Genomic DNA, 72,089 nt, shown 5'->3' on the forward strand with positions numbered 1-72,089 from the left:
AACTGTCATTCTCTTTCTTCAGTTTGTCCAACGGTGCAAGCAAGACCCCACACATTGCAATGAGATGGATTTCTCTATGGTGCAACATCCTCATGTTTCTGTGGCTGAAGGTTATCTTGCTGTGGGTGCTCTGCTGTTGTGATACCCCAAAGAAATAAAAGGGTTTTTGGGGGGGCGGAGGAAGAGACCTTGTGATTACCCCACAAGTGCCCTATAGGTGTGGCAGCAGGGTCTCTGCTGCTACGTGTGGAAGGGTTTGCCGTAGAACTCCTGATCCTTGTGTGCGTGCATTGGGGCTCTGCGTGTGCAATGGGCTCAGCCTATTGCCATATGCATGTGGGGGTGGGGGACCCCCTGAGTACCACCGGCATGTCTAGCTGAGGGGTGCGCTTGGGGTGGGACCACGAGTGACCCCCCCGTGTGTGGGGTGGCGGATAGTGCAGGGGGCTGGTCCGAAGGGTTGTTTGTGTTGAGGGGGCGGCGGGGTTGAAAGCCAAGTGTGGGGGTGGGGGCGGAGGGACCTTTTAAACTGCTCCCCAACGCTGGAGAGGGCCCCGAATAGCCCCCGGGCCATGGGGAACCCCCGATCCCGCCCCCGCCGTGGCCAGGCCCAGGGAGGGATGAAGCTCCGCCCGCCCGCCGGGCCAAGGGGAGGAGCGGGCCACTCGTCCCCGCCCCCAGCCCGTCTCCCGGGGCCGCGGCCTGCCGCTTTAAGGGGCTGCGGCTGAGCCGCGCCTCCGGCCGGTTCCTGGCTCGTGAGAAGTGGGGCCGCTGCGCCGAGCCGGGAGGCGGCGGGAGAGGCCGGTGAGTAGCGCGCAGTCCCCCGCCCCCCGCGCCGGGCCCGTCCCTCGCGGGCCGCAGCTTCGCGGCCCTGCTCCTGGGCGGCTGCTTCATCCGTCCTGCCCCCCAGGCGCAGCTGCCCCCTAGTGTAGCTACCTCCTCCCGTCCCGCATAGCCTCCCGGCGCAGCTACCTCCTGCCCCCTTGTGCAACTACTGCCTACGCTCCCCCCATAGCCTCCCGGCGCAGCTACCCCCAGCCCCCTTGTGCAACTACTGCCTACGCTCCCCCCATAGCCTCCCGGCGCAGCTACCTCCTGCCCCCTTGTGCAGCTACCTCCTCCCCTTCCCCCATAGCCTCCCGGCGCAGCTACCCCCTGCCCCCTTGTGCAACTACCTCCTCCCCTTCCCCCATAGCCTCCCGGCGCAGCTACCCCCTGCCCCCTTGTGCAACTACCTCCTCCCCTTCCCCCATAGCCTCTCGGCGCAGCTACCCCCAGCCCCCTATAGCCCCCTTGTGCAGCTACCTTTCCCCTTCACTCCACACAGCTACCTCCCAGCCCTCTGTATCCCCCTTGCGCAGCCGCCTTCTCCTCCTCCCCTCATAACCCCCCAGTGCAGCTGCCCCCCATCCCCTTCCCACCATAGTCCCCCGGCAAAGCACTCCCTAGCCCTCTGTATCCCCTTTGTGCAGCCATCTCCTCTTTGCCCCATAGTCCTCTGGGGCAGCTGCTCCCCCATCTCTTTCCCACCACAGTCTCCCTTATGCAGCTACCCCAGCCCCTCATGGCCCACCTTGTGCAGCTACCCCCTTCCTTTCCTCCATGCCCTCCTCCCCCGGTGCAGGTATCCCCTCCCCATGGCTCTCCCGGTGCAGTTAGCTCTCTTCCCCATCCCCTCTGATTCTCTTAGCTTTTGTGTTTTATCCCCACTTCTTTTTCCAGATGCCTGCACTGTTATCTTCCTCCTTACTTTTCTCAATCCCCGAACCCAGGAATCCTCTCCCATTGCTATCCCTCCTTCCTGATTCTTCATTCTTCTCTTCTTCCATTTATTTACCCTCCCCTCCCATCTTTTATTTCCTTGCCAATTCTCAAAATTGTGGCACCTTTTATTTCTCTCTAACATCCTTTCCCCCCTCCCCTTTCCTTGATCCTTTTAAGACTTTTTATTTTCTGCCTTCCCAATTCCCTCTCCTAAATCAATTTGAGGATCTAATTCCTCTCCTTTCCCCAATACAGTTGGTACTCTTAGCATACACTCCCACCCACATATATTTCTTAATATTTTTTTTACCTCTTATCCCAGTTCCCCGTGAGCCCTTTATATTTCTGTTTTCTTCCACCATTGCAATCTGCCTGTCACTTTTATTCTCTGTTCCGTACTCCAGCCCCTAGTCCCTTTTGTGCATCTCTCTCTCCCTCCCGTCATCTTCATTCTCCTCTGCAACAGCTGGGGTTTCTGCAGTGTCTTTCTCTAGGTGAGCTGTGTTTCGTTTCTTTATGAAAACCTGGCATGATCTTAGCTCTTCTGGGTCAGCCTGATGTAGACTTGAATGAAAGATCTGAGGAGGGGAAGGGAGAAAGAGAAGACTGAGATAAATGCCTCACTACAGATGGGATAGAAAAGCTTTCATCATGAGAATGAGGTACCTTAGGATACTGTCTTAAAATTAGTCACAAATGAAGGAATTAGCCTCCAAAAGAGCAAGACTTGGTACTGTAGCTCTGTCCCTGGTGCGTGTGTGTGTGCGTGCTCTGAATGTCTATGCTGTCTGATGACCATATTTGGATTCCACAGCATAAGCCTATGCTGGCAGTGTTTGTGTGATGGTTCATATACTGTTGTTTCAGCATTGAAATCAGCCTTGATTAGATAGGAGTCTCCCTTTAACTTCCAAGGTGCTTCTGTTTGCTAAATGTTTAGGAGTCGAATGGAAGGTGACAGAAATACCGTCATCAGTTTCTGTGATGCGAGGGATTTTGCCTCTGATATGGAGGAGTGAATATTAAATAGAAGAGATTGTCCTGGTAGTTTCTAATACCAAATTAGAGAAGACTGTATGCAACTAAGCAACTTGTTATAGTATGCGTTTCATCTCTCCCTCCCACAAGAGCAGCCTTGCTAAAACCAGAATTGTAATTGGCATGGCATTGAACCAATTCAGATCTCTCATTCAGTTTCCTTGTGACTTGAGCTCAACTATATTTAAGTTCACTATGTATCTGTTCCACTGTATGTCTTGTGACCCCATTTTGGACAGTTGTAGCCAAGTCAGGGGATCTGGCTTAAGCACAACTAAAATCGGTAGCTTGGGGGAGAGAATGCACCCATAACAAACACCAAGCTTTGGGTAATATATCTGTCCTGTTCCCATCACAGTTTAAATCATGTTGTAACTGGGTCAGATAACCAAGTGGTAGAAACAAGTCAGAGGATTCTTTCAATCTGTAATTTTAGACAAGGTCTTGAGAAGCCATCTTATCCTTCACATGTGGATGCCTTGCATGTGTAATTTTTATTTCTGGAAAAAAACGCACTTCTTTCTCGTCACAGACCTGTTCCCAGTTAACTGTTTAATGTTATATGTTAAAGAGTACGCTTTTGGTAGCTTGGTTCTGTATTACCGCTGAACACTTTGTAATCGGAGACTTGAGTCATGTGGGATTAGATATCGCTGCAGAAAGCTCTCAGCAATCTGTTTATCATGACTGCATAATCAATAAACTGTGGCAAGGTATTTATTTGCAATTACATTTCTCCATTTCAGTGCTGTTGGTGTGTGTTGCATTTTAATTCCATACCGTCTTCTAGGCACAAATCAGATTTACTCTTAGCTCATAGGAACTGCAAGAAAATACAAACTGTATCTGTTTTCCCCTCAAAAGAAGAGAATGGCATGGAAAGAAATGAGGGAATCTGCAGTAACCACTATTTTTTTGCCAGCTACGGTTTTGCTAAGTAAACTGATACTCATGTGAATTGTGCCAAGTAAGCGTGTTTTTTAGTAAGAACCCTACCTGCCAGTCTGTCACCAATTGACTTAAAAAGCCAATCCTGTTCCTAATATCTGTTCATCATGTGCTTTCAATTGATGTATGATGTGTCCAGATCAGTTCTGCAGCATGCAAAAAAATAAGGGTTTTTGAGTGTAAAATTGGAAGATAAAGCTGTTGTTAAAAGCACTTTAGTGCAGTGAAGTTGATTGGCATCTTTATTGTCAAAGAATAATTTCTAGAAACTACCTTTCTAAAATTGTTTACTCCAGTGTCAAATTAATGTATACCTTTTTTTTTTTAGGCTATGGAAAAATCTGTTCATAGATTTACCCATCAGCAGTGTGAAATTAAGACCCTGGTTAAATTCCTTGTTGCTACCCTGTAGTCTGCAGTGGGCATAATAAAAAGGTGCAAAGGGAGCAGAACAGGACATTGATTATGGCCCCTTGATTCTTTAAAGAAAATGTTTTGCCCCATGTTTGGCTCTATGCTGAAAAGTTTGGGTACTCCTGCTTTCTATTGCATTTGTTTTAAAAATGTATACTGAGAGACTTCAAATGTTATGTTGGGTATGGATAGACATGCAATCACAGGTGAACCAGATGGCTTAAAAGATGTCTTCACAACTGTGAATCTTCACCTCTCAATTGCCTTTTGTATCTGGCCTGAGTTGGTTGGATCTGAAAGACAGGGATGCTGGAACAATTTTTATAGTGGGGGTGCCGAGAGCCATTGAATCAAACTGTAAACCCTGTATATAATGGAAACCACTTCAAGCCACAGGGTGTGCCCCTAGTTCCAGCACCTATGCTGAAAAGTGTTACATCATCAGCTAGTAATTCATTCTGAATTGTATCCATTAATGGATGCAATTCAGAACTTTGTCAAAACATGTTAATACAGCCGTTGCTTCTGCTGACGCTTATTACATGTCGTCTTGTTAATCTCAGCAAGGCTAAGAATGGAGTGAACTGTCTTCTTCACTGCCACCTTCCTTAGATCTTGTCAAGTAAAGATTGAGGCATATCAAAGAGCGCACGGAATGTTTGCACTGTTACTACCTTGCTTTATCTGTCAATAGAGCATTTCAGTTTTCTGTCTTTTCAATCAAGTGTCTTTTGCCAGCATTAGAGTATTTTTTTTTTTTGTAATTAACTTTGATCCTTTTTGAATTGTGTTGGAATAAATTCAGTCCTACATGGTGATGAGACAAAAATAAATCTCATTTTTTCAGACTGAGTGGAAGCAATAGTTTTAAAAATTGCTGCTAGCACAGTGGTAAAATCATCTGACCATGTAAATCAGCAAACCAGTGAACTTAACAAAACAAAATAAAACAAACAAAAGCCCTGTGGAAGGTGGCTGAGCAAATTTATCAAATTTAAACTTGGGGTTCCCCAAAAATTTCTGAGTAGGGGACCACCTCTTGGTGGTGAAGAAATATTTTCTTGCCACCCACAATCAACTTCAATGCCAATCAAAATAAATTTGAATGCACTCTGTCCCTTTCTGCCTCCCAGTCACTTCCTGATTAAATTGATTACTCGCACCACACATAAGCAAGCTCAAACCCACCATGAGATCGATTGCCTCTTCAGCAATCCCTCTCATTGTCCTCCCTGGAACCAGTTCCATGATCCTGACTCCTGTGTTTGCTTAGCCACCTACTTCAAGGTCTTCAGTGCTCCCTCTGTTTCCAGTGATCTTGGATCCCCTGACGGATTGCTCCAATGCAAAGGAGGCAGCTCCCTTTGGTAGCAGCTTCTTTCTGTTGTTCATATTAAGATAGTACCCTGTTCTCAGGAGTAGTAGCTTCTGAGTTGCAGGTAGAAAAGATGGTTAAAATTTGCAGTGCCTCCACAAAATTTTGGCAACTAATATTAAATATTTGTATAAATTTAACTTTTATTTCTAAAAATTCCTGACATATTTCAAAATGTAGCCAGATTATTATTCCATTGATATCCTAGGAAACAATTTATTCCTCTGCGGCACCTGGCATTGGCCACTGTTGGAAGACCGGATACTGTGCTATATGGACGTTTGGTCTGACCCAATATGCACTGAAACCCATTTTAGGATTGGTGGTTTTGGATTCTGCCTTGTACCTAGCCTCTTAACGTCGTCTGCTCTTTAATTTCAATGAGATAATGCAAAACTATTCAACTGATGACTGAGTTTTTGTGCCAAGTGCAACAGATAGTTCCACTGTTTGTACTATTTGATTCTGTGTAGACATTAATCTGGGCATGCACACAGGATATGTCTGCGATCAGTGTTATCAGTTGATAACAATGTAACTAACTGGACAATCTGAGAGTCTTCCCTCCATAGCAAATGGCTATTCTTCTCTTTCTGATAAAGTGTCCACATATTATCTGCATATCTGCTCTGGAAGTACATTTTGATTCTTTTGGGACAAATTTGTATAATGGAGTGCTGCAGGTTTCACAGGTTAAAAAAAAAATTGTACAGTATTCTGGATTGCAGTGCTCAGGAAGGAAGTGAGGCTTCCTCAAAACTATGTGCTTCACCCGTCAGAATGAGATGTATTAGTTCATTTTGCAAAGTACTCTGAAAATGCAAGGTGCTCAGAGCAAAGTATCGGGACTTCAAAAATCTACTGTCCTTGTGTTGACTAATAAATCTTCCTAGGGAAACTTAAGGCATTGAGAGCTCAAGCTATTTTTAAAAGAGAACCTTCAGATGCACTGTTGCCTTCAGACAAATGGTTCTGGAGTGTTTATGCTTAAAGCTTTTCCCTAGATTAATATGATGCTTGTCAGTTTCACTAATGCTAATCAGAATCCTGTGAACAGTAGTAAAAACTGGCTGGCATTAATTTTTGCTGCTTGTGCTCTTTGAAAGCAGAGGAGGGATCTGGATTTAGAGGTGAGAAGGGATTAAAAAGTATTAGAGAGCCCACCCCTCAAAGCAGCCAGGAGCCTCTGGAGTGGATAGGGAGGGTGGGAGAGCATTCCTGTTCACTTCCAGGAGCCTGAAGGAAAACATGACAGGGATTTAAACTGATGAGCACATACTAGTCAGAGGCTGATAGGAAAGATGATTCCCCAAGCATGGTCCAAAAGCAGCTCCCTTCTCACCATGGCTTTTTATCTGGACCTCTCTGTGGAAGCATCCTTCCTCTTCTCATTTTTGGTGAGCTGTGAAATATTAGAATTAATCAGTCATTACTCCACTTTTTCCAAGCCCTGCTGAGGCCTTGTCTACACTACGAGAGTAGTTCGATTTTACTTAAATCGAATATTTGGAATCGATANAGACCAGGCCTAAGTGTTTTTACCACTTCGTTAGCTGATGCAAGTTCCTGTGCTTCGTTCATAGTCTAACCTGGCTTGACGTGCCCATTGTGAGAAAAGGCAAAGAAGTAACGCATGAGAATTGTTTAATAAAAATTTTCCATGCCTTAGCACAGAAAGGAAAACAACAAAACCTTAAACAGTATTAAAATGGCATAATTTAGTGATTGCCACTCTTGCCTATTATGTAAAAAAGAAACCTAACAGTACCTGCAACATGTTTGTTCAGTGTATCAGGGAGTCATGCTCACCCAGCCTTTTCCTATTGCTAAGTGGGTGTGGGGGGGCTAGGTTAGATGGAATAAGGCTGAGGACTACCGACTTCGGTGATGATCAAATAATATGTAGATGACTGTGGCCTAACTTTAAGAGGTGTTGAGCATCTGCGGTTTCCATTGATTAGAGAGGTGTTTTAACATTTTAACTTCTTCATAGGGTGCAGAGGGGGAAACTGTTGTTCAGTGTTCAGCTGATCAGTGCAAAGACGCACATTCTTAGAGACTCAAATGTCTTGTTTCTATGTTTACACCGTGTACCTTACAGTGGCACAGTTGTGCTGCTACAGCCATGACGCTGTAAGGTACGCAGTGTAGCCGCTCTTTGCTGGCAGGAGAGAGTTCTCCTGTTGGCAACATAAAACTACCCCCAACAAGGGACAGTAGGGACACTCCCTCTGACAAAGCATTGTCCACTCTTGTGCTTTTTGTTGTTAAAACTTTGTCAGTCAGGGCTGTTTTTCCTGTTTTCCCCTAACCGGCAAATGCTTTAAAGACAAAAGTGCAGTGTAGACATAGGCTTAGCTTAAGTGTAATGTTGTTAGTCTTTAGCAGGGCCGCTTTATGCTCAGTTACAGTATCTGAGAATGGTATTGCAGTTCTTCAGTTGTAAAATGGAAGGGTTTTTTTTAGCTGTGATAAATGCTGCTCTTACCGTAGTTCTGAGATGCATTTTATGAGTGTTAAAATAATTTTTGGCACCCTGCTTTCAGGTATATTTGATACCAGAATTGACACGAGTAACTTATGCTAGCTAGGAGAAGGTTGAAATGAGCTTCCTGTAGCTACTGTTTGCTAGATACTTCGAAGTTAATGGAGAAGATGTGAGGGAAAAGCTCTACATTCAAAGCTGTGGATTGAGGAATGACTAATCAATTGAATGAATAATCTGTGGGAGGCAGAATATGTGAACTGATCCTGGCTAATTGATTTATAATCTTGTGTAAAAAAATAGTGTTTGTTTCTTAGAATTTGCATATTAAATACCAGCTGCATTTTCAAACTGGCTGAGGCTCTTCATAGCCTTCAAGCCAAATTACCACATGGACTAAATGTGTAGAAATGATTGGAAATGGAGAACATAGCTCTTTTAGTCTTCCTCACACTTACTGTGAAACAACTATTTGAATACATTAACTGATGAAAGATGAGACAAAATGTTTTATATTAAATCACAGCCCCAAAGAGGATATTGCTGTGACACTTTTTAATAGTTTAATTGTCAACAGCCCATTTCAAAATTGTATTTAGAATATTAAAATTATTTCATAATATGAATTGATTTATTTCATGGAAATGCTTAAACTGTTGCTTTTATGACTTAGTTACAGAGGTGGCTTGAATGCCTCAAATAATTAATACAATTTCAGGTTTCATCCCAGAAGGATTAAAAGAAAGTCTTAGGCAATATAACTTTATCTTTTCAGTTCTCTACTACGTAAAGCTATAATTTTGATTGTTGCAAATTCATAATATGTCTTGGGTTCTTGTCTGCCTGAAAACAGACTGGCCTATACAATAGGGATACTGCAGAGGGATGACTCCAAAGAACTAGGAGACAAACTTCTTAGCTCTAATGCTAGCTGTTTTGCTTTGTGAATATGAATCTCCATTTTCCCACCAGTAAAATGAGTAAAACGCTTACCTATTTCAAAGTCTGCTGTGGTAGTCAATTACTTTAGTGGGCCTCTTAATTGTTCAACAGAGTCTCAACTTTCATATATATGTATATTTTTTTTTAAAAAAAGAAGATATTGAAAATGACCGTGTAATCAGTAGTGATATTTGAGTTTGCAGAGAGTCTGTAACAAAAGCTCTGAGGTGTGAGCTGCTCCATTTACTTCAATGGGTGCTAACTCTAACAATGATGGTACTTTAAATGTCAACGTTGTTAACTATTTTACTGCTTTTAAAACACTTCAGGCCTTGTCTACATAGGAAAGTTTTGCTAGTTACACCAGTATAGCTATGCTGGTATAGTTAAACTGCTGCAGTTATACTGGTATAACTATTAATGGAAATTGTTATTCCAGAATAAGAGTGGCTTTTTTAGGCATAAGTTAAACCATTTCCAAAGCAACATAAGATAAACTGGAAAAAGACATTCTTATGCCAGAATAAGGCAAATAGGTCAATATAAAGCAGCTTATTTTATGCCAACTCTGTAAGTGTCTACACTAAAATGTAGCTTCCACTGATGTAACTTGCCCACTACACTGACTTAGGGCTTGTCTGCACTGGCAATTTACACCCCTGAGCGAGAAAGTTGCAGCGCTGTTAAAAAACACTCTCCTGAGTGCAGCAAGTTGCAGTGCGGTAAAGCACCAGTGTAAACAGTGCCCCAGTGCCGGGAGCTACGCCCCTCGTTAAAGTGTGTTTTTAGAGTGCTGCGTCATGACCACACAAGGCGTGTTAAAGCGCTGCTGCGGCAGCGCTTTAGCGTTACCAGTGTAGACTAGCTCCAAGTAACTCCACCTCCACAAGAGGCGTAGCGTTTAGGTCGATGTAGGGTCAGTATAGAAATTGCGTTGCTTACATCGACTGTTGCTGCCTTTCAGAAGCCATCCCACAGTGCCCGACACTGACAATTAAATTGGTACAAATGTTCTTGGTGAGAACGCACACCACCACCACAAGGAATGTAGTGTGGACATGCAAAAGCGATTTAATTACTTAGGTCAACTTCATTTTGTAGTGTAGACTCGCCCTTAGGTTATGTCTTCACTACCCCCTGGAACGGCGGGCAGCAATCGATCCAGCAGGGGTCGATTTATCACGTTTAGTCTAGACGCAATAAATCGACCCGAGAGTGCTCTCCTGTCGACTCCTGTACTCCAGCTCAGTGGGGGGGGGGGACGGGGGGACGGGGGGATAGCTCAGTGGTTTGAGCATTGGCCTGCTAAACCCAGGGTTGTGAGTTCAATCCTTGAGGGGGCCATTTAGGGATCTGGGGCAAAAATCTGTCTGGGGATTGGTCCTGCTTTGAGCAAGAGGTTGGATTAGCTGACCTCCTGAGGTCCCTTCCAACCCTGATATTCTATGAGAGGTGCAGGCAGAGTTGATGGGGGAATGGCAGCAGTCGACTCACCGCGGTGAAGACACCACGGTAAGTTGATCTAAGCATGTCGGCTTCAGCTACGTTATTCACATATCTGAAGTTGTGTAACTTAGATTGACACCCCCCCCCATAGACCAGGCCTAAGTATGTCTGTGTTGGGAGTTACACAAGAATAACAGTGGTTTAAATTCACATCTTAACTTCCTCAGGGCTTGTCTAATAAGAAAGTTATATGTGTGTAAGTATTGTACTAAGAGTCCCTTCCAGTTCTATGAGATAGGTATATCTCCATATATATGTACTGACTTCGCATTCTACTCTGAGTGACTGCTTATTTCAAGTAGGCCTTTCCCAACATGTGAAGGGAAGAGTGTGTGTGTGTGTGTGTGTGTGTGTGTGTGTGTGTGTGTGTGTAAAAGGGTTACAGGAGGGATTTCATGATTGGTTTAACTTTGTTGATGTGGGGCTTAGTTTGCTAAAATCTGGCAAATGCAGGATTGTTGTTTGTATAATGTTAGGAAGACGTGAGGTGCTTCCAATGTTGTTGCTACTACTACTACTATAGAAGTATAGTGAAAAGACCTTTTGTCAATTGAAAACTGTCGTTTAGTCCTTACAAAATCTTACTTTATCTGTCTTAAGAGTGCTAACTTCTTCAGATCTAAACATTCAACTACATATTAATAAAAATCTTTGTGTTTATCTTGTGCATTGAATTACTTTTTGTGGCAGGAAATGGGTGAGACGAGCCTGAATCTCCATTTTTTTTTTTTTTTTTTGCACAGGCTGATTATACATTCTATACCGCATTTTTAAAAGTTAGCTGCTGTTGTGATCATTTTTAGTAGTCCTTCAGTATTTGTTTTAGCTATAGTGGTATTCAGTCTTTCTTCTTCGTATATAAAAGAGAACAGAATGATCACAAATTTCACCACTTCCTGAATCGAATGTGAAACTCATGACTGCAAATTAGCTTTTCTACAGCAAGGAAAGGGAAAAAGAAACAGTGGAAAGAAAGGAGAGAAAAATCTACTTTGTAATATGTGTATGGATATTTTAAGGGAGAAAAGAGGTGGATTTTGATCACCGTAAATGTTGGGGCACATAATTTGGTTTTTTTAGCTAGTCGGATAGTAAGGAGAATAATAGAAATGTGTTATAAGTAATGTGTTTGCATATGATCTTAGAATACTTAATGTCTCATGTATTGTTTTTTCTTCTTTACTACTTGGATCTTCAGAGTGTTGTAACATACCTGGGGCACGTGTTTTACTTTTTCCTGGTTATATTTAATATAATGCCTTCATGATGCAGGAAGAGAAAAGCAATAAATACAGCTCACCTTTTTAAAAAACCATGAAAATTTAGTGCAAAAAAAATCTGTTAATGTAGCATTATGGTTGAAATGTTAAGCAGACAAGTCAGGAAACTTAGTTACGCTTCCCACAGCAGCTGTAAATCTGCCACGTTGTACATGTGTATTGGTGCATGTGTCTTACAACATATACTCAGTGTTACATGCATGCTATGTGGATAAATTATAGTTTCTGGGAGAACTACAGTATAACTTTGCCTGAGTTACAGTAGCTTAAATTATCAACCATGATACTGCATTGTCTTTTTGCTTTTTTTTTTAATGTATTGAATATATAACAAGCTCAGTGTTGGGTGTAACCATATTGGTTTGAGATGATTATGGAGGGTGATTAATCAGCTGCTGAGCAACATTCCAGGAATATCTGGAAAACTTGCTCATCCCCTGCTGCCCATTGTGTTTACATTGTGATATGCAAGCTGTAAGAATAGATGTTCTGCACACATCTGCTCCAGGGAAATGCAGCAGTAAAGAGATTGTAATATAACTCTTCAGTTTCATTTTTCCTTCTCTGACTGCTGGTTTGTGACAATATACCCTGTGTTAATTGTTCACTCTTGTTGCAAAAATCTTAGTTGCACATAATTAACTTGAAGCATTAAGCAGTCCCCTTTACTTCAGTGTGACTGCTCACATGAATAAAGTGGGGGGTAGGAAGGAGTTCAGAAACTGCTGTTTTAAAAAAAAAAAAAAAAGTACTCAGTGGTCAGCTTTGCAGCAGTGACTCTCTCGCCCCCACGCCCCTCTTCCTCCGCCCTCCCAGGAAACCTGGGTGGGGCAAGTCTCTTTGCTTCCAGCACCCACCCTCCCTCCCCTAGTGCAGGCAAATGGCAGGCTGGGTTAGGACTTGCTGTGGGCTTTACGCTAGTAGCCCCTTTTAAACGGGGGCTAGGAAGGAATTTTTCCTGCACCACCACAATTGGCTTTGTTGGAATGTGGTTTTTTCACTCAAGTCCCACTTCTAGGCTGCACTGTGATTCACTAAGCTCACTCTGTACCTATATTTTCAGAGTAAAAGTTTCCTCAGCGCCTAAGTTTTTGCCTTTGATCACACACTCTGTTGCCTCACTCTGGAGGCCTATCTTCCAACAAAGGCTAAGAGCAATTCACGAGCCAGGAAAGAGATGTTCAGTCATGTATGTCACATGTGGGGTCTGATTCAGTGGGCAGCCTCTGAGTGCACTTACAGGGTTGGGTCTTATTCCAAATGTGGCTGCTGGGATATGGTGGTGGTGGAGGTATCCACCTTAAGTTTTAGCCCAGAGATTAGAGCACTCATCTGGGATTGGGGAGACCCAGGCTCAGTTGCCCCTGCAGGCAGAAGGGGAGAAATGATCTCAGTGGAGTCTCCCACCACTCAGGTGAGCTCTGTAACCACTGAGCTATGGGATATTCTGATGTGGGGTTCCTTCAGTCTCTCCTGTTGAAACTGTTCCATTGTGGATAAAGAATGAATTATTGGAGCAGGGTACTGGACTCTGGGTCTTCCACCTCCCAGGTGGGTGCCCTAAGCACCAGCTACAGAGTAATTCTGTCTCTTTTTTGGCCCAATGGCTCTTTCCTTATTTATCCTCAGTGGAACAGTTTCAACAGGAGAAGATTGAGTCCCATATGTCAGTGGTTAGAGCACTTTCCTGAGTAGTGGGAGACCTCTGTTCAGATCCTTTCTCCCCTCTGCTGGGAGGGGTGAGGTGGGGAGAGAGAGAATTCAACCTAGATCTCCCACATCCAAGGTGAGTGCTCTAACGCTGGGATAAAAGTTATGAGGTTTGTACCACCACCCTACTCTCTGGCTTCCTGTGTGGAGTTAGGTGCCTGTTTAAGTCATTCTCCTAAGAAACACTGTAGGCACCCAAGCTGCCTAACTCCAAGAATGCTGGCTTTTTGTGAATTGCCTTCTGAGCCACTTGTCTCTCCCCATTCATTATATAGGGAATCTAGGCACCTAACTCAGGTTTTATGAATCAGTGTTCCTGTTTTCCAGGCACCCAAAAAGTTAGGTGGTGTTATGCTGAGCATCACAATGTCTGAGCCCCTTTGTGATTCTAGGTCTTTGTTACCAGTGTGATTTAACGGCAGCGTCCTATTATCTCCACCATAAATCTGAGCAACATCCCTCTTGCCCTCTGAGGGATAATCTACACTAGAAGCACTACAATGGTGCAGCTGCTCTGATGCAGCTGTGCCACTGTAGCACGTCTGGTGAACATGCTCTAGGCCAAAGGGAGAGCGCTCTCCCATTGGCATAATAAAACCAACTTCACAGGAGGCGGTAGCTGTGTGGACGGGAGAAGCTCTTCCATCGACATAGCACTGTTCACAGTGGCACTTAGGTCAGTGTAACTTGCCCCTCTTAGGGGGTGGTTTATGGGTTGACATAACCTGTAGTGTACATAAGCCCTGAGTCAGTTTTACACTTTCTGCTCAGAATATGTTACTGCAGAAATTAGAGATACAGGCATCAACCGTTACTGTTGCTTAAGTTCTCAAGGGTGGTTGGAAGGGTACTCTTTAGGTTAAAACCCCATTCCTTTCCTTTGACTGTCAGTTGGTGGTGGACTGCCTGAGAATTTGACTTTAACGTCTTCATTGCAGGTGACTCTTTCCTCACTTGCGGCTGTTAAGTATGTGCTTATCTTTCCTAAGAGGCTCAGTTGCAGAATACCACCGATTTCCAAATATAGCCGTTATGTAACATTGCTTTCGCTGTTTTCTCTGCTGTTTGAATGGTATTGTATGTAGAGTTGCTCTGTAATTTATGAATACTGTATGTTGACCTGGATACTGGGATGTTTACACTATGAACATATTGGTTTAGTCTGTAAGAAAACAAGCAGGAAGGACACAATGTCTTAAGATAAGCCACTTCATGGTAAACATTAAAGGTTTGTTATGGGACAATTGGAGAGCCCATGGCGCTGAGGCTGATGGCTTGGTCTGTTATGGAGCCTTGCAAACCCTTTTTTGCCACACAGGTCCAATGGTGGGAATTGGAAGATCAAAAGGATTGTAGCAGTTAAAAAGACTGTGTCTGTTTTAGAGCGGGATTTGGTTGTTGGAGAGCTGGTCATACTGAGACAGGCACTCGGGTATCTGAAGGTGTACCTGCCATCATAGGATGATTGAGCTTTAGGAAGGGTGTGTGTGTGTATGTACTTTTGCTTTAAACTCCCTTTTCTCTCATGTTATGCTTTGTTCCTACTGTTAAACAGTGCTTTGGTTTTAAAAAGGTTCTGTGACCAGTAATGACCAGACTCCTGAGGAAAAGAACAGCAGGTGGTGAACTCCATAGGACCTGCTGGTGAGCGTAGTTGACATAGAGTACTGTAGCCCAAGGTCTGGCCTAAGACAGGGAGAATTGCTGCTTTCTACCTTAGGGTATGTCTACACTACGAAATTAGTTCGAATTTATAGAAGCCGGTTGTATACAGCTGATTGTGTGTGTCCCCACATAAAATGCTCTAAGTGCTCTAGTCGGCGGACCGCGTCCACAGTACCGAGGCTAGCGTCGACTTCCGGAGCATTGCACTATGGGTAGCTATCCCACAGTTCCCGCAGTCTCCGCCCCCCATTGGAATTCTGGGTTGAGATCCCAATGCCCGGATGATGCAAAACAGTGTCGCGGGAGGTTCTGGGTACATGTCGTCAGGCCCCTCCCTCTCCGTCACAGCAACGGCAGACAATAGATTCGCGCCTTTTTACCTGGGTTACCTGTGCAGACAACATACCACGGCAAGCATGGAGCCCGCTCAGCTCAGCTGAGCTCACCGTCACCATATGTCCTCTGGGTGCCGGCAGATGCGGGACTGCATTGCTACACAGCAGCAGCTGCTAACTGCCTTTTGGCGGTAGACGGTGTAGTATGACTAATAGCCGTGGGGCTGGCAGCCGTAGGGCTGCATTGCACCATCCCCTTGCCCTTTGGTAGAATATGGTATATTACTACTGGTAACCGTCGTCGTCGTACTGCAGTGGCTGTCAATCATGGGCACCTGGGCAGACATGCTACTGTCTCGATGATGATGGCTATCAGTCGTAGTATACTATTTTCTGCCAATTGCCCAGTATTGTCTGCTAAGCACCCAGAAGAGGCCGAGGGCGATCTGGGTGCTGGCAGACGTGGGGCTGGCAGACGTGGGGCTGCATTGCTACACAGCAGCAGCCCCTTGCCTTTTGGTAGAAGATGGTATATTACGATTGGTATCCGTCGTCGTCGTACTGCAGAGGCTATCAGTCATGCTGCACCGTCGGCTGCCAGCTTAAGATGTAAAAAATAGATTTGTTCTGTATTCATTTGCTTCCCCTTCCTCCGTGAAATCAACGGCCTGCTAAGCCCAGGGTTTTCAGTTTAATCTTTGGGGGGACCATTCTGTGTGACAGTTGTTTGTGTTTCTCCCTGATGCACAGCCACCTTTCTTGATTTTAATTCCCTGTACCTGTACGCCAAGTCGTCACTCGGCCCTCCCGCCCTCCCTCCTTCTCCTGGTCCGTCAGATACTAGTTGCGCGCCTTTTTTCTGACCAGGCGCCATAGCTAGCACTGGGATCATGGAGCCCGCTCAGATCACCGCGGCAATTATGAGCACTATGAACACCACACGCATTGTCCTGGAGTATATGCAGAGCCAGGACATGCCAAGGCGAAACCCGGACCAGCCGAGGAGGCGATTGCAGTGCGGCGAAGAGAGTGATGAGGAAATTGACATGGACATAGACCTCTCACAGGACACAGGCCCCAGCAATGTGGAAATCATGGTGTTACTGGGGCAGGTTCATGCCGTGGAACGCCGATTCTGGGCCCAGGAAATAAGCACAGACTGGTGGGACCACATCGTGCTGCAGGTGTGGGACGATTCCCAGTGGCTGCGAAACTTTCGCATGCGTAAGGGCACTTTCATGGAACTTTGACTTGCTTTCCCCTGCCCTGAAACGCCAGGATACCAAGATGAGAGCAGCCCTCACAGTTGAGAAGCGAGTGGCGATAGCCCTGTGGAAGCTTGCAACGCCAGACAGCTACCAGTCAGTCGGAAATCAATTTGGAGTGGGCAAATCTACGGTGGGGGCTGCTGTGATCCAAGTTGCCAGGGCAATGAAAGACCTAGTGATAGCAAGGGTAGTGACTCTGGGCAACGTGCAGGCAATAGTGGATGGTTTTGCTGAAATGGGATTCCCAAACTGTGGCGGGGCCATAGACGGAACCCATATCCCTATCTTGGCACCGGAGCACCAAGCCTCCGACTACATAAACCGCAAGGGGTACTTTTCAATGCTGCTGCAAGCCCTGGTGGATCACAAGGGACGTTTCACCAACATCAACGTGGGATGACCGGGAAAGGTACATGATGCTTGCGTCTTCAGGCACTCTGGTCTATTTCGAAAGCTGGAGGAAGGGACTTTCTTCCCGGACCAGAAAGTAACCGTTGGGGATGTTGAAATGCCTATCGTGATCCTTGGGGACCCAGCCTACCCTTAATGCCATGGCTCATGAAGCCATACACAGGCAGCCTGGACAGTAGTCAGGACCTGTTCAACTACAGGCTGAGCAAGTGCCGAATGGTGATGGAATGTGCATTTGGTGGTGGAATGTGTTTAAAAGCGCACTGGCGCAGCTTACTGACTCGCTCAGACCTCAGCGAAAAGAATATCCCCATTGTTATTGCTGCTTGCTGTGCGCTCCACAATATCTGTGAGAGTAAGGGGGAGACATTTATGGCGGGGTGGGAGGTTGAGGCAACTCGCCTGGCCGCTGATTATGTGCAGCCAGACACCAGGGCGGTTAGAGGAGCACAGCAGGGCGCGGTGCGCATCAGAGAAGCTTTGAAAACGAGTTTTGTGACTGGCCAGGCTACTGTGTGAAACTTCTGTTTGTTTCTCCTTGATGAACCCTCCAACCCGGTTCACTCTACTTCCCTGTAAACCAACTACCCCAGCCCACCCTCCCCTCCCCTCCCCAATTCGAGCACCTCTTGCAGAGGCAATAAAGTCATTGTTTTTTCACATTCATGCGTTCTTTATTAATTCCTCACAGAAGTAGGGGGATAATTGCCAAGGTAGCCTGGGATGGGTGGGGGAGGAGGGATGGAAAAGGACACACTGCATTTTAAAACTTTAACTCTTATTGAAGGCCAGCCTTTTCACCCCATTTCAACCAGGTGACCGTGAATGATATCACTCTCCTGAGGATAACAAAGAGAGATAAGGAATGGGTATTGTCTGCATGCCAGCAAACACCGGGACCATACGCTGCCATGCTTTGTTATGCAATGATTCCAGACTACGTGCTACTGGCCTGGAGTACATGAAGGAGAGCTTTCTGGAGATGTCCCTGGAGGATTTCCGCTCCATCCCCATACACGTTAACAGACTTGTCCAGTAGATGTACTGGCCGCAATTGCCAGGGCAAATTAATCATTAAACACGCTTGCTTTTAAACCATGTGTAATGTTTACAAATATTTACAATGGTACACTCAACAGAAGTCTCCTGTGTGCCCTGAGGGTCTTGGGTGAGTTCGGGGGTTACTGGTTCCAGGTCCAGGGTCACAAACATATCCTGGCTGTTGGGGAAACCGGTTTCTCCGCTTCCTTGCTGCTGTGAGCTACCTACAGTACCTCCATCCTCATCTTCCTCGTTCCCCGAACAGTCTTCCCTGTGTGTTTCTCCAGTGAAGGAGTCATAGCACACGGTTGGGGTAGTGGTGGCTGCACCCCCTAGAATGGCATGCAGCTCCGCGTAGAAGCGGCAAGTATGCGGCTCTGCCCCGGACCTTCCGTTTGCTTCTCTGGCTTTGTGGTAGGCTTGCCGTAGCTCCTTAATTTTCATGCGGCACTGCTGTGTGTCCCTGTTATGGCCTCGGTCCTTCATGGCCTTGGAGACCTTTTCTAATACTTTGCCATTTCTTTTACTGCTACGGAGTTCAGCTAGCACTGATTCGTCTCCCCATATGGCGAGCAGATCCCGTACCTCCCGTTCGGTCCATGCTGGAGCTCTTTTGCGATCCTGGGACTCCATCATGGTTACCTGTGCTGATGAGCTCTGCGTGGTCACCTGTGCTCTCCACGCTGAGCAAACAGGAAATGAAATTCAAATGTTCGCGGGTCTTTTCCTGTCTACCTGGTCAGTGCATCTGAGTTGAGAGTGCTGTCCAGAGCAGTCACAATGAAGCACTGTGGGGTAGCTCCCGGAGGCCAATAACGTCGAATTCCGTCCACACTACCCCAATTCCGACCCGCAAAGGCCGATTTTATCGCTAATCCCCTCGTCGAAGGTGGTGTAAAGAAACCGGTTTAAAGGACCCTTTAAGTCGAAAGAAAGGGCTTTGTCGTGTGGACATGTCCAGGCTTAATTCGATTTAACGCTGCTAAAGTCGACCTAAACCCGTAGTGTAGACCAGGCCTTAGGAGATGTAAAGCCATATGGCCTGATGCCTAAGGGAGTGCATTCACAGTCCAGAGAAGGGAAAGAGGTGCAGCTTAACCTGTAACCATGACATGGACCATCAACAGCAACAAGGAACAAATGGAAAGAGTAGCATTGGAGGAAATCTGTACCAGGTTTCCTAGGGGATGAGAGAGGTAACAAAAAAACTGTTGGCACTTGTCCTATGGCAGAAAATAAGAAAATCAGCATAAACCCCTGATTTCAGGAGCATTATGTAGCAGCACCTATGAGAGTGTCTAAAGATGAAACCTGAGACTTCTGTAAAATGTCAGTTTTTCTTTTGGCAAAAATACAGCTTTTTGCTGTGCACATGGCAGAATTTTACAATGTGAATCACTTTTGGAATTGTTACTATTTGCAATGAGACATATGTACGGAGGGAATTTTTTGTGTGAGATTGTTGTGGTTTTGTTTTGTGTTTGGAGTCTGGTCTTTTTTGAGAAGTGAAGTAAATCCACATAATGTTGTGCAGTTTAAAGAAAATGTAGCATTCTTACCACTGTCTTTTATGATTGAATTATTTATCAATCAGTCTTTATTTTGCCAAGCAACTGCATTTTTCTACCCAATTTAATATCAGACATTGATAAGTACACTTTTTCAGTAGTTATCTGTTACAGATATGCTCTGGCACTTAATATTGCATTTTAGACTCTTCATAAGCTATAAAATTGGTCTTGTATGCATCTTGTCCTGTGGCTCTTAAAATGTTTTCAATTAAAAACTATAACTTAATGTCACTGTATTCTGTAGTCATAGTGTGAAAGCATCTTAACCTCCTCATGTCAACATTCCCCCTGCTGACCAGCAGTGTGTCAGCCTCTGCACTCCTCTTGGCCTAATGACTAGGATAGAAATGAGCAATGTCTTTTTAAGGTCAATTTAGTATTTATGAAAGATGCCAGATTGACTACCCTGGAGACAGAAGTTCTTTATAAACTAGGCTATTAGATCATCATGAGTAAAGCTCATTGTTGGTCATGCTGCTGTGGATGGTTATGGAATCCATGACTGTTACTTTATTAAAGGGTGGAGGGGAATAAATAGCATGCCCAAGAGATATTAGACAAATGTGGCGTGCTATGGGTAATGAATGAGGCTGAAAATGATCTTTTAAGGAGCACAGTCGGTTTTGAGTCAGATGTGTCATAGCGTGGAGCTGATTACCCCTGCGTCTTGAGCCTCTCTGGAAGTCGCAATTGCCAAGATCTCTGCTTCTTTCTATCAGACTTCCTGTTTCTGTCTCTTCCATATCTGCAGCCCCACAGGAAAGGAGTCGCTATAGTAACTGTCTTGTTATATTTCTGTGACTCTTCTGATTTACCAAAATTGTGATTCTAACTTTGTTTGTTCTTCCTGTGATTTTTTTCAAGGTTTTTCCCACAAAGAACTCACCTGGTCACCTGACTTGTGAATTTATGGGCCAATGTGTTTGTGAAAAATGAGACTGATTGCAAATAAAACGAATCCTTGTATCTGTGATCGGGCTTCAGATGAAGGATACATGGGTTTAGAAGTATCAAGTGTTAGTGATCAGTAGTGTAGTGCTAAAATGAAATTGTGGTACCTCAGGCCTAAACTCTTATGGTCTTGAGATATTGCTTGTGTGACCTCCATTTACTACTTCCTCTTCTATTCTTTGTGCATTTCTACTGATTTTTAACATCTCTACAAAAGAAGAAAAGGAGAATTGCTCCAGCACAAAAACTCAGGCTTCAAAGTGAAATTGACCAGACCTGTGCGAAACTGAAAATTGGACTAGCAAACATTGATTCAAGGTCTTCTGTGTGAGTTTGTAATCTTATCCAATCCTGTCACTGTTAGTGCTGCCTTTCTGTGAATATCAGTTAGGGCTAAAGGTGCATTCCAGGAATAGGCTGCCAGTTTTTTTTACCCTTGTAATGGTCCTACAGTCACTACAAATTGTGATTTTCAGTTATAAGTTTTTCCTTCTGTACATTAATAACTTCAGTTTTTACTAAGAATATTTCTCTTCCCCAGCAGGGAGAATTAAAATTCACTGTCATCTGTTTATAACATCTCAAGCTGTACTCATTACTTTCTTGTTGTGATAGACTGTGGGTGGGCCACTGAACTCTGCTGGCCAAGTAGAAGCTTTGACCCAAATTAAGGGCTATATAGAAACCCCACTGAAGTTAACAAGAGCCTTTCCATTAACTTAAAAAGGCTTTGGATCAATTCAAATGATACAGGGATTTAAGAGTTAAGGTAGTGCTGCAACACAATGTTGAAATACAGCCTTTCTGGAAACTGTCAAATAGCTATTGGGTGTTGAGTGTGGACAAGCCCTTTATGGAGAAATTAGCTGTAGATAAGGTAGCTTCTCCTCCCTCCTCCCCCTTTTTGGTGCGTTAAGATTATCTGTAGCTGAAGAAACCAGCTCACTTTAGAAAACCACTGCAATGAGTCACAAAACATCTGGAAGTTAAGACTCTGAAATTTATAGCTTCTCTAATGATCAGCAAGCATTCCTAGTAGAATTAGTATGAAGTTGGTGGGAAATAGGGTAAGGTAACATGTTCAAAAGACATTACTAAGATTTGTACCCTTTGTCCATGAATTGCCAAGAAAAACAGTTGTAAAATGAAATGTTAATTTTGTGGTGCCTCTTGGGTAGAATTATTAGGGTCCTAGGATGTGAAATTACTGTAAATTTGCCTTTAGACTGAGTCATAGAATCACAAAAGCAGCCAAGACACAGGATCGTCTAGCTTACAGAAAAGGAAAATTCTGAAGTGGAATATGTGAAAATAAGTATGTGCAGACACAACTCAAGAGTGTAAGAATATACAGAATTAGGTCATTACTATAAGTATAAAAATGCCTCCTCTTTAGGAAAGGTACTTTTCTAGTCTTCACAAGGGACGAAACCAGAATGCTAATGTAACAAAAACAAAAGTGTTTTGAATTAGCATTTTAGTTTGTTTCCTTGTGCTTGGAGAATAAATGAGCTCTTTTGTAAGGAACAGAAACACTTCTATATTTGAATATATGAAATGCAGTAGGAATAACAACCAGTTATTTCTGTATATCCCAACATATTTTTGGTAACATTGTGTGTACCTTGGATGTCTCCTTTTCAGAGGCGTGAGAGTCATTCTTCTAAATCAACTCAATTTCTGTCAACCAGAATAAAAGACTTTTCCTGTGTGAAATCTCAACATACAAAATTCCAGGATGTAGAAAGTCAGCCTTTTAAACAAGGTCATGCTAAAAATACCATATTTTCCAGATAATCTTGTTATACCTTAGCTTTCTGCAGGTATTTTAAAAAAAATACATGTCGTTTTCAAGGACAGTGACTTAATTTTCCAATGTTGTGATGCTTTCTGCACCTTCACCCATCTCCAGAATTATATAGTGCAGGCCATCACCCTCCACTTAAAGTACAGGGCTTGGAAAAACTACCTGCAATGTGAAAGACGACTTCTGATCACTAATAGGATCTAGGAGCGGTACCTTCATGAGAAACTGAGCACAATCATCCTCAGTCTCCTGGAAAGCGGTACTGAATGCCCATCAGGATGCCATCCCTGCACCCAGCATGAGGAATTTGTATTTCATATCAGGGATGACTAGCAAAAATATGTAACTTTGTTCTCCCGTCACCCTGCCTTCCTGGGACAGAGTTCTCCAAATCTTTATCCCTCGGTGGGACAGGACTTCAAAGGATCCCACTTGTTGATCTCTCTTCTCCTCCTTTTTGGGGTGGGGGGAGGAAGCAAGATGAGCAACATGCTTACCTCTGCCGTTGCTGCCAGAGACAGTTGTGAGCAGTAGTAGTGACAAAAAACTCAATCCTTTAGCTTGTTCAGGCAAGTGAGGAAAAAGACTCCAATCTCTTAGTCCTTTACGCAGGACAAGATTCTAAAGGAGCAGTGGAGTGAGGATGAGAAGACGTGATGAGAGAAGTTTGGGTTTCTGGCTATCCGACTTAGTCCTGTGCTCAGTAGGTGTCCAGTAAACCTTTCTAGTCTTTTATCCAGTACAAAATTCTTTTTAAAGACTGTATATGTAAAAGGTGAGATTCTTACAGTAACATTAGTTTGACCTCTATGCATATAGATAGTATTTTTTATTCTATTAAATCTGCAAATTTAAATGTATACCATTTAAAAAGTACCCAGTGTCCAAAATGGCTGAGTTGGCATTGCTGTAGAAACACAAATATTTATATTTTCTGCCTCTTCATTTTAACTTTGCAACTTGATATGTTGCATGTAATTTCTCTTTAAGGAGAGGGGCAATAGTGATGGAAAAGTTGCCTGCTAACATTGGCATTTACAGGGACATAATTAAATGTGGCTTTTCACATCACACATAAATAGGGTAAGGATGCAATTAAATGGCAGCAACATGTGATGGATGGAAGACTTATGTCTTGGCAAAAGCCTTTACCTCCTAGTAATAACCTAAGAATTGGTATTGTTTTTCATGGTCAGGTGGCATTGAGGAGGAGGTGGGAAACAAATTAGAGGGGAAAGAATTGAGTGGAGGCATCTGACTGAAGGAATGAAGGTGAAGTTTCCTTTATAGACCAACGTGGTGCAGTCTGTATGCAGTCTTAATGCACTGCATTAGAAATAAGTTATATAGATTTATTATTGTTGCAACTGTAGCAGTACTTCTTACCAGAGTGCTTCATAAAACAGAGGTTTGTTATGTACATAGAGAAGGTGCTGGTAGGTGTGGCTCAAGAATATGCATATGCGTTTGTATTTGTACACTGCAGGTGGGTTTGTGTTAGCTCTTCACATGCAGATCTTAACAATGCTGACCATTGTCATTCATATATATATATATAGACACAATAGATAGAAGCTTCCTTCACAAATAGTTCAACTGATCATACTTTTATTTCACCCATTACTGTCCTATCTATGTACCACACAATCTTTCTACTGTATTTTTCCCTCTTCTCACGTCTGTGAGCCAGGGAAATACTGCCATCCCAGAGAAATGGGGAACTGAGGCACAGAGAGACCAAGCGACTTGCCCCAAGATCAGACAGGGAGTCTTCCATAGAACAGGGAATTGAACCCAAGTCTACAGAGGCCGAGGCTAGTGCTCTAGCTCCTGGGCTATCCTTTCCTACTCAACAATGATGAGTTCGCTACTAGCTATTTCAAGTCTGTCTTAAAGATAGCTTAGCAGAATACCATTTATTTATTTTTTTTGGTAATTTTGATGGATAATATAGATGTTTATTTTTAAACTTTTCTTTTTAAAACTTTCATAATTGTAGGACATTATGGGGCCGTCAGTCAAATTAATGACATTTTGTTGTGATTCAGAAAGTTAATGCTTTTGAGTTAACTGTTAAAACACCATTTGTCAACCTTACGTGGCAAAATATACAGAGTAAATATCCTTAAATCAAACTCTGATTTCTCAAGCAGCATTTGTCTAATTTTGCCTGTCTGTTAATTTTGATTATCATTGATGGAAATATTTTTTCAGTTTGTGTGTGTGTGTGTGTGTGTGTGTGTGTGTGTGTGTGTGTGTGTGTGAGTGAAATTGACATTTGCTGATTAAATGCCTAATCCTTACAAGCCTGTTTATAGATCACACTTTATCATAGGATTTTATAGTGAGTTGCAAATGTTAACCCATTTTAAGCTAGACACTAAATGACTGACCAAGCCTCCCTCAGTTGACAGCTCCAGCTATTTGCCAATACCCAATGACAGTTGGTTCAGCCCATTAACCCAGTGACCCTCTTGTAATTGCCAGTGACTTGACTCTTTCCCTTGCCCTTGAGGCACTTCGTTACAGGCACTTCCTCATTTTCCCCAAAGGCATAACAATAACCTACATGTTCTCATCACTTTCCTTTTAATGATTAAAGTTTTCATTCATAGATTGAAAATGACACCTAATGTTTGTAGTATTACTTTCTTTCCCCACTTTTATACTCCTATAAATGCTTCAGAAGACCGAAGTGCAAACATTAACCCCTGTGCCCCAAATTCCACAGGTTGTGGGATTTAGACTCTTAATTCTTTTCCAGGGGAAAAAATAATTGTTCCTCCAGCCCCTTTCAATCCCCAAAAACTGATTGCCATGTTGACTGAATTATTGGCACTCTGCCTGTGACTCAAAGATCATGAAATGCTGCCATTGCTGCGATAGTCCCAGTTCTGGATGGGAAAGCCAGCTAGTGTAGTGAAGGAGACCCAGGACTGGCATTACAGAATCTGTTTTGACTCAGCTACAGCCTGATCTTTACTTGTTGTAAATAGACTAAGCCTGAGAGTGCCAGTTTTGCCAGGTTCAGGTGTCTACAGCTTCCACTGAACTAATGCCTTTCTGTATACAATACTTAGCTGGTTTTTTTTTTTTTAATACTTATGCTTTAAGGAAACCTAAAATTCATTAGCCAGAAAATGATGTGTTTCCAATGCTTACTTTGCTGTAAAATTCAGAAGGAAATGGGAAAGGACCATTTATAAAATCAATATAATTTTCTACTAAAGAAAGGTTGGATGTCACTGTTACATCACTCCATGTCCTGGTTTTGTACTGCAGACTGGCTTTTTCTTTCTGCGTTGACTGACCACATCTGGACCCTGGTCAATAGTTTGAGGACACATCTGGTATTAATCACGTTTATAGACATGTGATTCTATTTATGTAATATTTTATTAGTAAAATGTTCTAGACATTTTTCATTCATTTTCCTTTCTTAAGGACCTACTTGGTTTAATTACTTGAAATTACTTTGTTATAGATGTTTGTTTATATATTTTTGTATTCAATTGTTCAGTAATGACACATTCAAAAAATGTCTGTATTTGATAGCTTTTGCCTTTGATCCATCTTGTTCAGGTTTTCCTTCAACCTCTCTAGTTTGTTCCTTAGTTAAATATTGTTAGGCATTGATTCTGGCAACAGGAAGTGGCTAACTACAGGACTATTCATATACATGTACACTTCAATCAGACCACTCCTGTGCATGAAGTTCAGCATGTACACAATCAGGGGGCCGTAGTCTCTTACTTGAAACTCTGGGTGGCTTGATGCTGTAGTCTAGAGTTGGTACAACAGGCATATTTGAAATCCCAGGTGATATTATGTGTAGTTGAAGTGTGGTCTGTGCACAGAATTGAGATGAAAGAATTCCAGGCTTTGGCTCTTGTTCCGACTTTGTGCCCTTGGGCAAGTCACTTAATCTTTCAGTCATACTTATCACACTTGGGAATAGGTGTAACTGTGTAAATAGATGCATATTTTATCAGTGCATGACACTTACCACAAAGTGTCATCTGAGAACAGGTTTACTTGATATTATAGCAACAGAGAAATAGTGTGGAATCTGTGTGGTAGGGTTGGATAAATATTGACTTAATAGTTATTGGCACAGTACATCAAACATGTGCAGGATGTGGTGTGGCATAATCACTTGATTGGTGAGAGTTTGGGAAGACTGCATCTCTGGCAGATACTAAAATTGTGGGTCATTCCAGTCATCACAAATAATGTAATGGTGTAACCATTTCCCCCCTGCAATCTTTTCTTTTAATTATTTATATAGTAAAACTAAATTGATATTCAAGTCTAGATACTCAGGTGAATTTCCACTAAAGTGCTCCAGAGAACAGCTTCACAATGTGGTTGAGGGAAATGCAGTTAATAGCTCTTTTTGGTGATGTGGGGGAGCCCTGATGTTGCTATCTGAAAACAGGACTAAGAACTCCCTTTAATGGTCTTGGGAGACACAAGTCTTGAATTGAAAGTCCTAACATTTGTCTTTCTAGATTCCCTGCAGTAGGGAAGAGGCTTACTTAGGATAGAATCTTTTGAGCACGTGATGAGAATTGTGGGGAGCTCCTACAACTCATGTATGCCCAGAGAAAGGCGGTCAGACCTATTGGGATGACTGATGTGCTCACATTTGTCTCTCTCTTTCTTCTCCAAAGATAGAGGGTGGAAAAGTCTTGCAAAAATTAAAAGGAAGAACAGAGGAGGAATGCCTGATTCATGCGCAGATTGCAGCATACCTGAATGCCCCCAAGACGGAGTCAGCTCAAGATTCCAAAAAATGGATGTCCATAACTTACGATATAGTGAGTTTCAGTTATTTTTTGCAAGAGTGCTTTTCAGAAGCATGAACAATAATTTACTTTCCTTAATAGCTGAGTTAATACATATTCACTTTTATTTCCTATTTGTTCTGTGTTTTTGTTTGTTTGTTTTTATTTTTTTTCTCCTCTCCCCCCACCCCCCTTGTAACCTTAATGGTATGATGGAAATACTCTTTGGTTGCATTGTGTTTAAGGGTGTATCCTTTGGGACACTATTCATTAAAGAGAATCCATCCCTTATATGTGGAAGAATCAATCCCAATGTTCATTTCAGAACAAGTTTGTTTTGGTTTCCCAATCATGGTGACAGTGTAATTGGCCCTTTTCTGCCTTTCTCTCATTTGTCCCCATCTGATCATATTTAGTAACAGGGTTTAATTTACTAAATACATGCTAAGAATTAGAAGATCTGCCTTTCCACCCTACTCTCTCTTCATCAGAGTCTGGTTGATTCTCTGATATCTCTTCTGAGATGTTATGCTGCCAACGTAAATTTAACATGTTAAATACTGAATGCAGTCTCTTCTCAGAGTCTTCCCCCCTCCTCCTTTTACTCACGGTTTGCTATTCCACTCTCCTTCCTGTCCCTCAATATTCAAAGATGCTTCCATTGTTTACTTCTGTCTTTTCCTCCCTGTTGCCTCAGTTATCCCCTCGCCTCCCCCAAATGCTGTATCCTGCTGGTGTATTCTTTCCAATACATCTCAAAAATCTACTTTCTCTTTCTGTTCTCTTTGCTTGTTGTTGCTTTTAAAATCCTTCACAACTTATCTTGTTCTCCGCTTCCTCTGTCGTCTTCTGGTCCCCACATGCCCCCTTTACTTCATCCTACACCACAGATAACAATCCCTTCACGTTTTTCACTCTTGCCAGTGGCTTCTTTCATGAAACATTTCTCCCTCTTGTTCCTCCCTGCCCTTCCCGCCCCCCACCTTGAATTCTCTCCCTCACCTGGTCTTTTCTGCATTCACATTCTCTTCAAAGTCCCTCCTTAGCACATTTTGTACAAAAGGTCTCTAAACTCTAGTTGTCTTCCGCCAAAGAAATGTTGACTGCTCAAGCTACCACACGATGGCAAAAAAAAATAAACCCTCCTAGTAAATATCATGGAACCTGTGTGTGCAACTCACTCAGAAGTTGGAATATCTTACTACCTGTTGCTGGGGTTTTTTTCTTAACTTTTACCTATTCATTTTGTGTTGAAACACAAAGTTCTTTGGGCCCACACTCTTGTGTCTCACTATTCTATGGAGTGTCTAGCACACTGTTGTTGGTGCTGTCAAAATAATAGCTGAGGTATTGGCCAAGGATAAATCTGAGTCAGATGGGGAATGCATAAAGCCTATTCAAATGAATATAAATTGCACTTGTAGATAAGAGAAAGCACAAGTAATTTAATAAGCTTAAAGATTTGCCAATAAAGATGTATGCACTACGTAGCTTCCATAGGCTGTGAGCATGCTCCTTGCATTCCTCCACCCCTCCCCCAAACTCCCTGGGTGCCACCCTCCCACTCTTCTCTATTGCAGGGGCTCCCACCAACTCCTCCCATTTCCTTCCTCACACCATGGCCTCTGTCTCCATCCCCAATACCATTGACCCTGATTATTTCTCCCCCCCCCCGCCCGAGCAGAGACTCTGTGGCTCCTCCTTACTCTCCCCACCACCCTTGGAGAATACTCCATCCCCTCTCCCATGCCAGGTGTTCTGTGTGCACCTTCATTCTCCCTTCCCCTTATGCCTGGATCTGTGTGCCTAACGTTCCTCCTCTTTCCCCATATCTCCCCTCTTTCCCCTTCCCTCACTCTCCTCTGGGTTCTTGCATTCCCGATCACCACCACTCACCCCCAGTCCTCTCTGGGTCCCTGTTTCCCCACCACTGTTGCCCCTTCACCACTACAAACTCTTCCCCGAGACTTTCTTATTTCTGTTAGTCTGGGGTACAGGCAGTCTCCTCACACAGCAAGCCAAGTTGCTGCCCCTGTTATGCATAGGTTGCAGAGAGATTTGTCTGCCTGCAGTACTGGGTAGTCTGTGGGCCCTGATATTCCTGTGTATCAGGCTTTTCCAGTAGTCTGATTTGCACCAAAATCAGTGTGGTTGTGCTTACAGATGCCTTGAATATGCTCCGAAATATTGGACTGATCAGATGTGGCATTCAAAATCTATCTCATTACAGACAAACAGATGCCATTGAGTTGAATGTAATCCCTCTTTGAGTGGCCAAAAACCCAGAACTATTTCATTTAGACCTTGCCCAAGAAACTATATTTGTATAACTTTAACCTGCTTAATTGCATGATTAAAAAATTAATCATGCTTAGTCGTGCAATTAATCTCACTGTTAAACAGAATACCATTTATTTAAATAAATGGTAATGTTTTCTACATTTTCAGATATATTTATTTCAATTACAACACAATACAAAGTGTACAGTGTTCACTTTATATTTATTTTTGATTACAAGTATTTGCACTGTAAAAAAAAAAAAGAATTTTTCTATTCACTTAATAAAAGTACTGTAGTGCAATCTCTTTATCATGATAGTTGAACTTACAAATGTAGAATTATGTACAAATAGGGTTACCATATTTTGTGCCTCCAAATGGAGGACACTCCACGGGGCCCCGGCCCCGCCCACGCCCCACCCAACTCCGCCCCCTCCTCAAAGTCTCCGCCCCCTCCCCTGCTTCCCGCGAACATTTAATTCGCGGGAAGCCTGAAGCAGGTAAGGGGGAGTGTGGGGGGAGGAGGCGCGGCCCAGGCTGGCCCCCCGGCGGCTCCAGCCTGGGTCGGCTCGGGCCCTGGGGTGCCGGCTGCGGCCCCCGGCCGACCACCCCCGGCCCGTCCAGCACTGCCGGCCCCCGGCGGCCTAGTGCACCCCCCCCGCTACCCCGGACCGGCTCCCGGCCCCACGGGCCCGGCCCGGCACCACGCCCCCGGCTCCCCGCCCGGCCCGGCACCATGCCCCCGGCCCCGCACCGGCCCCGGCCAAAGAGGCCCCGGCCGAGCCCTCCCTCCCTCCCTCCCGATTTTCCCGGACATGCCCGACTTTTGGGGATTTCCCCCCGGATGGGGATTTGAGCCCCCAAAAGCCGGACATGTCCGGGAAAATCCGGACATATGGTAACCCTAGTACAAAAGAAACTGCATTCAAAAATAAAACCATGTAAAATTTTACAGCCTGCAAGTTCACTCAGTACTACTTCTTGTTCAGCCAGTCATTCAGACACGTTTCTTATTTACAATATTACCTGAAAGTAAGAACAGGCATTCTCATGGCACTGTTGTAGCCAGCATTGCAAGATATTTACATGCCAGTTGTGCTAAAGATTCATATGTCCCTTCATGCTTCAACCACCATTCCAGGGGATATGCGTCCATGCTTATGACGGGTTCTGCTGGATAACAATCCAAAGCAGAGCGGACCGACGCATCTTCATTTTCATTATCTCAGATGCCACCAGCAGAAGGTTGATTTTATTTATTTATTTTTATTTATTTTTGATGGTTCAGGTTCTGTAGCTTTTGCATCGGAGTGTTGCTCTTTTAAGACTTCTGAAAGCATGCTCCACACCTCATCCCTCTCAGATTTTAGAAGGCACTTTAGATTCTTAAACCTTGGGTCCAGTGCTGTAGCTATTTTTAGAAATCTCACATTGGTATCATCTTTGCGTTTTGTGAATTCTGCAGTGAAAGTGTTCTTGAAATGAACAGTATGTGCTGGGTCATCACCTGAGACTGCTAAAACATGAAATATATGGCAGAATGCAGGTAAAACAGAGCAGAGGACATACAATTCTCCCCCAAGGAGTTCAATCACAAATGTAATTAACGCATTAATTTTGTAATGAGTGTCATCAGCATGGAAGCATGTCCCCTGGAATGGTGGCCAAAGCATGAAGGGGCATACCAATGTTTAGCATATTTGGCATGTAAATACCTTGCTGTGCCAGCTACAAAAGTGCCATGCAAATGCATGTTCTCACTTTCTGATAACACGGTAAACAAGAAGAGGACAGCATTATCTCCTGTAAATGTAAACAAACTTCTTTGTCTTAGCGATTGGCTGAACAAGTAGAACTGACTGGATTTGTAGGCTCTGAAGTTTTACATTGTTTTGTTTTTGAGTTATGTAGTTATGAAACAAAGCAGTTATGTAACAAGTTCTACATTTGTAAGTTGCACTTTCACAACAGATTGCACTACACATTGTATGAGTTGAACTGAAATACTATTTCTTTTATCATTTTTACAGTGCAAATATTTGTAATCAAAAATATACACTTTGATTTCAATTACAACACAGAATATAATATATACAAAAATGTAGAAAAACATCCAACATTTAATAAATTTTAATGGTATTCTATTAAACAGGATTAATCACGATTAAATTTTTTTGAGTTAATCGCGTGAGTTAACAGCAATTAATTGACAGCCCTATTTTTTTTAGTACTATTTTCAGAAAATCCCAAACATGTTGATTAGGGAAGCTCTTCAGACATGACACAATAGGACTGGAAAAGAATTCTTTTAACTTATCTGCTTGAAAAAGTTAAGTTTCATTCAGCTGTTCTTATTAGTATGCTCCAGACAGTTCCATAAGAAAGAAATCATTCATGTGTAACACAGTGGAAAGAACTGAGAAAAATACTTGCAATCCATCATGTCTACGTTTTTGGATGTTAACGTTTCCTTCATGTGTTTTCCAGCTGCCTGGCTACTTTGTAGTTCTAATATGCACCTTTCATTTAATTTTAGGTTCTGCTTTGGTATTGCTGACTCAAACCACAGAAGCCCAAAGAAGGGGGGAAGTGGAATAAAATACTCAATTATCAAGTGCCAGAGGAAAATATCAAACTGTCCAATGAAAACTACTGTTACTGAGGTGTAGATTGCTCCTGCAGTGTATAAATGAGTGTGTGCAAAAAAGCTGTGCACTAAAAGCCTACCAATCCTAGTATTTGCCAGGTTTCTTCACTGAGAAGAACTTCAGACTAAAAACCTTAACTCTTGCTTTTAAGAAAAACAAGTCAACAACAACAAAAAAACAGGAAAAGAGTCAGCAAGGATTCACAATGTTTCTGTCTTGTTTTGGCCCAGTCACCAGAATATTATGGGAATTGTATCTGATGGCATAGATTACATTTTTCCTTTTCATCATGGAAGTTAGTGATTTTAGACTTTGTCGGTGCAATATCAAATGATTAAGACACATGCTGAAAGTTACTTTTTTTTTTGGCTGACATAACTTTGATGTGACTTTAAAAAAAAAAAAAAAACATGATTTCATTCCCTTTTTAAGTCTTTGTGGGGATGCTCTTGGAAAGGTATGAAAAAGAAAATCCGCTTTTTGGTGGGGGACCCGAAATCTTATAAGAATGCCCAGAAGGGGTTTAATATTTCAAGCCAGGACCCGTTGGCTATTGGTGGGTCTTGCCTTACTATTCAGTTTAATGTTGTTCATGTACCTGCTTGAGTGTGCTCCACAAACAGATGGCAATGGATCTCTGCCTGGCGTTGTAGGGGAGAACTTGGGTAAAGAATATTACCAAGCTCTTCTACAGGAACAAGAGGAACACTATCAAACCCGGGCTACTAGTCTGAAGCGTCAGATTGCTCAGCTAAAACAAGAGCTTCAGGAAATGAGTGATAAGCTGAAATTGCTGCAGGAAAAAAAGAGCCCAAGAGTCAATGGCATGGGCTACCAAGGCACCAAAGAACAAGCATCCAATGATCTCCTAGAGTTTCTTCATTCCCAAATTGACAAGGCTGAGGTGAGCATCGGGGCCAAGCTACCTAGTGAATATGGTGTCATTCCTTTTGAAAGCTTTACCTCCATGAAAGTGTTCCAGTTAGAGATGGGGCTCACTCGACACCCAGAGGAGAAACCTGTTAGAAAGGATAAGCGAGATGAGTTGGTGGAAGTTATTGAGGCTGGCCTAGAGGTAATCAATAATCCAGATGAAGAAGATGGACAAGATGATGATGATGAAGGAATAGGAGAGAGACCGCTCTATAATGAAAATGATTTCATAGAAGGTACTGTAAAAGCTTATTTAATAATTTACGCATTTCCCAATCAGCTGCACAGAATGTCATCATACACCATGAATAATTGCAAAGGAATTTATGGTTGTAAAACAAAATTGATAGCTTTTTTTCATGTCTTTATAGTTTTGATAGCTACTCTAATATGTAGTACTTTTTCTGCACTAAGAAAAACCTTAGACTTGGTTTGCCTGTTGTAGTAGAATCTGTTGCTTCATAATATTGCACAATACCATGCATTGATGGGGGGGGGGGGGGGAGTAGTAATTTCAGTGGAGATATTTTACTATAGCAAGCAGACAAAACAAGCTGTGCCCGTTTGAATTTTAACAGTTGGATATCCCATGGTTGAAGATCATTTTGCATATGTTGTGCTGATGTAGATATAAAATGGTACCTAATACTGAAGAGGAGCTTTCAAAGGCACTTAGGGCAGTTAGGTGCCCAGCTCCCTTTGAAGGTCATGAGACTTGATTGCCTAGCTTCCCTTTCTGCCTTTGAAAATTTCCATTTAACTTTGTCCCTTTGTATCCGTTATGACTAGATAACTGTAAACCGCAGGTAGGTGAAGAGGTCTATATTAATGTCACAATGCAAACTAGTTGCCAATATTTAAAACATTGGCACATGCACCTGTATTGGGGGGGGGGGAGGAGTGGTATTTATAGAGTAACTTACCTTTGTTAAAACAACAAGGAGTCTGGTGGCACCTTAAAGACTAACAGATTTATTTGGGCATGAGCTTTCGTGAGTAAAAACCTCACTTCTTCGGATGTAACCGAAGAAGTGAGGTTTTTACTCACGAAAGCTCATGCCCAAATAAATCTGTTAGTCTTTAAGGTGCCACCAGACTCCTTGTTGTTTTTGTAGATACAGACTAACACGGCTACCCCCTGATACTTTACCTTTGTTAGAGTATTTGGTTGCTGAGTATCTATGGGTAGATCTTCAGGTAGCATAAAATAGCACAGCTCTATTAGTCAATGAATCTATGCAGAGTTAAGCCAGTTCAGGATCTGGTCCCTGATGTGCAAAACCTGAAACCAGAGTACTCAAACATATGACTTTTAAAATGCTGGCATTATTAAATTTGTTAAATTCTCAGAAACCCAGGGGTAGGGGAGAGAAGATGAATGTTATTTCAGCTGCAAAACACTGAAGCAATGATACATGAACATTGCCTTTTCAAGGCTGATATACTGAAAAGGTACAGTGACCACTATTTCTCTAGAACTCAGTCTTGAAGGTACTCTATACTAAAATGTAGTTCTGATGGAAATATTAAGATTTTTTTATACAGGCTTACAGTATTAAATGCAGTACATATTGCCAGAAAAAGTCAGAAGTGAATAATGCTTTAGAGCTAATTCTTGTATTTTCAAACACACCAAAATCTGAGTAGTGATGTATGATGTATAATTAAGCAAATACATACATGAGAATGCTACACAGTTGTTGAAAGGGTTAACATTTTTTAGTCAGATGACTTAATCAGCTCCAAAACAAATCTGCTTCTCACTAATGGAATAGTGCAGTGGTGCTTTGCCTAACCAGTACTCTATTAAAACTTCCAAGTAAAGTTCCTTTGTTATCTTGTGGGGGTGCGGAGTGGAAATGCATCTAAAGTATAGCTCTAAAGCAGCGTTGGACTTTAAAGTTTTTTTCACCTAAAAGCATGATTTCATTTGCCTAGAGACGTTCTCACAATGTCATTTTACAGGTCTGTTTTTCTTTTAAATTACTATAATGTGTGCAGCGTCTTTCCTCTAATACATATAGTGTGCACTTCAGTGGGTATTTGTAGCTTTTCTGATAGCCATGTCTAATGACTATAGTGGGGCGGGCAAACTTTTTGGCCTGAGGGCCACATCAGGTTTCTGAAATTGTATGGAGGGCCGGCTGTGCCTCCCCAAACAGCCAGGTGTGGCCTGGCCCCCGCCCCCATCCGACCCCCCCACTTCTTGCCCCCGACGGCTCCCCAGGACTCCTGCCCCTCCACCCCATTCCCTGACCACCCCTGGACCCTCTGCCCCTGACTGCCCCCCGAGACCTCTGTCCCCATTCGGGACCCCTGTCTCCATTCAACCCCGCTATTCCCCGCCCTCTGACCGCCCTGACCCCTATCCCCCCCCCCCCGCGCCGAACTCCCCTACTCTCTATTCCCCCCTCCCCCCACTCCTTGGCCTCTTACCGCAGTGGCAGGCGGCGCTACAGCCGTGCTGCCCAGAGCACCAGGACAGGCAGCCATGCCGCCTGGCTGGAGCCAGTCATGCCATTGCACAGCACAGAGCACTAGGTCAGGCCATGGTTTTGCAGCTGCGCTGCCGCCCAGAACATTGTGCTGGCGGCGCAGTGAGCTGAGACTGCGCGGGAGGGCGAACAGCAGGGGAGGGGCTGGGGGCTAGCAGCTCAGGGGCCGGGCAGGAGGGTCCCGTGGGCCAGATGTGGCCCGCGGGCTGTAGGTTGCCCACCTCTGGACTATATAGGCCTTTGAGAAAGCAAGTAGACATAGTGCCTTATGAAACAAAGTTCTACTCCTCCCTTCACCTCTTTACCCTAGATAAATTGACAATTAGTTCCTAAAGAACATCTCTCTCTTTGGAAATTAAACTTATTCCCTCTGTGGTCAAGACAGTGTTTTATGACTTGGATTACAGGAATCACATAACCATTATTCAGTACTTAAGTGGAAATATTTTTGTGCTGTAGGTCATTATATTAGGGTATGTTAGTTACTAGCCACAGTAATGTAACACTGTTTCCTTTCTACCAGAGATTGTACCTATGCAAGTCACCCTATGGTTTCCTATGCATGTGAAAATAGCATTGGTGGACTTGAGAAACTTTTTGGCCAGCTGAAGAGAAATTTTCTTTGAGCATTAACTATTTTGACTTCAAATTTCAGAACTAAACCTTTTTAATTTTTTGTCCCTTTCAAGGACTTCAGTGTTTTACTTTATAACTTGTCATTTTGTTGATGGAAGCCCGGTTAGAAAGCTGCTGCCATTATATTTGGGAAATACAGTGCTCAATTATAACCGCTTAAGCCTGAGCGCTTATGATGGATGTCAGACCTCATTGTCGCTTTTCTAAAATAACAGTAAATGCATTTGTCGCTGTTCCTATCCTAAAATAATAATAAATGCTCTTAATGTCGGTCTAGAAATTGTATCCTGATAACAAGGTTTCTCTGCGAAGCTTTTAAATAGGCTTTATTTAAATAGGCTTTAATGGATTGTTTCTGTATTGACAAATATTTTGGCACCTAAACTGATGTATCATCATCAACAGTTGAACTCCAATCTAAGATTCTAATGAGATATTTAGAACCAGAAACAAATTTAAGCAGATTGGGTCAGATGACTGGAAAACTGATATTTGATAGTATGGAAGATCTGAAAACAATAGAATTGATTACTTTAAGTTTAAGGGAAACTGAATGGCTTTGTATTGTCTATTTTAGCCCCATTGAGTTACCAAGATTTAGTAGACAGACTGAATTTAAAGAAAAACCTAATTTTACAAGCATAATTATACCAAAATGACACAAACAAAATAGGAAAAAAGGCATTTTACTGTGAAGTAAGTGTCCACACAGGGAGTTTAGTGGTATAACTTCCTGTGTAGACAAGACCTTCTTTAGTAAGTATCTAAACTTTTTTCTAAACTTCTGTTTATGAAGTATCACTTCATTTTTATTTTTGAGCTGTGCTTTCTCTTGTGTGCTTCCGGATATGTACATACTGGACATGAATTTTTAAATATTTGCTCAGGTCTCTTTTTTTAATAAGGCTTCAAAGTCTCATGCAGACCATTGCCATCTCCCTTACTATCATCTTTTCTTCCCCTCACCTCTTGAACTTGCACTGAATTTTTTTTCCAACCTAGGTATTTTTAATCTGAGGTACAGTGGTACATAATCAAGAAATGAAAACAATCATAATGTTATACATCTGTGAAATCTCAGTTCCTGTTAAATCTTGGGGCATATCTACATGAGGACACTCAGGGACAGTCATATTTCATTAAGTAAGGGTTGAATTTAAAATGCATTAGCTAAAAGCACATTAAAGCCTTGTGAACGCTGTCATTCTGCGCAAAGCTGAAGTGAATTAAGGCCAGTTTAATTCACTTCCAAAGGGAATTAAGCTAAGGCCACTTTACTTCTGAATGAGCTCATCCACACAGCTGTAATGCACTTTAAAAATGCATTTTAAATTCAACCCGTTAGTTAATTCAGCATAACTTTCCCGAGTGTCACCATGTCCTTTTCGTGTGTGTGTGTGAGAGAGAATCCAGCATTTTCAAAGAGTATACTTTCTAATAATATAGTGTATATAGTTAATGAAATTTGTATGTAGTGTGGGTCCCCAGTGGGGCTGATCATATGGCCATAAAAGCTTCACACAGAAGCCATAATACTTGCCAAATATGATAGATTGCCTTGGTACTACTCTCCTTTTCCAACTCCTATTTTCTGCATTTTACTAATCCTTCAGTTCTTTGGTATCCTTTTGCTGGTGTGTTCTAGCATTTCATGTTCTTCCTCTTGCCATGCCTTTCATGTCTGATTCAAGCAGCCTGTGCTGTTGAGCAGTTAGCTTAAAGTATATTTTCTAAAGCAAGGCAAATGGTTTTCAGAGGTGTGTCTCTGGTATCACATCATGTCAGTGAATGTGCACTTGAGCTCAGCACCAGCTTGTGGCATCTTTGCTATTGATGGGGCCGGATCAAGAAAATAGTAAAAGGAAATTGCAGAGCTGTACATTGAAACTGTAAAATAATATGGTGAATGCCATAAGTAACTTTAGGTAGAGAAATAATCACCCGGCTTTGCTGGTGATGAGAGAGCTACCAGAAAACCCTGCTGCGGTCTGGAGGTGGCCGATAGGACTGTTCAATGTGTCCTTATTTTGTATCACCCAAAGACATAAAATTAATAGTGACCTGTCAAAGTAATATGTAAGAGAACATAACCTGATTCAGATGAAAGTGTTTATTTTTTTAAAGTTGTATAGTGGTTTCTTTATTTTAAACTGAATTCCTTTTATCATCCCCTCACCTGAAATATCTGATGGCTCCTGGGCTTGGCAGAGTGAACTATTGTGGATAGCGTTCACAAGAAGAGTAAAGTGTATGTCTCACATGGATAAGAGCTGCTGAAACCGCCTACCATCTGGCCACACTCGCTACAAGGTGGATGAGGCAGGGGATGCAGGGGAGCAGCAGCAGAGCATTGTTGACTTTGTCTTAAGAGCAGAATTGGAGGGCATAAAAGAAATGGCAGTTTTACTTTGCGGGGGTTGGACTACAAACAACAAATCTTTCACACAAGCAAAAGGCTTCCGAAGCAGCCACTCGGATGAAAAGTTAAGTGCTTATTCACCGTCCTCTGCAGGATAACGCTGCCATTTTAATGTTTTATTTCCATCTACTGCTATTAACCAAGAAGAAACGTGCTGTGATGGTGTGTAGGTCTATACCTATCTTAATATCTGACCCAGTTTTTGGATGCCACTAGGGTTACCATACGTCCGGATTTTCCCGGACATGTCCGGCTTTTTGGGCCTCAAATCCCCGTCTGGGGGGAAATCCCAAAAAGCCGAACATGTCTGGGAAAATCGGGACATGTCGGGCCGGGGGTGCTCGGCCGGGGGCTGGCCCGGGGCCGGCACCCCAGGGCCTGAGCGGACCCAGGCTGGAGATGCCGGGGGGGCTAGATTGGGCCGCGCCTCCTCCCCCCACCCACCCCCCAGCTTACCTGCTTCAGGCTTCCTGTGAATCAAATGTTCGTGGGAAGCAGGGGTGGGGGCGGAGTTGGGGCGGGGACTGTGGGGAAGGGGTGGAGTTGGGGCGGGGCTGGGGGCGGGGCCGGGCCCCTGTGGAGTGTCCTCTTTTTGGACACTCAAAATATGGTAATCCTAGATGCCATGTGCATCAAAGCCTGCAGGATCTCTGCAGAGTCCAGATTTGCTCTGGGTCTTTAAGGCACACTCCTAGGTGTAGACTCCTTGTCTGAAACACTTCCTGGGGACAGGAGATGCTGCAGTCTGGCTATCATAGCCCTCAAGACCAGTGCTGAGACTTCCCAAGCCAGGTGCTTATTGCATGCTCCCACAGAGTAGTTCTTGTCCTTTCTGTGGGCATTGTGACTTATAGTTTATCCCTTTGGAGACACATGGCAGGTAAAGCAAGGTACACTGGGTTCACGCTGTTACTACTTAAATGCACACACAATGCAATTACTACTTAAACAGCACAAGAGAGTTACAGGGGTATGCAAAACAACGATGACATACCTGGATGCAATCCAAATCAGAGTGGGGCTGTCACCCCTGCCCTGCAACTTTGGGTGCCTCACGATGCCTTGCTATTGTAACTTCCAACTTGGGTTGCTTACGAACGGCCAAACAGCAGCATGCAGGCCGTACCCTGAGTGTCTGTGTGTAGCTACAGCCCTAGTCCAGCAGCTCTGACTTTAACAGCCTCTTAGCACAATTGCTACTGGGAATTAATCCACAAGGGTCAAATTAACACAAATGAATACATTTTGTGGTAGTACACTTTAATCTTTACTAATGGAACTAAAAAAAAGTGGCTAACAAAGAAGTTGGTAATAGTTTTAGCAACTTTATTTTCAAAACTCGATTTACATGACAAGAGTCCTCTGTATATACTTAAAGTGAATAAAACTTCAGGGGCCAAGAATGGCAGAAATTTATTTCTAACAGTGTTTGCTTTGCTATTATTCTGGATCATAGTCAGTAAATACTAGTTTTAAGGTGAGGATAGCAGGTTTTATTATATGAGTCATTCTCAGTTCCTAAAACTACATGTAGTGAGAAGTTAAGAAGATGTTAGCTACTTTTACAGACCTTAAAGTTTTCTGTTCCCTGACTTCTTACCACACACTTGATCAGATTTAATCAAGATTAAATCTGATACAAAGGTAAGATTACAGATGTATCATTACCTTTATAGTTAAGGCTGTTAACCCATGGTGAGCACAGGAATATAGAATTTATCTTCATTTAGTATGACTTACTGTCTCTTTTTTTTTCTTAGTCTTTGTATGGTCGCTGAGTGAAACTGTTTACTCTACATAATCAAACACATTTTTATTGCTAAGAAGCATTACCTGCTACCTTTGTAAAGCTTGCACAAATCTTGCAAATGTTTTCTCTTAAGCATATGTTCACATACTTTTAATCGGGGTTGCCAGTAGAAGTCAGGAGGAATTATAATTATCAATGCTTCTTGGGATAGATGAATTTGTGCCCTAAGATCACTCCGTGCTGTTCATCAATGAGAGTGAGTATGTGTAGAAGTTTGGATGGGGTAGAATAGCTACTCAAACCAAGCCTTATGGGCTATACCTTGTCTTGCTTTCACTAAAACTAAAGAGCAAAAAGATTCAGTGTAGGAGAAGGTGAGATGCTTGTTAAAGCTGGGAGAGGAAGAGGAATTGTGAATTTATAATTGGAGAAGGATTGGCAGTTAATGCGTTAAGTGTGTGCTTTCAAGGCTCCAAACAAATTTTAAGAATTTTTAACATGAATGTTGCAGTAGTATAGGTCTTGATATCTTTGTCCTTGGACTGTGTTTAAAACCTGTAACATCATAAATCCCAACTTTCCTGTGGTAGAAAATGCCTTTTTTTTTTTTTTTTTTTTTTTTTAAAAGTTTTTAAAAAGTGACTTTCAAATCCAGTCACTTTGTTTACCATTTTGGGTTTTTCCTTTTCAAATCCAAAATCTGTCATGGCCACTAGAGCCAGGAGCACATGCTGTGTATTATTTTAAAAGCTGGGAATTCCAATTTTTTGATAGCATGCAGCATAATATTTAACATTAGAGGTGTGAAATATTAGCAAATGATGATGATGTGAGAATCCTTAGCAAATATGCTTGCTAATTCTGGTTCACCAACTTCTTCCTTAAACAGTTAACTACTTAAGCAGCAGTAAATACAAAATGATGGGTATGGTGGGAAGGTTAGGAAGGAGGGGAATTAATTAATTAATGGAGTTAATAGCTAATAATTTTTCAAAATGGTCCTGTTACACTTAAACACAGTGTTTCCTTCTCTGTAGAGAGTGAATTTATGCAGTATTTTTTGAAAGTGCCATATTGATGTGTAACGTCCAATATACAATCATAGTATTGGACTTGATTATGCTTTTGTGATCACAAACTATTTATAGAAGCTCTGTATTGTTGTTAATCTTATTACACTAATATATGCCATTTTTGCAGACCTACATAACAAATTAACTGCATATTCTAGGATTTTCAGACTTTTTACAACTGAAACTGCACCACTGTTTTGACTTTGGAGGGGGGGGGGTCTTTTTTTCTCCCCACATACGAATTTGATTTTGTAGATTGCTTCACCCTTAATTCTCCTCTGCCTCTTTCTTTATATTTATATTTATATAAATGAAAACATCGAGGTGGTCTGGAGTGGAATTTAGTGAAGCATTGTAGCTTTTGTATAGTCTTGAAACTGAGGATGTTTCCTTCTGTTGTTCATCCCAGGAGCAAAGTTCTACCCGCAATGCATTTGAGAGAGAATGTACGGATTTGTTAATGGCACAAAACTAGTAAATCATCTTACCTAGCACTTTTCTGAAAGTATCTCAAAAGCAACATACTGAGTCTTTCGTTTGAAAGAAACAACTTAAAAATTGAGTTGTACATCAACTATTTTGTCACCACCATATGTTTGGGTAACTAGCTTTACCTTTGTCCTTCCCTTGTCCTTAAGGATGTGTTGAGTATTGTCGTCTGCTTCAGAGCCCTCTTTTTTTTAATGTAATTACTTTTTTTATTTTTGGGAGTGCTGGGGAAGGGTGATCCAACCCATATTAAACAGTGACTATATCCTGAGAAAACAACGTAGGACTTACAGAAACAGTGAGAGTGCTAGCTACTATGCACTAGTATTGCAAAAATTAAATGTTAAGGGTCAAATGCTTTGGTGCTTGTAAAAGAGGTCACTGAGGGTGTCGTGCTTCCAGGGCTAGTCGCAGCTTTGTCCCCTTTGTTTTCTCACATTGCACTAGCTCAGGTGGTAGGCCTCGTGCTGTTAGAGTGGTCTCAGCTGGAATCTCATGATTCTTCCTGTCTTGCATACGGGGTAGTGCACCAGTTTTATCAAGTATATATCATCCTGCAGGTCTGGATATAAGAACTGGATATAAGAACATAAGAATTGCCATACTGGGTCAGACCATTGGTCCATCTAGCTCAGTAGCCTGTCTTCCAATTTTGGACAATGCCGGGGCGTCAGAGGGGATGAATGGAACAGGCAATCATCAAGTGATCCATCTGCTGTTGTCTGCTCCCACCTTCTGGCAATCAGAGGCTAGGGACGCTCAGAGCAATGGGTTGCATCCCTGACCAACTTGTCTAATAACCACTGATGGACCTATCCTCCATGAACTTATCTAATTCTTTTCTGAACCCTGTTATATAGTTTTGTCCTTCACAACATCACCTGGCAGTGAGTTCCATGGATTGACTGTGCACTGTGTGAAGAAATACTGTTGTTTGTTTTATACTTGCTGCCTGTTAATTTTGTTGGGTGACCCCTGGTTCTTGTGTTATGTGAAGGAGTAAATAATACTTCCCTGTTCTTTCTCCACACCATTCTTGATTTTATAGACCTCCAACATATCCTCTTAGTTTTCTGTTTTCTAAGCTGAAAATTTTTAAATCTCTCCTCGTATGTTCCATACCTTTAATCATTTTTGTTGCCATTCTCTGTACCTTTTCCAATTCTAGTACATCTCTTTTGAGATGTGGTCACCAGAACTACATGCAGTATTCAAGGTGTAGTTGTACCATGTATTTCTATAATGGCATTCTGGTATTTTTCTGTCTTATCGATCCCTTTCTTAATAGTTCCTAACATTCTGTTAGCTTTTTTGACTGCCGTTGCACATAGAGCTGACATTTTCAGAGAACTATCCACAATGACTCCAAGATCTTTCTTGAGTGGGAACAGTTAATTTAGATCCCATCATTTTGTATGTATAGTTGGAATTGTTTTCCCATGTGCATGACTTTGCATTTATCCACATTGAATTTCATCTGCCACTTTGTTGCCCAGTCACCCAGTTTACTGAGAGAGATCCCTTTGTAACTTTTTGCAGTCTGCTTTGGACTTAACTGTCTTGAGTTTGAGACACTGTTAATAACTTTTGACCACTGAGACTGACAGCCTTCTTAAAAAAAAAATATATATATTTAGCAGTTGGAACAAAGAATTAGAGAATTTAGTCTCATCTGATCTTAAACTTCACTGCAAGTTAAGTTAGGCGCTCTTGGTTACAGGAACAGAACCGATTTGCAATCCTAGAAAGTCCTAACCCTCCTATGTTTGAGACACTTTGGTGTCTGATCAACCCTGTTAGAACTAGTTCTGGTGCTCCCCAGGCAGTGTGTGCTAGAATTACTGAGGCTACTTGCTCTGGCATTGTTTCTTGACAGGCCTTAAATGTAAGTTATTAAAGGGTGACTGCTCAGAGGCTCATTTTCATTCTTTCCCTTGGTAGGTAGGCTGCATAGGTCAAAAGTGTACACCCCCACTTATTGGATAGAGAAAATAGTGGCTAGTGGCAACCCAAGATTCAGTTTTAACAATTATTAAAAACCATCCAGTATTTGTTAGAGGGCCTAGTCCAGGTTGATGCCAGTGCTCTTTCATGCAGCTATCCCTCTCTAAACTTGTGTGAAGAGGGAATAAGTTACTTTGAGAGGCACGACCACTGGAACCGATTTTAGGAATGGGTTTACTATGTGTCTTTCATATTATGCTAGTCAGCGCCTAATCAGATTACATTATTTGCTCAGCAAATTAATCATCAGTAACCATTTCTAATAGTTGTTCTTATTTTGTGCAGAGAGTTCCAATGTTTATATGCAGTGAAGGATTTATACTCTGAAGATTAAAAATGTGCCAGAACTCCTCCAAAAATAAAACTGCTTGTTCTCTTATGTAGAACCTTCTATACATCAAACCTCAGTCATTAAAATAGCAACACAGTTTTCCATGACAGATAGTTTTGATTTAATTAGCCAATTTCCAAATATCAGGTTTGTCAAGGTATAATCTGTTTCAAAAGAGCAAATTCTATGAAGTCAGTAAAATTATTTAAAATGTTAATCTTCTTTTAAAATGGATTATATAGAGTCAAAACTACTGCCACAAACAAAGCAGCAAAAGTTACTTTGATTGTTCCTCAATGTGGGACTCAGCCCGGGAAGTAGTAAAAGTTGACAAACTTTTTGATATCTGGTGCCAATCCTCATCGTTTTGAGAGCCAACTCTAATTCTTGCAGAACCTGTTTTGAGATCATAATACAGGGGGGTTTGAGTCTGTAAAACCCATTGTGATTAGCTCTGTTTTTGTTGCCGTGGCAACAGAAACCACCAACCTGTAAACTTCCAGAAGCTTCCTTCAGTTAACAGCTGTTAAACACTGGTAGCTGCATGTGCTTATATGATGCGCTACTATCTGAGGCCAAGATTAGTCAGCCCAATAGAGGCCTCACAAAGAGTGGTCATGGTCTGTGACCCAGCAACTTCTTAGAACCAACTGGCCTGGGGCAGAGAGAGGGTGCATAAGGTTTACATGGATCTCCTGGGTTTGGTATGTACCTTCTAGCTCACCAAAGAGTGTCATGTGTTGCAGTATCCTTACTCACTATTTCCTGAATCTCTATTCTTTAATGAACCCTTCTCCCCCAGTGAAAATGGGTTTTTGTCAAAACAGAAGTTTCTTTGGGAAATGTTTGTTTTTGATATAACTTTTTAGGTTTTCTTGGATTTTTTTTGTGCTTTTTGATGAAAACCCAAAACCTCTTTCTTTTTTGAATAAACAAAAAACACTTACCAACTAGCTTTATTTTTCTATACTGTTTTATAATTTGATAGAAATCAAGTGGTGCGACTACAATTAATAGCTAAAAGTCTCAGTGAATCTCATGTTTTTGACTTGATAAATTCCTTCTATAACTTCAGGTTATTATCGCACAGAGAAAGATAAAGGAACACAGTATGAATTGTTTTATAAAAAGACCGATGTTATGGAATACAGACATGTCACACTATTCCGACCATTTGGACCCCTCATGAAAGTGAAGAGTGAAACAGTTGACATTTCCAGATCAGTTATTAACATCATTGTCCCTCTTGCTGGAAGAACTGAGGCATTTGCACAATTCATGCAAAACTTTAGGTAAGTGCATCAGAGTCTAAATTGAAGGGTGTAGCTTTTCCTTAGTTTATCAAAGTGAAAACCTATTTTGATGGAACTTAGCTCTACTTCAGTACTATAATTTGCATAGAAATGTTATGGAATACTAACTGCTGCATGGAGAAATGTTTCTTCAAACAATCTTCTTATCTTTACACTAAAACACAAACCAAACACTCTAGCTAGGACTCCAACCTAGATTAAGAATGGCAGAGCCACTGGAGATCTAATGCTTAATTACACAATTTTGGTGGATGTATTGGCTTTAGAGCTACCTTATCAGGAATAAGATGCAGGCGTGGAAGACCTATTTGAATCCGAAAGATGGGGCACAGGAGAACTAATGTTTCTCTCTTTAAAAGCTGCTAGATGAGCTGTGAAGTCTTTTAAAACTTTTTACAGCAAGATTAATGTCAACTATTGCACTATCTGTAGTGAATTACAATAGTGAATAACTTCACTGAATTGGTTTTTAGTTGGCAAGAGGTGATTTTATAAAATATACCATATACATTAACTCCACGTGACGTGAAATTGCTTTAAGCGGGGTAGTCATTGTCAAAATCAAAAAGCTTGTAGGAAAATAATTTGCTTGCCCACTAACTTCAAAACACTTGAGAGAGAGCCCTTGCTAGAATATAATAATGGATATTAACTCATCTTTATCATAGGGATGTGTGTATTCATGAGGACAAGCGGATTCACCTCACAGTGGTATACTTCGGCCAAGATGGGCTATCTGAAGTGAGGAGCATCCTGGAGTCAGTAGCTCGGTAAGTGAGCTAATCAAAATAGAAGGCTCTGAAATACAAGTGATGTTTATTGGTCAGTTTAAAAAAAACCTCACAAATAGTGAGAAAGAACTTGGTGAGTCAGTCACAGCCAAACAAAATTCATTTTACCTTCAGACAGTATGTTGTTCATTATTTTGATTCTTCTTAGCATTGTTTGTGGTTGTTAAAGACTCTCTATTTTTGTGGGGTGATCATTTGAATATTCTGGGTCTGAAAGAATACATAGCTGAGAGATTAGGAGTGAACCACTAATGGTTGGCAATGGATAGTATAAAATACAGTGGTGAGTTTTGTAGTAAATACTGGCTCACATGAACTGATGCTGACTGGAAAATTAAATGTGTAAAAAGGTGAAATTATGGATACAATATGCTACTTATTATATGTCCCAAATAATGGTAACCGATTTCATTTAATGATAGTGAGTAGAAATGGCTGGTCACCTGTGACAAAATTAACACAGTACCCTGCTGCCAGAGGGCCACTCAATCTGTTAGCCTGAGCAGTTCATCTATTGTTCTCAGCCTTCAATCTGTCCCCTACTTGCACATAACTTTCCATGGATCACTTTGTAAATAAATGATGAAACCTGTTGGCCAAAGGTTATAGTGCAGATGGCTTGAAACGGCACCATGAGAGGGTTGCTTGATGCACAGAGGTTGAGGAGTGTTTGTTTTCCTCCACTGCTTCATCTGCAAAACCTCAGAGCAGAACTGTCAGGTGGCTGTCAGTGTGAAGAACACTGGTTTTTCTATTGGGAAACTGACTTTTCCTCATTGAGGCCCCTCCAGTTTCTTCACAGATGAGTGATCTGTTTCAGACTAGATTTTGTTGACTCAGTGGGTCCCCAGCTAGGTTAGAAAGTATTGTTCTCACATGTTTCCAAAATTTACTTTGAGCGATTCAAGATGGTATTTTGGGGCATTTGCTCATTTCCCCCAGATATGCTTCTCGTGTGCTTCTATATAGCTCTTTTACACATTCCTTTCTCTTTAATGTGTGTGAAAGGCTGGTGCGGAGATAGTGAGTTGACTGGGCAGCGGTGACATTAACATATGGACAACTTGCAGCTTATTGCCTCACTTCCAGCCATCAGATAGTGCAGTTTGATTTCCCAGTGTGCTCTGCTCTTGAGACTGAGCGTCCCACTTCCAGAATCCTCTGAGACAATTTAGAAGTGCCTTTCAATCCACAGCTGCTCCTGGAGTTAGTGGCATCAGAGGCTCAAAGCGCCCTTTTAATCTGTCTGGATAACTACTGTATTTGAAATGTTACTGCATACATGGTGATGGCAGGGATCAGATCTCTCTCTCTCTCTCTCTCTCTCTTTCTCTCTCTCTCTGCAACTTGTAGATTGGATTATTAAACGTAGACAATGCTTAATGCTGCAGCATCCCAAATGCATGAAAAAAACAGTAAGATTGATATTATTAGACATTTTAAATAACTATCCAGAGCCAATTTATACTACAGTGGCAATTAATAGCACTGTAAATGCCATCCTTTTTCCACACTCCTTTATTTAAATTGTTTTCACATTTTTCTTTATAGAGAAACTAATTTTCACAATTACACACTGGTCTCCTTGAATGAGGAATTTAATCGTGGGCGAGGACTAGACATGGGTGCCAGAGCTTGGGAAAAAGGCGAAGTGTTAATGTTCTTCTGCGATGTTGATATTTATTTCACAGCTGAGTTCCTTAACAGTTGCCGCTTGAATGCTGAACCCGGTAAGCTCCTGTTAAGTCACTGAAGTGGGGAAATGTTACCTTCTGAAGTGGGCCTTACAATAACTTGATAAGACTAATTTGAATGGTGGAGTAATTTCAATAGTGTGGCTCTTGGAAGGAAAAATAATTCTGGGCACAAAATAACTAGTGTTGATGCAATATTAAGACTCAGAAATCTAGCACTCACATAGGAAGCTCAGAGAATGGAACCTTACCTTTATGCTTATGCCTTAAAATGTGACTTCTCTTCATATCATTATAAATGTCAGATAATTAAACTTAAAATACAAACTAAAATTCTCATACAATAAATGCACACTTTAAAAGCTGAGAATCTACAAAAAGACAAGTTAAAAAAAAATTATTTCAGTACCTTTAACAATTGGATCATTTCTACATTGATTTAAAAAATAGTGTCACCTCAGAATAGAGCCCAACCATGGGAAATACTTACCCTCAAAAGAGTTAGTGTGAGAGTCAAGAGCAGTTCTAAAAGGAAATGGAATTTAGCTTTAACTATAGTATGTGCTCAACCAGTACCTGCTATAATCCTGAGCCTTTATATAGAGCTCCACATCTTACAAACCATTGACATTTATCTGCAGTGTTTAGTCCCCTCAACATTCTCGCAGGATAAGTATCACCGTTTTACTGCCAAGACATGGCAGTAAAGTGACATGCCTGAAGGCCACAAAACATGTTGCTGACAGAGTTGGAATTAGAATTAGAATTTAGGAGTTCCTTTCTCCCATTCTTCTCCTCCAGACTGTGCTTTCACAAGCATATGAAGCTTATCTATCTGTTTTACAAACTCTTGTAGAGAAGTTGAAGGCTTCTGTGAGCTAATATGCAAGCTAGCTACCACAGTGGCACAATGGGGATTTTAAAAATTTTACTCATTACAAATTTGTTGCATGCAGAGTATTTTTTTATTTTTTTTCCCCCTCTTTGAATGCCAATTTGCAAGGGAAAGATGCTTTTCCTTATGATGGGCAACAGACAGTTGCAAACCAATTTGGCTTGAGTTCATTGCCTCTTATTCCTCTTTGTCTCAGCATTTGCATACCAGGGTGATGGAAGGCCATATAGGTATTTAAATAGCTTGAGCGATGTTATAGCACAGGGAATTCTTTGTGAACTAGCACTGTTGCAATATCACAGAATGAAGTCAGTCTTGAAGCTGATCTCTACTCTTAATGGAAGTGGCATGTCAAATTTGCTTGGAGTGGGAATTGGAGATGCCTTCCCTTGGCTGCAGAGGGTGCTTGAGTCTGGATATATAGTCATGTTGCCTCTATTTCTGGGAGAAAGGAAGGATACTACTCAAGAAAGAGCCTTGGTGAGACAAAGGAACAGTGAGGATCCACAAGTGCCTTCAGTATGGCTTTGGATCCTGGTCTTAAGGCCCTCTTCAACTGAATCTACATGGAAAACAAAGCTGAGGCTGCCTCTCTGAAAAGGTGCCCCAGCAGCAGCACAAGGGAAGGAATACTTGAGGCTTTCTCCCAACCTAAGTTACTGGCTTTGGAGAAGCAGACAGTGCATGCGGATTCCCAGTGTATGTAAGGGCTGTCGTAAGTATCATCCAAAACTCTGCGGCAGGCATAGTGTGGAATATTGGACAGACCTTCTTTACCTCACCTGCCTGCCTATCTAAAGCTGGAGGAGTACTCAGCAGTTGCAAATTGGTATCCCAGCATATCAAAAATAAACATAACTGTCACTGCAAGGACCATAGCAGAAAGTTAAACCTCCCAAACTGACAGGTGGTTCTAAAACTCTATCTGCCTAAACTTTCTGGTGGATGGCTGTTTGATTTTGATGGTCTTAATGTTCCTCTTAGCATTCATACTCTTATACTGTTACCTTAGGGGTCCTATGGAAGCCCTGGAATCCATGTCCACCTTAGAACAGCATCATGTTAGAGGCTGTATACCATTTCTTTTCTATATGTCACTCTTGCTAGATATTAATGGGCTCTCTAAATGGAAATTATGGGAGGCAGGCCATGTGCCTATGCTTTTTTCGTTAAATAGATTAATAATGAATATTCCCCGTGAAAGCAATACGTCACAGCTGCCCTTTTCACTCACAAAGATGTCCCACTAGGAGTAACAAAGCTCTTCTGACTTTATAGGCAAGAAAGTTTTCTATCCCGTGGTATTCAGCCTTTATAATCCTGCTATTGTCTATGCCAACCAAGATGTACCACCGCCTGTGGAGCAGCAATTGGTAAGTGTTCTGATTTTTTAAAGAAGTTTAGAGCATTGTGCTACATCTTAATGAGGCAGTTCAGTGTAGCAGCATATCTAAAATAGCCTAGATATTTACCAGACACATTGACAATGATATGAAACAGAACTTTTCCTATATTGATTAGACGTAAAAGAATAAGAGCTTGGGAGACAAACATTGTAATGGAAAGTGCCAAAACGCCAGTATTTCTGGATACATCTAGCTTCCACACAGAATTTAGTGGACTAAGAAACTAACCAAACACAGTTAGCAGTTTGTAATTCAAAGGCTGTATTGTGGTTTTTAAAGCCATTGTCACGGTGTGATGGGAGAACTGTACTACATCAAGTGGCAGTTGCTGGAGGTAATCTCCTTGAGTAATGAAACATGCAGAATGTCTCTTGCTATTGTTGGGCAGGTGAAAGGAGGACACTGAAGAGTAGCTCCTACCCCTCCTCTTTGGAAGGTGCAACATGGGCTACTTTGAACACTGGCCCAAGAATGCTAGCTACTGAGTGGTGATCAGGTGTATGGCCCTCTTTACCCTCACAGTTCGGCAGAGGGGAGTACTGCATCTCTAGCTGTGCTATCTGTCTCCCTCACCTAATGTACTAACAAAAGCGCTGGGCTTCTTGCTGCCTTCTGTGCAGGGCTATCTTACCCCCACCATCCAACAGCAGCCAGAATCCCATTAGAAACACTTATGTAGTGCCATTAATTTATATAGTGCTTTACAAACAGGAAATACAGCATCCCTGAAGAGCTTGCAATCTAAATAAAACAAACATTGGACAATCATTCGAGGCACAGGTGTTGGAGTTACTAGGAAGACAAGGAAAGGAGAGTCTGTTGGATGGGGATGAGGAGACTATTTTAAGTGAGAGAACAAAAGTGGAAGGTTACTGATGGTAAGGAAGACTAAAATGTAGGTGATGCCAGGATTATGTAGGGCCTCGGAAGAAAGTACAAAGAGCCTGCATTGATGTGCTAAGAGGTAGGAAGCCCGTGGAGAGATTCGGAAATGGCCTGAGTGGAAAACCACTTGTCAACAGAACTCTAGGCCAGGGGTGGGCAAACTTTTTGGCCCAAGGGCCACAGCTGGATGGGGAAATAGCATGCAGGGCAATGAGTGTAGGGCTAGGGCGGGGGGGGGGGGGGTGTGGGAAGGGGTGTGGTGTGCAGGAAGGGCTCAGGGCAGGAGGTTGGGGTGCAGGAGGCGTGAGGCAGGGGGCATGGCAGGGGGCTCGGGTGCGGCGGCGGGTTTTGGGTGTGGGCTCTGGCCTGGCGCCACTTACTGCAGCCTCGGGGGGGGGGGGGAAGGGGCAGAGGGCTCTGCGGGTACCTCCCCTGAAGCTCCCATTGGTTGCAGTTCCCTGTTCCCGGCCAATGGGAGCTGCTGGGGGCGGTGCCTGGAGGCGAGGGCAGCGCATGAAGCCTTCTGCCCCCCTTTCCCCAGGGACCGCAGGGACGTGGCGCCGGCCGCTTCTGGGCGTGGCATAGGGCCCGTGGCACCACAGGGATGGCAATCACGTAGGCCGGATCCGGCCTGCGGGCTGTAGTTTGCTCACCCCTACTCTTGGCAGACTGGGGAAGGGAAGGAGCAGTGAGAGGCCATGAGCCTGGACATCAGAGAGCAACATACATCAAAATAAGAGATGGCCAGAGTGCAGACAAGGCTTTAATAATAGGGACTCCGCGTAAAGGGGATGGGTTTCTGAGAGATGAAAGAAGCAGCAGCAACAAGACTTTGTAAAAAGAGCCCAGAAGGATTGGTAGACAGGGCCCTTTAGAAGGGAGTAATGCGGCAGTGTGTCTGGTTTTTAAAGAGAGAAGAGATCCTAGTTGACAGAAGAGTGAACTTTAAACTGCAAGAAGTCTGCCTAGTTGTCAGACTGCAAAATGTCTGGATAAATAGCATGAGACCAAGGAAGGAGGAAGCCACTGTGGCAGGAGAAGTGTTGGAATTAGGGAGATGGGGAGCAGAGGGAGTTAGCTGTTAAATAGGTGAATATGAAAGTTAGACCCCTTGGCATCAACAGACAGGTAGGAAGCAGAAGGAGAGCAGTAGGGAGGCCGGATTGGAGATTGCAAAAGGAATGTGTGTGAAGATAAAGGCAGGAAAGAGAATTACTAACTGGTTTCTGGGTATTCTAAATTAATAGGTCTGTCATTCCTTATGAGGCCCTTATGTTAGGTGTTGATGACCCGTAACTAGAACAAACAGCAGGTATATACACTGTGAAACACAAATATCAAATGTTGTGCCAAGAAAATAACCAGATAAATACAGATTCTCCTAAAATGAAACACAGCCACAACATTTTCTTCAAGCTGTCTTGTATAAGGGGGAAAAGCTAAAATGTTCATTTTAAAATTGTAGGTACACAAAAAGGATTCTGGCTTCTGGCGGGATTTTGGCTTTGGAATGACGTGTCAATATCGGACAGATTTCCTGACTGTTGGTAAGATGAATTTACATAAGTGTTTTTTGCGAATTTTGGTGAGGGGAGTTCAAAAGCTCATCTATTACTATTTTCTTCTGTGATTTCAAGAAGGTAAAATGTTAATTTATCTTATTTCATTTCCTGAGTTCCCCAGTCAAAGTTTCTGCTTGTTAGGTTTGACTTATTGTTTTAGACTGTTAAAGTCTTGGTTTAACAATTTAAGTATCAATAGCATTACATTAATAGTGTTAAAGAACATAAAGTAAAATATCTTACTACTTGCGAATGTATTAGTTTGACAGTGAATTCACCAAGCTTTTGAAATTTGTAGTACATGTTAATCTGTTTTTAAAAATGCTATCCTTTCCTTTTAATAAGCGCACTTTTAAGTATTAAATGTTGACATGAGTATTGTGATTATTTAAAGTTTTGAAATATACTTTGGCACCCTCTTGTGGTTCAATATTAGAACTTAGCGAGGCTTGATTACTTCAGTTTCAAAACATTTTTTTATATATATATATATATATAAAAAATAAAAGCATCTGAGGGCAAGTGCAAGATTTTCTAGGTAACTTACCACAATCAATCAATTATGGCTGACACCAAGAGGAAGGCTGTTTTGAAACTGAAGTAATATATTTAAAAAAAAAAAAAACTGATTTCTAGTAACAATCCTATTGCTTTATGTTTGTGGTATATTAGATGATACACAATACATAATCCTAGCTTTTTTCATCTGCATATCAGCATAACTTCTACTATGCTTTTGGCTAGAAACATGGCTGTATGGACTTCTTTTAATCAAGAGTTTCTCAAACTGTGGTGCCTGGGGCACTTGTGGTCCATAGAGTTGGATGATCACACGATGCTTGATCATCTTATTTGCAGTTTCTAAAATTAGAAAACACTTACCCATTATTCATATTCATGAGAACTGCAGTAGCTGTCATAGATACTATCACTAAGGCTAAGATTTTGTCATGGATATTTTTAGTAAAAGTCAGGGACAGGTCATGGGCAATAAAGAAGTTCACTGCAGACCTGTCCCTGACTTTTCTAAAAATATCCATGATAAAATAGGAAGGGGCTGGGCAGCTGTGGGGTGGCTGGGAGTTCTGGGAGCCCTCACCATCGATGGGGGCTCAGAGCTGCAGGGGTCCCCTGCTGTGGCAGCCAGGGAGCTGCAGGGGTTCCCCATTGCCTGCAGCAGCTCGGAGCTTAGGGGCTCTGCTAATTCAGGCAGTGGCGGTACCACACAGCTCCCTGACGCTGTGGGAGGTGGCAGGACCCTGCAGCTCCCAGCCGCTGGGGCTGAAGTTAAAGGTCTTTGGAAGTCATGGAACTCATGACTTCCGTGACATCTGACAAAATCGTAGCCTTAACTATCACCGATTTTATGCACAATGTGAATGGACCACATTATTCCATTTCGAAGTCTTGCTATAACCTGTGTGATGCCAGAAATCAGTGTCCCATGGTGAAAGCCAGTTTCCACTGCCAAACAGCATTGCGTGTTTTGAGTTACTCCACTAATATGGCATGTGCTGTTAGTATTTGCTGTAAAAGTGTCATTAAGTGATATTTTAAGTGGTAAATATCTACAGAATGTGGTAGAATGGTGGTTTATGTTAAAGCTCATTTTTCATTCTGCAAAACTAATGTTGTCCGATGTGTCTGTTTGTGCTACTATAGGGGGGTTTGACTTGGAAGTGAAAGGCTGGGGTGGAGAGGATGTTCACCTTTACAGAAAGTACTTGCACGGAGACCTTATTGTGATCCGGACCCCAGTCCCAGGCCTGTTTCACCTCTGGCATGAGAAGCATTGTGCTGATGAGCTGACTCCAGAGCAGTATCGCATGTGTATCCAGTCTAAAGCCATGAATGAAGCATCTCACTCGCACCTTGGAATGCTGGTCTTCAGGGAGGAGATTGAGACCCATCTCCGTAAACAGGCCTATAGGACTAACAGTGAAGCAATAGATTAAAAGGATTTTTAATGCAAGACCGAAGACTTTAAACTCACAATGAACCAGCATCATTCTACAGCCTTAATTCAGCTTACAAATTCAGTGCCTCTTTCAGTGAAGAAGAGTTTTTAACTTTTGTCTGGTATTCTGTTACCTACATATCTCACCAGTTCAGGCACCTGAGACAAGAACTTTTGAAAGTAATTTTTTCAATGAAAGGTTCTACAGTATTAACTTTATGGACAAATATAGCAGCAGAATGTATGACCGAACACTCTTTCACCTCTGATATTTTTTTTTTCATATTTGCATTATTGTAAGGTAAGGATTGCATTAATGGACAATATTTTGTCTTGTCTGCCAAGTATTGTTACACTTTGTCTTGCTCATTACACTGTAACTTTAGATAGATACCATACTTACACATTCCAGGATAAAAACTAAACACACATGACCAGGAAACTCATTGGGAAAATGTACACAAGAGCTAAATTAATATGTTAATTAGGTTGCTGATTTCATGGCAATAATTTAATTAAATTCACTGTATTAACAGCTATCCATATAATTCACATTAGAGAAGAATTTATAGGAAAAAGGGACGTATGAAAATCTCTTAAAGGGGAATTGTTAATATTGTTTGATATCAATGCAAAAGTAAGCTGGACATGTACCATTTGCTTATCCTAGCTACGGGCCAAAAAAAATTCCTCTTGCATATTTCAGGATGTACAAAGACAAGCAATTTAAATAAAAGCGGGTTACTTGTCTTCTGTTGCTTTGTATGGTATGATTAGATTCACCATTTTTAATATCCTTTTGTTTTCAGGTGAATGTTAAGATTCACTAATTTAGTGGGGAGTGTGGGAGAGTTGCATCTGCAGTCTCCACAAATTTAGAAATTAGTTGAAAACCACTCACTAAATCAACTAATTTTGGATTTTTTTAAATCAGTTTTAGTTTCAAACACTTAAGGGCAAGTAAAGATTAAAATATGTGACTTCTGAATGCAAAATATGCTGTGTAAAATAGTGCTGTTCACTGATCTTTTTTTACTTGTACATAAAATTTGCTTTTATGTAACTTATTGTGGAGAACAGTATACTGTGTTTTTTAAAGAGGGGAGAATGTAATGCAAGATGTCTTACCATTGGTATTCCTGCTATGATGTATGAATAAATTTAATATTTCTGCATTTTAGAACTTTTCCAAGCTGCTTTATTGAAATTTTGTTATGAAAGGGGAAAAATATTTGACATCATAGGTACCAATAAGCCCATGTTGACATTCCAGACTTAAGCAATAAACTTAGTTAATGTTGGGCAAGTGCAGATCCTACCAATATAACAGCTGAAAGTTATGGGGCAGATCCACAGCTGGTGTAAATTGGCATAGCTCTACTGTCCTTAATCCAGCGGTTACAATTTACATCAGCTGAGAATTTGCCACTAGGGAGCAACCATTTAAGCTCCTCCTCCTCACCTCTTCATGATACTTTGTGACCAGGAGAATGGGCATGTCAATTGAGGGGCAGAACTATAGGGGTTGGAAGTATGGGGACATGAAGGAAGAGGGCATGGGAGTGAATGGAGTTCAATCTGGGTATGGCTAAGGGTGGCAGAGAAAGGAGCAAAGCAGAAAGTTGCTGTGTTCTTATTGTTCATCAGAGCTGAGGTCTTTCCTACTTACTTTTTTCTTCCTTTACTGATAAATCAGCTTCTGAAGGGCTCAACCTGGCATTGCTGCCTTGGCTTCCTTGGCAGTCCAGTAGGGAGCCCTCTATCTGCAGAAACACCATTATCCCTGGCACTGGTGCATGAAATGAGGCCACAGCACTGGGGTGAGCCCTTCAAGTTTTGTTGACATGGTGCAGAGGTGCTAAGCTCCAATTCAATCCACGTCCCCACCATTATCACCACATAAACAGCCCCCAGCCCTTCCACCCTCACCCTTCACGTCCATCAGCCCCTCAGAGCGCTAGGCAAACTGGTAGTGTTGTGTTTTGCTTTGTAAGTAGAAGCTGACAGAACTCAGCACTGTCAGATAATCTTATAGCTTGCTTCATTTCAGTTATATCAAATGAGGAGAAGAGCTGTTTCTTATAATTCAAATGTGGTCTTGAGCTGAGAATATATTCATAGAATCATAAAAATGTAGGGCTGGAAGGGACCTTGAGAAGTCAAGTCTAGCCTTCTGTTCTGGGGCAGGACTAAGTAAACCTAGATCATCCCTAACAGATGTTTGTCCACCCTTTTTTTAAAAATCTCCAGTGATGGGGAGTCCACAGCCTCCCTTGGAAGCCTGTTCCAGATCTTAACTATCATTATAATTAGAAAGTTTTTCCTAATATCTATCCTAAATCTTCCTTACTGCAGACTAAGCTGGTTATTTCTTGTTCCGCCATCAGTAGATGTGGAGAACAATTGATCACCATTCTCTTTATAACAGCCCTTAACGTACTTGAAGACTAATCAGGTCTCACTACTCCTCCCCCACAACTTCATTTCACAAGACTAAACATGCCCACATTTTTTTGACTTTTGCTCATATGATAAAAGGTTTAGAAAAACCTGACCTCTTTGTTACTCTCCTCTGGCCTTTCTCCAATTTGTCCACATCTTTCCTAAAGTGTGGCACTAGGACTAGACACAGTACTCCAGCTGAGGTCTCACCAGTGTCCAATAAAGCAGGCCAATTACCTCCCGTGTCTTGCATACAACTCCTGTTAAAACACCCCAGAATCATTGCGGCCTTTTCACAATTGCTGATTTATATTCAATTTGTGAGTTACTACCACCTAGTCAGTTATTCCCGTTTGTCGTTATTCATTTGATTTGTCAGTCATTCCATTTGCTATGTCCTGGAGGAAGTTTAATATCTGATCAACAGTTACTCCGGTGAACCTCTATGATACTTTTATTATGGAGGCAATTAAGATTGGTAGCATGAGGGTGCAAGTAGCAGAAATTTCAGTTGTCAAGGCCTCAAGACAAGTGATTTAGGAAATCACCATTGGTATTTAAGCCAGTTGCGTGAATCTTGATGAAAGTAGTCTTTTTGGTCACAAGGATAACTACAAAGTTAAATGCCTTAGTTATTGGCAGTCAGCATTTGGAGCTCTTGAAAAGACGCTCCTCCCTTTGAGACTGGGCTTTGTTGCGCAATTGATGCATGCAGGATTCTGTTTTAGCAAACCTTTCATTATTTTCCCAGTTCAGAGCTAAGCTCAGAAAAGTCCACACTTTGTGTGTTTGCAGAAGACTCAATTAGGATCAGACAATAAGCTCCAGTCTTTCCAAGCCCTAACAAAAGGAAATACACTTGGAAGATCACTGCTGGCAGAGGGAATGAGGAACAAAACAGCAGGTGATAGGCCTCACATTGTATTACAAAGGGCTGTGGCAAGGTCCAGATGCTCTGCTTGCTGGTAGCAGTCAGTTAATTCCCTCTCAGGGTACATCTACACAGCAAAAACAGGCCTGTGGCAGCAAGTTTCAGCACTCAGGTTGACTGACTCAGGCTCATGGAGCTGCACTTCAGGGCTAAAAACAGCAAATGTTTGGACTTGGGCCAGAGCCCAGCCTGTGAAACCTGGTGAGGGAGGAGAGTCTCAGAGCCCAGGCTCTAGCCTGTGCCAGAATATCTACGCTGCTATTTTGTCTCCCACAGTGCCAGCCCTGTGAGCCCGAGTCAGTTACCCTGGGCTCTAAGGCTAGGTCTATACTACCCGCCTGAATCGGCGGGTAGAAATCGATCTCTCGGGGATCGAATTATCGCGTCTCGTCGGGATGCGACAATCAATCCCCGAATCGACGCTCTTACTCCACCAGCGGAGGTGGGAGTAAGCACTGTCGACGGGGAGCCACGGAGGTAGATTTTGCCGCCGTCCTCACAGCGGGGTAAGTCGGCTCCGATAGATTGAATTCAGCTACGCTATTCGCAGAACCCTTTTTTGTCTGGGGCAGCAAAAAAAACAGAGCTGGCCCTGCTTCTTGGCACAGATGTAGGCCCCGCTCTCCCCAACCGGCCGGAGCACCGGGAGGAGGGCGGCGAGCCCAGCCGGGGCCCCGCTCTCCCCGACGGGCTGGAGCACCGGGAGGAGGGCGGTGAGCCCGGCCGGGGCCCCGCTCTCCCCGGGTGAGCGCCGCTCCCCTCCAGGTGCTGCCCCAAGCACATGCTTGGAGGGCTGGTGCCTGGAGCTGGTCCTGCCAAGAAGCCACAGACAATGGGGCTGCACAGGTGTGACTGAAGAGGTGAATTAGGAGGGGAGGGCCTAGTTTGACTCTGAGGTCAGAGAATGTTTAAGGGAGTGGCTCCTATTTATTTCAGTTGCAGTTTGTGGTGTTCTAAACCTCTGAAACATGGATCCTTGGGCCCTAAGTGACTTAAGCGGAGGTAATAGAGAAACTCTGATGTGATATCAAGATTTCCTGTCTCCCTATGTAGCACTTGACCACAAATACTCTAGGCTTGATGATAGTCTGTAGTAAAAGACATGGGTTTTATTTATATTTATGCTCAGGAGCCTGTTTAATTTTACAGTAGTTTGGCAGCCCAGCTTCCGTAAATAGGAAAGTAGGGTTTTTTAATCTCCTAACTCAATACAAAACTCTCAAAGGCTAGAACTCATTGTGAAGTCCAGAGTTTAAAGCAACTTTCTTCTCCGGCACTACCAGGGACCTTGAGAGTTTTTAGAGTGAAAATAGTAAAAAAAAAAAAAAAAAATTTACTTGAGATAATGTTCATATCTAAGATATCCCTTTCTCTCCACAGGTTGAGATTAACATTTATTAAGGCTCCAATATTGCAATGAGCTACATGCAGTTTCAATTAACTTCAGTCTAGTTCTGAGCAGGCATAAGTGATTCAGTTGGCAGGATGGGGGTCTTAAAGCTGAAATCAATGAAAGTTCCCTATGAAAAGGATATGTGGGTTCAGGTTCTGATGTTTTAAGCTTCTCAGTGGAGTATTAGATAGCTGTTACTATGTTCTCTCGCCTATTGTGGCAAACACAGAAGACCCTTCTGTGACGGTGCTGCCCATGGGAGACAGCTGAGGTCACTCAGTCAGGGTGAACTGCAAACAAAACAGGGCAGACAAACCCCAAAAGCTGGTGGTTATTCCAATACTTAGATTTACCAAGCCAGCACCAAACAGCTTCTATAGTACCTCACTGGTTACTTAGAAATCCAAACAATGCAGTTCCCTTAAAGTACCCAGCCTCAGGTCTCCATCCAAACACACCTGTCAGATGTGATGATGATTACTGAAAATCTTATCTCATCATATAAAATAAAAGGTTCTTCCAATCCCAAAGGATCAGCCACATACCCAGGTTCAATTATAACTTAGATCTTACCCAAAATACACACTACAGTCAATTCTTATTAACTAAGCTAAAATTTATTAAAAAGAAAAGAGAAAGTGTGTTGGATAAAAGATCAATATACATACAGATTTGAATTCAATTCTTGAGGTTCAGATACATAGCAGAGGTGATCTTGTATTTGCCAAAAGTCCTTTTAGAAATAATCCATAGGTTATAGTCCAATATCCATATTCAGGGTGGCTCCAGTCAGTGACTGGGGATCTCAATCCTTATGCTTAAAGTTTCCCCCTCTTGAAACCCAAAGCAGATCTGAGATGAAGTAGGATCATGTCCCAAGGTTCTTATACATTTCCAGCTGCCTTTCAGTCTGAGAAAACAATAGGCTTAATTCTCCTTCCAAACATCCTGGCAAGTAGCACAGGGTAATTTATCCATTAAACAGTTCAGATACAGGTTACCACAACCTTCAAAGAGACATATAGACAATAATACTATTTCACTCAAGTATTATCATAAATGTTAATATTTCTTTTTTGATCTTTGAATTAAAGTTATAGCAATAGACAAGACTTGTTTGCTTACATCACTAGACCTGAGCAAACATCTACCCTTGAGATCTCTAACAATGCAGACTTGCATTTCAAAGCTCTATTCATTTACCTATCTTCCTAGCCAGTCTCTAAAGTTCACCCATGGGTCAGGTCAGCCGATGAGTTAATTAACTCTTTCTGACCCTGTCATCTTTCAGTGAGATATTATATCACACTCATAACATCACACCTTCCAAAAGTTGCATTTTAAAGGATGGTTACAAGATGTTTAAACTAGAGAGGCAGACAAAGTGATCACACTCTAAACCCCTGTAGTATGCCAAATATGTGACTTTACAAAAGGAATGAAACATGGATTTAAGAGAGGGGAGGCCCTGATCCTGCATTGTATACTGCTCAGAAAAAGGGACAATGTTTTAAGTGAATGCAGTGACAATGAAAGACACCAGATTGATAGCTGTAGTAACTAAAAAAAAAAAACGAGGAGTCCTTTGTGGCACCTTAGGGACTAACAAATTTATTTGGGCATAAGTTTTCGTGGGCTAGAACGCACTTCATCAGATGGGTTCTAGCCCATGAAAACTTATGCCCGAATTAATTTGTTAGTCTCTAAGGTGCCACAAGGACTCCTCAGTTTTTTTGCTGATACAGAGTAACTCAGCTACCACTGAAACCTGTAGTAACTAGAGTCCATTGTTGATTGTGGGGAAGGTGAATTTGCCTTCCTTGGGAACCACTGTGTAGGAATAATCTCTCAGGTGAGTGCCCTCTCTGATGATTATTCTGTAACTAAAGTAGCCCCCTGACTTTTGTTGGATCTTTAATAAGAAAATGGAAACACTATGCTTTAGGATCCAGGCTTAATAAGACACATCTGCCCAAATTCAGTGCTCAGGGTACATGCACAGGTTTGTCAAATGCACTGTTTGTCCCTTTTCCTTGAGGTGTCAAGATGTTTGGACTTTAGTGTTTGGGTACTAGGTGTGCTGATGTTTGACTTGAAATATTAACATGCTGCTTTAGAAATACTAAATGCTTGAAACAGCACAAAAGTCAGTTGCAACCTTTCTTTTAAGGACCATCTATGTGCATAGGGAATATGAAAATGTTCTTTATAGTAGAACTGGATTGAGTTAGTTTCCTCATTTTGAGATTAGGTACTTCATAGAAATGGATGAGAGTGCTTGGAACTGAGTATTTTTAGAATGTGCATTTTAAAACAAACATGCAAAAGCTATTTAAAGATAAATCAGCGAGAGGTAATAGAATCAGGTGTAGGGTAAGGATGTAAATAGTTTTGAATTGACTGCCTCTGAGTAAATATTCTTAAATATTCTTAGTTTTCAGTTTCTTTAAATTTCATTTCTTTGTAGAATTGTGGGATACATGCATAATCTACTCTAACATGAAACTAAGATCATTTGGGAACCTATGTATTTCTTACATTGATTTTATTTAAGGTCATAGCAACTTTCTTTTGGTCACATTTTGTACTGTATTAAGGTTCCGTTTATAAAGGATTAATAAAGGAAAGATGTTTTAATATATGGTTAATTGCATTAGAGTCCAAAAAATCAACAGAACTTTATAATCATGGTGTTTAACCAACTACTTGCAGCAGTAATAACATACTCTTAACACTATAAATGAAAAAGTCAGAGGGAAGTAAACAAAAATCATGCACTTTTTTAAAAACAAAACTACCGTTCATTATGATTTTAAAATTTTCATTGTAAAACTGAAGTGAAATCTGGAAGGAAAAGAGAGCTATTCATTTTTTATTTTGAATTTTTTTCACAATTTCCACCATCACCAATTTCTACTATCTCTATTTTATAGCCTTTATTCTATTTAGTTTTTTTTAAGTTTTGTCAATATGATTTATGCTTCATCACTAATACATCAAACTATACAAATTATTTCAAATTTTCTCACCTGTGGCAAAGATTTTAAAAATAGCAGTTGGAATGTTTTTCATTCTCTAAGTGAATTTAAAAAATCCAATATGTCTGTACACCTCTAATCTAGCACTAGAAAGGCTCATTGTCTTTTATATGGAAATTTAGAGGTTTCAGAGAACAAATAGAAGTAATGCTTTCCAGCTATGTATTGAAGTCTTCTTTTCACCCTAGTTTATTCTCTTTTCTCCCTGACTTGGGCAGTCCTTCAGTTGACTGTAAACAACCTGAGTCAGATCAGTAGTGCAAAACAAATCTAAATGAAGATTATAGAAGGAAGGTAAAGGGTTAAGCCTATTAAGAGTCCCACTAACCTTAAAGTGTTGAGTCTAATTAACTTACCAGGGCTCTTTCCTTAGCTGAGTAATGCAGAGACTGAGGTATCATGCAGAGGAATGGCATGTATTCTATGGAGTGGTGCATATTAATATCTCTGAATCTATTAAAATCCAATACTAGTTATGTAGTAAAACTCATCACTACTGAATAAAGATTCACAAACATTTAATAAGCCAACAAATAATTGCTTCATCTTCCTATTTATAATATGCAGAATGTTCAGACTTGTATTACACTAAAGCTGAATGAATAAAGTGACAATTCAATTTGTTATACTTTTTCCATTTTGAGTATGCCCACAAGTAAATTTCAACTTTCCAACTCTAGAGCTTTCCAACAAGCTCTGCTATTTAGTTGAGACTGGTCACATGAATGAAGGGCATGATATTGTTTCTGTTCTTTGAATGGAAGAGCGTAACTCATCAGGCTTCAAATGTGAAGCAAGTTACAAAATTGATTTCAGGGAGTATTTTAATATGCAAACTTAAAATTCATCAGTGAGAGTGTTGATGTTAATAAAACTCAGTTGAAAACTGTATGGAAAGCCAACATGAAAGTAGTGTAAACACATCAAAAGTACTAATTTACAAATTCAAACATTTTCATAAGTTTTTTTTATTGCTTGCCAAGCTCTAGTTTACAGAGAATCTTCACTTCTACTGATCTTTTCTTATCCATAATTACCACCTGATCTTGTAGTTATTTGCATATGCAACTGCTGCTAAAGCATTTTAATATAATTATCTGTCTAGTTTTATTTTTTCCTACAAAGTAAACAGGTTAAATTGCTCTGATGAGAGTTCTGTGCATATTATGACTACTATAATCATAACCAAAGAACCTAGCACTGAAAAATATTGATAATATGTGTATCTGCAGTTTGTCGTAAGAGAGCTTTATCCCTTTTAAAGGACATTCCTCTCCAATGTTTCCATTTGTCTGTATTCAACAAATGGAGTATCTGAATTGCTACTTTTAAATTAACATAGACTTGGAGAAGCTGGTGGGAGAGAAGAGGCCTTGAAAAATATATATATATTTAAAAAATCCCCAAACACTGCTTATATTGACACCAGTCTAGACTCTGGTTCCTTGGTCCCCATGCTGTATAATTTACTTTGGAGTAACATTAAAAAAAAAAAACTTCTTGTTTTAAAGAGACAAGGTGGGTTAGGTAATGTCTTTTATTGGTCCAACTTTGGTTGGTGAATGAGACAAGCTTTTGAGCTACACAACTCTTCCTCTTCTTGAGACCTGAAGAAGAGCTCTGTGTAGCTCTCTGTCACCAACCAAAGTTGGTCGAATAAAAGAGATTACCTAGACTACCTTGTCTCTCTAATATACTGGTACCAACATGGCTACAGCAACAGTACAAACAACTCTGTGTTTTGTGAGATCTCTAGCAACTAAAGACGATGCTTCAAATAGATTTAAAATAATTCAGCATAAATGCAATCTATCATCCAATGATACAGACTGTGTGAATGAGAAAATGCCCTTGTCTAGTCTATTTTAGTGATAGCTGGTTTGAGGTATTTTTGGTAAAAGGACATTGAGTTTCCTTATCAATCCTAATATCTTAAATCGAGATTAGCCAGTAGTATAATTCTACTTGTGGGAGAAGAAAGTCAGTGATAAAACACAGCAAAGATAACATTAATCATGAAACCATATGTGAATAGTTTAAATTGTAAGATAGCCAGGCCTGACCACTCTCAAATTATATGTCTTGACTTAAGGATTCCGGGTGTTGGTTTTTTTTTTTTTTTTTTAAGTTGTTAAAATGTTATCGCCAATGATAATAGGATAATGTGCTTCCCCTTGTGAATGAATCAGTATGTATTGCAGTGAGCTGCACAGTCCTCCACTGAGTATGATCCATAACATAGAATTTTGTTTTTAGAAATGTATTGGTAGCATGAAGGTAGTAAGCCCCTTGTCACCAATGGAGTGAGCTTGGTACATGGAGAAGAGAGATTGATTGGAGGAGCACAAAATAAAACCTTTCTTAGTAAAAGGAAAATAACCATGGATTTCAGCTTTCCAGAATCCTGGGGCAGATCATCAGCTAGTATAAAGCAGCACAACTTCATTGAGTTCATTGGTTTTACACTAATTTATACCAGCTGAGGATCTGATCCCTGGCATGCAGGCAGAATCTGTCTTCCTCTCCCAGTGTTACATGGGTGCCTCATGTCAAGTGGGGTTGCTTCCTTAGATCAGGACCTCCCTTTTGGGAAGTAGGAGCCCTGCTAATGAGATGCCTGTGTAAAGCTGTGAGAAGAAATCCCGATTCAGCCTGCACTCCCTGGACCCCCACTCTCATTGACTACTTATTACCACACCTGTAGCTATTTGCATTAATGAGGCTTGGGCTGGCTGATCACAGTGGTGGTGAGGTAGTTACTGATTGCTTCCACAGCCAGCTTTTACTCTGGATGAAATTGGCAAAAAGAAGCGACTTTTTCATCAGGTAAGGTAGAATCATTTCCTGTGGGTAAAGATAAGTACCTGAACAAAGTCTTTCTTATTTCACGTGGCAGGGATTATTAAAACGAGGAGATGGCGTTCAGAGTTCTTTGTGAGCTTCCAAGCAGTGTAAGGGGACACCTTGTATTCACTTAAAAGCATAATCATTTGTCTTGGCTTGTCCATGGTATGTCTGTGAAAGCTGCACCTGTTTAACTTAAGGTGTGTTTTTTTAAACTGAACTAGTTCAACAGCTACAAAAGGCTGTGTGGACACTTCCATACCTGTTTAAAGATAAACCAGAATAGATTTAATCGTTTAGGAACAGGCTTAGATTAAATAGAAATAAGCCACTCTTAGATCAAAAAGGGTCCACACAGGATTTCTTAGCAGTTTAAGTTAAACCAGTTTGCAAATTTGTGTGGAGACAAAGCTCTAGACCTATAACATGGGGCTGCTTTCAAAATGAGTATTTTTTAACCCTAGCAACATCCACACTGCTCTTGGAAATAAGCGATGCCTTGGGGCATATATTTCCTTTAAACTTCTATTCTGGTTCCTATAAAATATCTCATTGCAGAAAATTTGTTTAAAAATTGCGAAAAAATATTTTGCAGAGCTTTTCAGATCTGGTATATGAACTGTCATTTTTCACAGTCAGATCCTAATCAGCAAAATATATCCAAAGGCTTTGTCTGGAAAATGGGCTGTTACTCCACTGCTGCTGCCATTGAGCCCAGCTGTGCATCAAACTGTCTTTAGATACAATGATTCCTCTTGCTTGTGCTTGCAGAGACACCAAATATTTATTTTAATATTAAGATTTCTTTATAGCCTCTGATCTATGTTGTGGTTGTCTTGCTACTTCACTTGTCCACATGGTGGCATATGTGTTCTTTCCTACTTCATGTATTCTTGCTTGTAATAAATGCCTCTTGTTAAATGTATATAGAGGAAGATAAATGAAAACCTCCAATGGCTTAGCATAACTGCTGTTCAATAATCTTTAGGTTCCTGAAATCCTGCTTGTTCCCACTGAAACCAGTGATGAAGGTCCCTCTGGCTTCAGTGGAAGCAGGATCTTCTGTTTGTTGCTGTTCTGTGCTTGGATGTAGAGAACATAGGAAAAAACTGGGGACTAGACCCTGCAAACAGCAACATGTAGGGGGACCCCTGCTCTCACGTGAAGCCTTGCTGAAGTCATCAGTGCTCTGCAATAACACAAGGGTCCATAGAGTAGTGTAAGCATGATGCAGTGGTTCAGGCACTAGCCTGGGACAAGGTAGAGTTGGGTTCAACCACCTGCTTTCCACAGACTCCCTGTGTGCTCCTGGGCATGTCACTCAGTCTCTCCAAGCCTCCGTTTCCTCATCTGTACAATAGGGATGGTAGCATTGCCTTAACTCACAAGGAAGTTGTGAGGATAAATACATTGAAGAATGTGAGGCACTCAGATACTGTGGTGATAAATCGGAACCTAAGCTACCATCAGCAAATTGCAGTTTCTTACGCTGTTTCATGTGGCATGTTAGGCAATCCCCCAAAATTGGGAAAGGACACATTCCTTGGGGGATAAAGTTGTCAGCTTGGTGTACAAATTCTCTGATTGTTCTATATAGTCCATGGCAGAGAGTTATTTTGTTTAATGATTCTGGGCTGGTGTATTGGATGCTGGATTCCTGTGAAATTCATTCGGGAAGCCTGTAAATGTGACAATGAGGATACTGGAAGCCTACAGCCACAAATGTTCAAGGCTTTCACCAATTCCATTATCATTTCCTTTATTGTGCTAGGGCAAGAACTGATGCAATGGCCTCTGAATTCTGATATCTCAAGGTTAAATCCTGGCTACTAACATGTAGGTGACCAATGAATAGTGATTTGTTCTTATCACAAAAGCACTTCTCAGCTGGCAGCTCCTGCTTGGACTAAGCTAATGGCAGATGTTCACAGTGCAGAAATGAAGCATTTTCTCACTGTTTAGGAAGACTGCGCAGCCTGCCCCAGGCAGTGGTGTTTGTCACCAAATTCACTTCCATTAAAAATGGAAAATAGCCTCTCTCCATTCCTGTGGTTTTGCAGCCTAGCTATTAAAAAATAGACCAACAAAACAGCACCACAATGTTCAAGGTGTAAAGATCCTCTTCCAAACGGGGCTTCCTTTTGCCTCCCTATGATTTAACCACAATATCTCTCTGGCTGTGTCAGTGACAAAGGGTTTAAAAAGACAGACCCACCAGAGAAGTTTTCGTTGTGCGCTTGAAACTCAAAAATGGCTTCAGTTCTTTCCGTGATGTTTTACAGCTAAATACATCTGGACTGTCTTGGATTTAGGTACAAAGCTGAAGGTCTCATGTGTGGTGAATAGATGCACCTAGTGCCTTCACCAAAGCTTTACTGGGTTTGGTGCTCATGAAAACCCTTTAACTGCTGGGACTTGAGTCTTCTATCACAGACAGTGCTGCCACTTGGGGATCTCTAGCAGGGTGGAATTGGGTGAAGTCTAAAAAATGGACCAAATATTTCCCAAAATTGTACCAAACAGTATTGGCTTCAGCAGCGGAGTTTGAGCTCCTGGGTGGGACCTGCACAGTGAATAAGGCCTGGCAGTGGCAATGCCGTTCTCCATGCCATCACTGCCCTCTCCCCGGGACCGGCACCCCCAGAGCTAGCTCCTCAATATCTCCCTTCCCCATGGCATCTCAAGGCCAACGCCTCAGCATCCCTCCTCCCGCACAGCATCCCCAGAGCCAGCTCTGAGTCTTCAGCAGTATGTGGGGAGCTCTGAAGAGACAGTGCTGCCCCTGCCAATTGGCAGCAGAAACAGCATGCTCCCCAGTGGTTGCCATTGTCTATGGGCAGGGGGAGGAGACTCGCCGGCTTGGCATCATGCTTCCTCTGAGATCACAGCAGCAGCACTACCAGCCAGGGGCCAACATTTTATTGAGTGTGTTGGGTGTGGGGGCCTGCCCCCTTGTGGTGCTCTGATTGCAGAACAGTTGCAGCAGGGACACTGTAGACTTCCCCTACTTCCTTCACGTGCTTCCAACTCTTAGGCCTTGTCTACACTACGAGAGTAGTTCGATTTTACTTAAATCGAATATTTGGAATCGATATTGCAAAGTCGAACGTGTGTGTCCACACTAAGGACAGTAATTCGACTTTGTGAGTCCACACTAACGGGGAAAGCGTCGACATTGGAAGCGGTGCACTGAGGGCAGCTATCCCACAGTTCCCGGAGTCCCCGCCGCCCATTGGAATTCTGGGTGGAGCCGCAAATGCCTTCTGGGTAAAAAAAAAAGGGGCCAGGGTGCTTTTGGGTAACTGTCGTCATCCGTCCATCACTCCCGCCCTCCCTCCCTCCCTGAAAGCGCCGGCGGGAAATCATTTCGCGCACTTTTCCAGTCATTGACAGCGCGGACGCCACAGCACTGTGAGCATGGAGCCCGCTGCAACCATCGCTGCAGTTGTGGCCGCTCTCAACGCCTCGCAGCTTATCATACAGGTTGCCCTGAGGCAGATGCAGAAAAGTCAGGCGAGGAGGCTACGTCAACGCGGTGATGGCCTGAAGTCTGAGAGTAGCACAGACCTCTCAGAAAGCAGGGGACCCAGCGCCGAGGACATCACGGTGGCAATGGGTCATGTTGATGCTGTGAAACGGCGATTCTGGGCACGGGAAACAAGCACTGAGTGGTGGGACCGCATAGTGCTGCAGGTCTGGGATGAATCACAGTGGCTGCGAAACTTCCGCATGCGGAAGGGAACTTTCCTTGAACTTTGTGAGTTGCTGTCCCCTGCCCTGAAGCGCAATGACACCCGGATGCGAGCAGCCCTGACTGTCCAGAAGCGAGTGGCCATAGCCCTCTGGAAGCTTGCAACGCCTGACAGCTACCGGTCAGTCGCGAGCCAGTTTGGGGTGGGCAAATCTACCGTGGGGGTTGTTGTGATGCAAGTAGCCAAGGCAATCGTTGATGTACTGCTGCCAAAGGTAGTGACCCTGGGAAACTTGGAGGCGATCATAGATGGCTTCGCAGCGATGGGATTCCCAAACTGCGGTGGGGCCATAGATGGAACTCGCATCCCTATCCTGGCACCGGACCACCAGGCCAGCCAGTACATTAACAGAAAGGGCTACTTTTCCATGGTGCTGCAAGCACTGGTGGACCACAGGGGACGTTTTACCAACATCAATGTCGGATGGCCGGGCAAGGTTCATGACGCTCGTGTTTTCAGGAACTCTGGTCTGTTTAGACGGCTGCAGCAAGGTATTTACTTCCCGGACCACAAAATAACTGTTGGGGATGTGGAGATGCCTATAGTCATCCTCGGGGACCCAGCCTACCCGCTAATGCCCTGGCTCATGAAGCCCTATACAGGTGCCCTGGACACTGAAAAAGAACTCTTCAACTACCGGCTGAGCAAGTGCAGAATGGTGGTGGAGTGTGCTTTTGGACATCTCAAGGGGAGATGGAGAAGCTTGCTGACTCGCTGTGATCTCAGCGAAACCAATATCCCCATTGTTATAGCAGCTTGCTGTGTGCTCCACAATCTCTGAGAGAGCAAGGGGGAGACCTTTATGGCGGGGTGGGAGGTTGAGGAAATTAGCCTGGCTGCTGATTACTCACAGCCAGACAGCCGGGCGATTAGAAGAGACCAGCGGGAAGCGCTGTGCATCCGGGAGGCTTTGAAAGCAAAGTTCCTGAGTGAGCAGGGTAACCTGTGACTTTCTAATTTTGTGTACAGAGAAGCCTTCACCCCACTTCCAACACACGTTTCAAAATAAAAATAGTTCTACTTTGTTAAAGCACACCGTTTTCTTTAATACTGTTTTCGCGGGAATTTTTTAAAACTGGGACGCAGACTGTGGTGCGGAGCGGGTGTAGTGTAGTCGCGCGAATGCAGCTTCTCAACTCAAGGACTGACAGGCTCCGCTGCGGTGGGATGGTTCTTTCAACGGAGCCTGTCACCCCTCCTGATACGGACTGTGTGTATGGGGGGTCTATGTGAGTTTGTGGCAGGGGGGGGACGGTTACAGATCCCCTGCTGTGTGGCTCTGTGATCCTGCCTAAGGACCGCCGCTTAAGATCTCTAACTGCCCTCCCCTGACACAAAGTCACAGAGCAACCCACCCCCCACCACATAACATGAAAAGAACCTCCCAGACTAACCAGGGTAAGTAGTCACTGCATCACTGCACTATGTATGTGCCCTGCTGCTGTGCCTGCCCCCGACTATGTACCCTGCCAAAGGTGACTGTCCTGTCCAATTACCAACCCCCTTTCCCCCCCCCTCCAAAAGAACATGATGGAAACAGTAGTTAACAGAAACATATTTTTTATTATCAACTACACATGGGACTGGGAAGTGAAACTTGGACGGGGGCTTGTGTCAGGCGGGAAGGAAAGAACTTGTCAAACTTTGGGGAATGAGAGCCTTCTGCTGCTCGAGCTCTCTGCAGGGGTGGAGTGAGAGTTAGCAGGGACTCTGCCGCCTCTCCTTCTGTGCACTTTGGGTGAAGGGAGTATGGGACTTGGTGGCGGGGGAGGGCGGTTAGAGATGGACTGCAGCGGGGCTCTGTCCTCCTGCCTCCGTTCCTGCAGAACATCCACAAGGCGCCGGAGCGTGTCCGTTTGCTCCCTCAGTAGTCCAAGCAGGGTTTGAGTCGCCTGCTGGTCTTCCTGACGCCACCTCTCCTCCCGATCCATGTTGGCTTGGTGCATTTGGGACAAGTTCTCCCGCCACTGGGTCTGCTGTGCTGCCTGGGCTCGGGAGCAGGCTATAAGCTCTGAGAACATGTCCTCCCGTGTCCTCTTCTTCTTATGCCTAATCCTCCCTAGCCTCTGGGAGTGTGATGACAGGCTAGGTTGTGAGACAGTCGCAGATGGGGCTGTGGGAATGGGAAAAAGGGAGTGAATTCCTCAGAAAGATAAATGTAGTTGTGAACAAAGAACATAGTCTTTCTCTGTGAACAGGACCATGCACAGCACCTATCACATGCGCACTCAGCACAAGGTCGAATTCTCGGCCTTCGCATTCAGTGTCTGGGGTTTTGCAGAGCACTTTTGAGAACCCTGTCAGGACAACGGAATTGCTCTTGCACGCAGACATGGTAAGCCGTAGATTCGTGGCAGCTTAAAACTTTAATATTAGCAATGGCCTCATTTCACATTGAAATCAATGTCGGTCCCTGCTGCCAGCAATCCGGCAAGCAGGAAGTCTGCTCCTGTCCCACACCCTCGCGGCTGTCCCCGGGAACGATCCCTTTCGGCTGACCCTCTCCCGCCTCCACCGCGTGGCTGCAAACCAGCGGTTACAGTTCTGTAAAGGAACGGTAAAGCAGTCCCAACACTAACATTCCCCTACCTCATTCAAAGCAGGTCATCATGAGCGACATCACCCTCATGAGGATCTCTGAGAGCGACAGACAGAGAATGCTCCGGGAAAGCCTTCAAAGACCAGGGCCGTATGCCGCCATGCTGTGCCAAGCAATGATTCCGGAGTACTTGCTAGTCTCGTGGCGCGGCAACGTGTCCTACTACGGAGGACCCAATAAGGCCGCTCTCCCCAAGAACCTAATGCAGCGGATTTCAAATTACCTGCAGGA

At 42.5% G+C, this 72,089-nt stretch overlaps 1 protein-coding gene across 4 annotated transcripts; it reads left to right on the forward strand.

Annotated features, from left to right (window-relative positions):
* Positions 1-661: 661 nt before the first annotated feature.
* Positions 662-55,307, forward strand: CSGALNACT2 (chondroitin sulfate N-acetylgalactosaminyltransferase 2). Of its 4 annotated transcripts, none has more exons than XM_034776399.1 (9): positions 662-804; positions 27,185-27,331; positions 32,115-33,395; positions 45,432-45,648; positions 46,338-46,439; positions 48,012-48,190; positions 50,328-50,422; positions 52,806-52,887; positions 54,565-55,307. In XM_034776399.1, the coding sequence occupies exons 3-9, from the start codon at positions 32,735-32,737 to the stop codon at positions 54,855-54,857; spliced, it is 1,629 nt and encodes a 542-aa protein (XP_034632290.1). In that variant the 5' UTR covers positions 662-804; positions 27,185-27,331; positions 32,115-32,734; the 3' UTR covers positions 54,858-55,307. The 4 variants fall into 4 exon arrangements, with proteins under 4 accessions (XP_034632290.1, XP_034632294.1, XP_034632292.1 ...); XM_034776401.1 differs by having other exon boundaries at positions 666-804; positions 27,189-27,331; XM_034776402.1 differs by lacking the exon at positions 662-804 and adding an exon at positions 2,240-2,258.
* The last annotated feature ends 16,782 nt before the right edge of the window (positions 55,308-72,089 follow it).

This window comes from Trachemys scripta, chromosome 7, assembly GCF_013100865.1.
Source record: "Trachemys scripta elegans isolate TJP31775 chromosome 7, CAS_Tse_1.0, whole genome shotgun sequence".
Taxonomy (NCBI): domain Eukaryota; kingdom Metazoa; phylum Chordata; order Testudines; family Emydidae; genus Trachemys; species Trachemys scripta.

Bases quoted from the DNA above. Each gene is read 5' to 3' on its own strand.
- CSGALNACT2 (XM_034776399.1), top strand. From the start codon at position 32,735: ATGCCCAGAAGGGGTTTAATATTTCAAGCCAGGACCCGTTGGCTATTG. The intron at 45,649-46,337 runs GTAAGTGCATCA...TCTTTATCATAG, and splicing joins CAATTCATGCAAAACTTTAG to GGATGTGTGTATTCATGAGG. The intron at 50,423-52,805 runs GTAAGTGTTCTG...TTAAAATTGTAG, and splicing joins CGCCTGTGGAGCAGCAATTG to GTACACAAAAAGGATTCTGG.